General features: G+C 35.6%; 2 protein-coding genes across 9 annotated transcripts in view; both read left to right on the top strand.

Moving 5' to 3' along the window:
* The window catches only part of SIKE1 (suppressor of IKBKE 1), an 8,565-nt gene extending 3,407 nt beyond the window's left edge, over window positions 1-5,158 (top strand). For both annotated transcript variants that reach the window (XM_039356922.1, XM_039356921.1), the window contains exons 5-7: window positions 1,440-1,553; window positions 3,440-3,587; window positions 4,308-5,158. In XM_039356922.1, coding sequence (XP_039212856.1) covers window positions 1,440-1,553; window positions 3,440-3,556 — 231 coding nt within the window. In that variant the 3' untranslated portion in view covers window positions 3,557-3,587; window positions 4,308-5,158. The remainder of the gene's footprint in view (window positions 1-1,439; window positions 1,554-3,439; window positions 3,588-4,307) is intronic.
* A 12,841-nt stretch (window positions 5,159-17,999) lies between these two features.
* On the top strand, window positions 18,000-55,948 carry CSDE1 (cold shock domain containing E1). 7 transcript variants are annotated; one of them, XM_039356946.1, is made up of 22 exons: window positions 18,000-18,138; window positions 22,970-23,364; window positions 23,997-24,156; window positions 26,123-26,272; window positions 28,057-28,255; window positions 29,242-29,351; window positions 29,715-29,807; window positions 30,192-30,289; window positions 34,532-34,613; window positions 35,618-35,746; window positions 36,197-36,322; window positions 36,489-36,701; window positions 38,236-38,376; window positions 38,461-38,619; window positions 39,495-39,602; window positions 40,124-40,299; window positions 42,961-43,073; window positions 44,385-44,504; window positions 45,289-45,467; window positions 49,823-49,986; window positions 52,733-52,865; window positions 54,649-55,948. In XM_039356946.1, exons 3-22 carry the CDS (start codon window positions 24,031-24,033, stop codon window positions 54,694-54,696), a joined length of 2,667 nt encoding a protein of 888 aa, XP_039212880.1. In that variant the 5' UTR covers window positions 18,000-18,138; window positions 22,970-23,364; window positions 23,997-24,030; the 3' UTR covers window positions 54,697-55,948. The 7 variants fall into 7 exon arrangements, with proteins under 7 accessions (XP_039212880.1, XP_039212883.1, XP_039212881.1 ...); XM_039356948.1 differs by having other exon boundaries at window positions 18,001-18,138; window positions 26,249-26,272; XM_039356949.1 differs by lacking the exon at window positions 23,997-24,156.
* The last annotated feature ends 2,701 nt before the right edge of the window (window positions 55,949-58,649 follow it).

The raw sequence follows: 58,649 nt of genomic DNA, 5'->3' as shown, positions 1-58,649 counted from the left end.
TCATCTCTCTTAGAATGACATATGTATTCAGAATCTTTTCTGTTTCTTTAACCATATTCAAACAAATGTTTCTTTTTAAAATATTCTCTCTGGTAGATCCCATCATCTATTTTCTTAATTTTCACTTTGATCTTTTTCCTTTGACCAGTATCTTTCTTAATCAATGTGATTTGCTGAATCAAAAAGTTTTTCCATATAATCATGACTGCTGCTATAGGTATAAGAAGTAAATCGAATGTTTCTTTTTTTTGTAGATGTAATGTCCTTAATTTATATAGCTTACTGTTTTCTACTATTTAATTGCTTTTCCTGAAAAAGAATAAAGTGATGGGCGATGTAGAAAAATGGAATTTTTGTATGCTTTGTCCTGTTAGTGCTTATTTCTGTAAAAAAAAAAAAAATAGGGCTGGCCACTAGGGGGCAGATTGGCTTTAAATTCAGAGAACAGCTACCCATATATTCTGGCATATAAGACGACTGGGCGTATAAGACGACCCCCAACTTTTGAGAAGATTTTCAGGGTTTAGAAAGTCGTCTTATACGCCGGAAAATACGGTACTTTTTTCCAACCTTATATCGGACTGATTATTGTTTAGAGTATACTGCTTGTCTGCGGCATTCATTTTACTTTCTGTAATAAATTTAAGGGTATTTTTATAAACTGAAAGATTTCAACAACTCAGTCTAGTGCAGTGGTTCTCAACCTTTTTAATGCCGTGACCACCAACTGGTCATAAGTCGAGGACTACCCAACCGGTCATAAGTCGAGGACTACCCAACCGGTCGTAAGTCAAGGACTTTCCTTGCCCGGGAGCACTGCGCATGCGTGGTGCCGCCCCCTGCACCGGCCTAGGCGTAGCTGGCAAGGGCAGCGACGGCGCAGGGCGACCACTGGCTGGGCCACCAGCTGGCCCAGCCCAAGGGAGGTAAGGCACCTGCCGGGCCCCACGTGCACCAGCAACCCTCCCTGCCCCCGCTAGCCTCCCACCTCCCACCCCTGGCCCTCTTTTACTTACATTTTTAGTAGTTGCTCAGCAGGGAGGGGTGGAAACTTCCAGACAGCTCGCCTTCGCTGCAGACAACTTGCAGCACCGTTTCAAAAGCCAATAGAATAAAAGGGAGTAGCATAGCTAAGGAAAAGGGGGAAAAAATGGCGGGCTGCGTTTTTTGGCAACCCCCGTGAAATGGTCGTTCGACCCCAAATGGGGTCGCGACCGACAGTTTGAGAACTGCTGGTCTAGTGTAAAAGATTTATTGAAGCCTAGTTACAATATCATCTATTTCCCCTTATTGACAAATATGAATTTAATTAAGACGATTCCTAAAACCTAGCATTTTTCTCTTTCTTCACAATATTATTTTTAATTTGTGTTCATGACAAACATTTGTTTTATGTGTGTTTTAATTGAAAATAATTTTGTTTTAAAATCTATCTGCAGGAGATTGAGAGTCAGATTGACATGATCTGTGAAATGGGAAAGGTTATGAGAAAAGCAGTTAATGTTGACAGTGACCAGTATTATAAAATACAAGAAAAGCTAGCACAGTTAGAGGTAAGTGCTGAATTACTGTGAAGTGTGGGATTGTTGAAAAGGAATATATTTGTGATTTTTCAACATCCAAAGGAGCACTGATTGTTCTCTATTAAGGGTTATTACGTGCACCAGACTGAAGTAGCTTCATAGTTTAGAGAATGAATAACAGAGTTGGAAGGGACCTTGGAGATCTTCTAGTCCAACCCCCTGCTTAAGAAGGAAACTATAACATTTCAGACAAAAGATTGTCCATTCTCTTCTTAAAGAGTGTTGGAGCTTTCACAACTTCTGGAGGCAAGTCATTCCACTGATTAATTGTTCTAAATGTCAGGAAATTTCTCCTGAGTTCTAGATTGATTCTCTCCTGGATTAGATTCCATCCATTACTTCTCGTCCTACTTTCAAGTGCTTTGGATAGCTTTGAAAGCAAAGTAATAATTCACAAAGCTGGAATCATGCAACATTTTAAATAATGATTTTTAAGTTGTATTAAATAATTAAATAATCCAGAAAGAAAAAAAATCCCAGTAGGTTAAAAACAATGTTAATAGCTTATCACTGTCTTTAAATAAAACAATCTCTCATATCCTCATAGTTCATCTCCTATATAAGAACAAATTGTAAATACTCTGTCAATCTTTGTCAACAAAAATCCAGTAAGGGAAATCCAGTATTTTCTTCTTTTAACCCTGAACAAAGAAGACAAACTTATAAAGCTTCCCTGTTTTTTTAAAAAAATATTATTTGACCCTTCCAAAAAGAATTCCAGAGAGAATTTGCTATTCATCTGTGTTTCAAAGCAAAATTTCTTTAGAATTTTAATAGGTTCTTACATCCATAAATAAAATGTATTCTTTAATTTGTCATTTCTTAAAAGCGCTTTCAAATCTTAGCAGAGCTCTTTTGTATATACAGAAGAAAAAAATATCCAAATCAGTTTCCTAATGTTTGTTCATCTCTAAGTCTCCATCAGATTCATTTGTATTACATTCAAATCCCCCTCCAAATTAATTTCATAAACATCCACTGCAGCTTGTTCTTGTTTTACAACTTCATTAGGACATGCTCTGTCAATCTTATCAAGCATCTGATCCATTCTGTCCAAAAGTTTAACTGAAAGTTATTCAAAATTTTGCAATAAGGATTTCTGCTCCACTTTCTTTCTCCTCTGGCTCTGGGATCTAGCTTTCAAGATTTCCTTGTCATAAAAATATGAAAGCAATCTTCATTTTCCTATGAGAATGTATCTTCTAAATAATTCAAAGCTATTGTTCCAAATTCCTTTGGCCCCTTAATCCATTATTAATTTTTCAAAATCCATGTACCAAGCACGTATATAAAACTTTTAAAATTAAACTTACAGTTATCACCTAATGAAAAACTTTGCCAGTCTGAAGAATCTTAATCTCTACAATATGCAATAAATTTTTTAAAACCCAAAAAAGTGATTAAGATATAAGGCTCTTTCCAGCTTAATGTCCATAAAGATTGCTTTGCGAGTTTGAGTTTGATGTAAATCCTGACTCTCAGCTACTTCACTCAGAAGCCAATCATAAAAAAATGAGTTTCAGGGCTTTACTCATGAAGAGCAGCTATGGAATCACAAGGATGAGCTCAACAATCCTTTGTTCCAGAAAGATTACATTGACTTGGATCCAGCATCCAATAGTAAAATTCCTCTCACAAAGTTGTCTTGCTAGCTAACAAAAGCCAGCTTGCCACAGTGCTTATAGGTGTTGGACATTTATCTGATTGATGATAAATCTTTTAAAAAGCAGCATGGAAAGATCATAGGAGTGATATATGGGAAGTAATCATGGATGTCCCCAAAATTACATTTTTATGGCACTGAATGAATATATTATTTCTTGTCACTAACATCACACATTATTTTTAATTTTCAGCTTGAAAATAAAGAATTGCGAAAATTATTATCAATCAGTATAGAGCCTGTTGAAGTGAGGCAAGAATTACCTGATGTTGCATCTCAAGTTATAAAACCTCAGTCCTGGAACAGTTGATCCTGGAAATCGGAAACTACTGCAGGAATAAGTATGCTTCCTTTCTGAGCTTTCCTTTAATTCCCTTTAGTCTTCTCTTGGAAACCATTCCAAGCCTGTTACTATATTGTACGTTCTGTGCTTGGGTTAGGGATGTTGTAATGGCCCCTTCTTTGATTAAGATTTGTTTTACTTAATCAGGCAGAAGAGTGAAATAAATGTTTTCTTTAGGTTACCCATGATTTTAGAAAACTCAGTTGGACAGAGCAAGGATCATCTTAACTTTTCTAGTGTGAGCAAATAAGATAGTTTTAGTATGACTTAAATTGCATTGGAATTCAGTTCTTAATTATGTTTAGGATACACTGTTGTACAAAGCTTAGGCACTCCTACTCTAAATGCTAGAATTTCTGCTTCTAGCATTGTTTTTGGTACTGCATTTATTGTATCATTTAAAAATATACTGTCATATTACCTACTTTTTAATATCAACCAAGCCATCCGAATCACCTTGCAGGGGAGATGGGCAGCATAGAAATTTAATAAATAAAATAAATAAACAAATACAGAAAGTAACACACAATGCTAAAGTGTTGAGTCCTCATACCTATGACTATTTCACACAGGAGCTGTCTCTGTGGTTATAACAAAGTCTGCCTACCTAGAATGTTCAATGGATATGATAATCCATTAAGGGCATAACCATATTAGTTATTTTTCTGTCTTTGTCAATATCTACTTGTTCAAGGAATCTGTTTCTAATTTCTTATAGCCACATTAAGCCCCTGTGCATGGATGTCAAGAGGGAGAGATGCGTGGAAACAAGTCTGTTATATCCTATAAAGATTACTCTGTGTGTAGGCATTTGCACAAATGTCATACATATTAATCCTGTAAAAGATGAATTTACTTTTTTGCAAGCACCTGCCAATATTTTAAAAATTATTTTTCTTGAAAGATTGATAATTGAAGATAAATATACCTAATATTTGTTTATATTGTTCTAAAGTGTACAAATTAGAAATGTCTCTTAAAATTTCTTGGGCATCTGTTCTCTGATGGTAAAACAGAATCTATGGAATTTATACGTATTGTGCATATTTATTCTTGCTGTCCTTTAAGGTTTAACTAAGTTTTAGGAACATAACTAAATAGTCAATTTATGTCATTTTGCCTGTTTCCTTATTGCCCCATACGTTTTGAGGAAAGGAGTAATAGGCTAATTGATCAAATTCATTTGGGGTATTTTCAGGTTCTCACATTGAAAATTTTACTTTTAAAGACTGAGCAGATAAAAAAAATCTGAAAATGTGGGCCCTATTTGCATAATGCAATCAGCTGAACAAACTTAGCATCTTTGCAGCGTTATGCCTTAAATATACGCCTTCAGTGCCGTCTTCAGGATCAATAAGCTCTTGTAATGAACTGCAATTTGCCCAGTCTTTTTGTATGTTTTGGATTATTTTGTAAATATCATGTAGGATGTAAATGTAATTACCTACAGAGGTGCTGCATTATCAGACTATTCTATTCAGTAAATTAAAAATAATCTCTTTACCTCTCATCTTATTAAATATGTATATTGGCTCATTATTTTCTTGAAATAAATGTCCTGAAGCAGTATTGTTGCGCTAAGACACTTTTGTATAGAGAATTATTTATGGCACAGGACTGGGAACTATTGGCCATTTAGATGTTGTTGTACAGCCCAGCCATCATGGTTGATAATTTGGGATATTGAAACTGTAGTTTTTCAATGAAAAGGGCCATAGATTCTCTCTTCTTTGATGTTTTTGGACATATTTTAAATTTGACTGATATCAATGTTTTTTTTTTTTTTATTAAAAGTTTTATAAATTTTACAAAAAAGAAAAAAGAATACAAAACAAGAGACAACATATACAAAAAAATAAAACTAAACAATACATATAGAAAAAAAACAAAACCCACCCCTCCCAAACCCCCCCCTTCCCCCCCCCCCTGAGCTTCCCAGAGCAGAATATAGGCTTAAAAAGTAAAAATAAAAATTAAATTAAGAACTTTATATTTATATATATAAAAAGATTATCTATAATATATATAAAAATAAAACTTATGAAAAAACTATATAATATTTTTGTATACCCAATCTAAATTGTATAAATTTTATCCATTTATCCCAAACAGCAAAAAACTTCTCTTGCGTTTGTTGCTTTAAGAAAGCCGAGATCTTTGCCATTTCCGCCAGATAAGCTACTTTAAGAAACCATTCCTGCAATGTAGGCAAGGATTCCTTCTTCCAATATTGTCCTACTAACAGCCTAGCGGCTGTAATCAAATTTAACATCAATACAACCTCCTTTGTATCACAATCTGTAACAATACCTAACAAAAATAATTGCGGAGTAAATTTTACCCTCCTTCTAAAAATTCTCTGGATATTCCACCATACTTTGATCCAAAATGCTTTTATCTCTCTGCATGACCACCAAATATGATAATAGGAAGCCTCCTTATAACCACATCTCCAACATTTGGGTTGCACGTCAGGGTACATATAAGACATTTTTTGTGGATCAAGGTGCCATCTATAAAACATTTTATAAAAATTCTCCCTTAAGTTCTGTGCTTGTGTAAATTTGACATTTCTCACCCAAATTTTTTCCCAGGTGTCCAATGAGACTGGCTCACCAAAATTCTGCGCCCATCTTATCATACAATCTTTAATTAGTTCCGTTTCTGAATCCAATTCAACTAAAACCGCATAAATTCTCTTAATGTGGGTTTGTCTTGAATCCTTCACTTGCTTAATAAGATTTTCATCTTCTCTAAGAAAACCCACCTTACAATCCATCTTCCATCTGTCTAGTAATTGCCTATATTGGAACCAAGAATAAATAAAGTTTTCTTGTGCTAACTCTTCCCGTGATTTTAATTGCCAGTTTTGTCCATCCCATTTAAGTAACTGTCTGTAAGACACCATATCCATTTTAACCCCTCTTTTTATTGCTTCTATCGCATGCCAAGGTATAGCCCATAATGGTACTTTGAAATCACTTTTATAATATTTTCTCCAAATCCTAAGTAAAGAGATTCTTAAGATATGAGATTTAAAAGCCCAATCCATTTTTTTATTGAATATTAAATAGGCATGCCACCCATAAAGTAAGTCCCATCCCTCTAGATAAAGTATCTCAGAGTTTGTCAAATTTACCCAATCACTGATTAGTGTTAAAACCACCGCATCATAATATAATTTCAAATTTGGTACCTTAAGTCCACCCCTCTCACGGAAGTCTTGCATAATTTTAAACTTAACCCTTGGCTTTTTCCCTGCCCAGATAAATTTATTAAGACCCTTCTGCCACTCATTTAAATTAATCTCATTTTTCAAAATTGGTAACATTTGAAACAGAAAAAGAAACTTGGGTAAAATATTCATTTTTATCACTGCAATTCTTCCCATGAGGGATAATTGCAACTTTTCCCAGTTCTTCAAGTCCTTCTGTACCCTGACCCACAACCTTTCATAATTATTTTTAAATAATTTTACATTAGAAACAGACAACATCACCCCCAAATATTTTACCTTATTAACAATCTCAAAACCCGTCAGGTTAGTCAAAATCTGCTTCTCCTGACTAGACATATTTTTAGGTAAAATTTTGGTCTTATTTACATTAATCTTGAAACCCGAGACCAAGCCATAATGATGAATCAACTGTAATAAGTTTACTACAGAATAATCAGGTTGCGACAAAGTAACAACCAAGTCGTCCGCAAAAGCTCTTAACTTATATTCTTTTTTATTAACATATATTCCTTTAATTTCCTGAGACTCTCGAATTTTGATCAATAATATTTCCAATGTTAAAACAAACAACAATGGCGATAAAGGACACCCCTGTCTAGTACCTTTCTCTATTGTGAAAACCTCCGAAAGACCTCCATTAACAATAAGTTGTGCTGTTTGTTTTTGATATATTACCTTAAGGGCTTGTAATATGTTTTCACCAAAATTCATTTCTTCCATTACTCTTAGCATAAAATGCCAATTCAATTGGTCAAATGCTTTTTCAGCATCTAAAAATATGAGCCCTGCAGGAACTTGGTTGTTCTTATCTAAGTATTCTAATAAATTAATAATTTGTCTAACATTGTTTTTCATATACCTTCCTGTTATAAACCCTGATTGATCTTTATGCACAAGATGATGCACCACCCTCATAAGCCTATTTACCAAAATTTTTACAAATATCTTATAATCCACGTTTAAAAGAGATATAGGCCTATAATTTTTTGGTAAAGTAAGATCTTGATCCTCCTTTGGAATCAATGATATAAAGGCACTACGCCATGAAGGAGGAATCTCTAAACCCTGTAAGATACCATTAAAAAGATCATTTAATGGTTGGATCATCTCCTCCATTAAAGCTTTATAATAAACAGCTGTTAACCCATCCGTACCCGGTGCTTTCCCTAATTTCAATTGTTGAATTGCTGAGGCAATTTCCTCCTTAGTAATTAAGCCATTAATTTCATATTTCTGATCCTCAGTCAATTTAGGAAAACTTGCCTCAGCTAAATATTTATTTATATCTAACAATTGTACATTAGTAGATTTATATAAGTTTTGATAATAATCCAAAAAAGATTTTTTAATTAATTCCTTCTGAGAAACTAGTTTACCCTTGTAATTTATTTTCTCTATTATTCTCTGTCTCTGTTTCTTTCTTAATTGATAAGCCAACCATCTCCCCGGCTTATTAGCATTACAAAATGTATTTTGTTTCATAAATAATAAGTTGGTTGCAGCTTGATCTGCTATCAACATATTAAATTGTGACCTTAATAACTTTACAGATTCTTTAGTACTTTCATCAGAAGGATTTAGAATCAAAGCCCTTTCTTTTAATTTAATTTCATCCTCAAGTTCTCTACGTTTCTGAATCTGATTTCGCTTATAAAAATTATTCATTTTTATCAAAACACCGCGCATAAATGCTTTACCTGCATCCCATACCATTGACATTGAAGTCCCCTTGTACATATTCAAAGCAAAATAGTCCTTTAAACACTCCTTTAATTTTTGAACATTCTTCTCTTGTCTAAACAAATTTTCATTAACTCTCCAGGATCTTCTTTCCTCTTTCTCTTGAATCAGCTCCATCCAAACTGGACTATGATCCGTCAGTGATCTAGGAAAAATCTTTACATTCTTTACTTTATTATACAAGTCCGTGGTAATCAAGAAAAAGTCAATTCTTGAAAAAGATTGGTGTCTATCAGAAAAAAAAGTAAAGTCTCTCTCCTCTTGGTTACGTTCCCGCCAATAATCCCTTAATTCCCAGTCTTCTTTCATATCAAAAAAGGCTTTAGGTAGCCTTGCTTGTTTGAGAAAAGGAGAGGAACCTTTCTTGTCCCTTTGTGTATCTAAGACACCATTCCAATCACCCATTAATACCACTGATCTATAATCAAACAATGTTATTTTTTGATGTAACTGCTTATAAAATTGTTCCTGTTGTTGATTTGGAGCGTAAAGTCCAACTATAAGTATTTTCTTACCATAAATACCAAGTTCAATCATCACATATCTCCCCTGGGGATCTGATTCTACCAGACAGGCTGGTAGGTTTTGTTTAACATATATAACAACTCCCCCTTTCTTCCCAGGAGCAGAAGATATAAAATGAGATCCCAAACGAGCATTAACTAAATATTTCTGATCTTTAAGTAAAATATGAGTTTCCTGTAAGCAAATAACATCATTAGTATGTTGCTTCAAATAATAAAAGATTTTTTTGCGTTTCTGAGGAGAATTCAATCCATTAACATTCCAGGTCAAAAACTTTGCCATCTCCCTTGGCACGCAGCCTGGAGAAGACACCATCAAACTCTGAAAGAGCTGCGTGTGTTGCATAACTCTTGGGTCTTGCTCCTCCCACCGGCGGTGATGCACTTCCAGGAGAACTCTCTTTAGGCTCTTTTTTACGTTGCTCCTTCTCTTTACGCTTATAGGCTGCACGGGTCATCCTCTGCTCTTTAACCTCCGTCTGGCGTTGCTTTACAGCTTCTATCATCCCAGCGGAAACCAAATCTAATGCCTCAGATTGCTGCTCAACTTCCTTGCCACTCAGAGATTTCCGACCAGATGAGGTTGAGCCTGCACCCAGGACCGAAGTATAAAAGTCTCTAGCTTTGTCAACTGTGTTCAATCTGTAGCGTGTCCCAGCATGGCTCAAAACAATACCCATCGGAATTTCCCATCTAAATGGCATCGATCTAGCTTTAAGCTCATTGGTTAAAAAAGCAAAGTCTTTCCTGCTTCTTAAAATTTTGGATGGGATTTCCTTTAAAATGATGACATCTTGGGCAGCAATCTGAAATCTTTTATTGTAAAAAGCTTGTATAATCTCATTCCGCAGGGACTTCTTTGTAAAATAAATCACCACATCTCTAGGCAAGTTCTTCTGCTTAGCAATCCAAGAGTTGAGCCTATAAATTTTTTCCACTTCTCTCTGTAATTCTCCTTTATCCATATCCAAGGCCAGCGCCAGATCAGTAAGGACCACCTCCACCAGATCTTGATTCACATCTTCCTTGAGGCCTCTGATCCTCAGGGCATACTCCATTTGTCTGTACTGAAACATCAAAATATCTTCTTGTGAGGAGTCCACCTTCCTTTCCACATCTTGAATTTTGTCATCCAAAGAGTCAACTTTGTCTTCCACTTCCTCAAGCCTTGCATCGAGCTTAACCACCACAGTAGCCAAACCTGAAACAGCTGCCAGTATATCTTGTCGTAATTCATTATTGTTTTCTTGCAATTTAGTCTTTATCCCCGTTATCTCTTCTTTGAGATCAGATTTAATTTCTGATTTAATCTGTGAGACAAATTGATTCATTTCCTCTCTCATTTGAACTACAATCTCTCCCATTATGCCTCTAACCTCTTGTGCTGAAAGTCCAGATAGAGGAGGGGAGGGTGGTGGCTGAGCCGGTGGTACATGTTTAGATTGTTGTTGTAGCTGTGCAGTGGAAGTTATAGGAGAAGAAATAACCTTAGATATTGAGGAAGGCTGCTGCCTCTTTGAAGCCATTTTAAAAAGCACAATTGTCACTTCCCTTTCCCCTCCAGCCAGGAAGGGAGGAGGGAAAAAAAAAAGAAAATTTTTTTTAAAAAGAGACAAACTATAGTCCTTGAAAGTCCAGAGTAAATCCAAAAAATAAAAAATAAAAGAGCAAACAATTCAAAAGAAAAAATTCTAAGCCAAAAGCAAAAGTAAAGGCAAAAACCAATCCTTAAAAAGGGAAAGTAAAACAAAAGAGAAAGGAAAAAAAAACTCCGACACTTTCAAAGCGCCATCTTAAATCCTTTCACTAATATAACAAAAAAAAAAGGAGGAATAATAGTAGAAATCAAAAAATAAAAAAAATTAAACACCTAAATTATAACAAAAAATCCTTTAAACTGCTCCGTCCGTTTAAAAATTACTCACCAGAATGCTATAAACACGGAGATAGAAGCGGCGGTTTCTTTTGCTTCCTAGGAAGCAAAAACAGCTGGGAGGCGGAGATCAGCAGGAGCTCCGAGGGAACACTCCTTTCACCCCCTCTAGAAACAAATCCAGAGGGGGTTCAGGGGTTCTACCTCTATCCCTGCACTCTCTGTCCCTTCCCTTTGCCCGGGAAGGGATTTCCGAGCCGCGGGCCAGCTGATGCACGCTGCGCTCCGCGGCTCTAACACTTCCCCAGCTGGACGGCTAAAAGCTAGCCGCCATTGCCGTCGCCTCGTACCGGAAGCTCGATATCAATGTTTTTTTGTCAAATCCTTGGACATTAAGAGTTATATTCAATTTATAAATTAAATTTATTAAAGAAATGCTGTAGCTTCACATTTCTGAAAATGATATGTTGACTGTGAATCGAGGACCAATAGAACACTCCTCAAACAATGTGATCAGCTTGTAAATTCTAGTTTGCAAGTATAAAAGTCTGCTAGATTCATGTAGTGTTTTAACCCTGTTTTATTTACCAAGCCAAAAACAAACAAGCCGTATTAGAGCAGAAAGATTATTCTTTCATATGGCCACTAATAAATTTATTGTTGCTTTATATTATGTATCAAATTATTTTCTTCACCTCCTGTAAGCAACCAGCTACATCCTTCCTGCCACCCAAGAAGCAGGTTTGCCTACATTTTAATAAGCATGCACCTAAGCATTACTTTGCAGTAACTAGGCTACTCCTAGAATAAAGCTGTATCTCAGAAAGTAGAAAATTCAGTTCATGGCTCACATTGCAATTGCCTATTTTATAATTGTCATAATGGCTCAGACCTAACATATAGCATGTTTAGTTATGCACTCATGTTTATTTTCTGCTTTTCCTACAATAACAGACCATATTATAGAAAGTCGATGCTAAAGATTAAGCAGAAGCAGTGACTTCTGAATTTGGGGAGATAATCTTATTAAGCTTGTAGAAAGGGTGGCTACTCATTGCATGTTAAGTTTCTCGACAGAGTTACAAGATTGATTTTTAGGACTGATCTAAAGAAATAAAATTATAATGAATCTAGATAAGATGGAGGCAATAGGGATATAGAACCTGATGATAAAGAAGAGGACAACCACTTCTGAATGGATTTTGAAAACAAATGGTTCTAATGGGTGATTGCCTACATATAAAATAGTTACCATGGAGAGATGGCCAATCAAAAAAATCATGGATGTTAGGTAGCTCCCCACTATATTATCTGCCATCCCAGTTTTCCACTGTCATTTCTATAAATAAATATAGTACTAGAATTATGTTGGCTCATATGCCAGATTTTTTTCAAAAAGAAATGGAACAGAGAGCCACTGGGTATTAATGGAAGTATCTTGGGTCAAAATGGTGCCCAAGAGCATTACTACTCTACGCTATATCAGTAGCAGTCATTATTGGATATAGTATTCGGTAAAACTGTCATGATGCTTTCTTCAATCAAGTTTAAGTTTGCCATATACATGCTTGGTTGCTCTTTGTTAATTATTAGAGTTGTAAGTAAAATATGATGCAATATTCTGATTTGATTAATTTTATTTATCTCCCACATGCTATTGACTATAGCTCACGGTGTACATAATGGTGGTAACTGCATCACAGTTTACTTGATTAGCCAAATTTTCTCTCATTTTTATGATGCGCTGAACAACAAATTAACCACTGGAGCTGGATTTACATAGCACACTAAGATAAAGTGTTTCTTAAAATATGATCAGTGTTTCTTAAAATATGATCCATAGAATATCAGGGCTCCATGAACTGAGTTATCCCATCAAATGCCTTGTAATGCCACTACTTTAAAGTGGACAGGAGCTCAAAAATAGCACTTTATAAAAGTAGCCTGTACATTTTAACAGCTCAGGAAGAACTTTATCAGATACAAGGTAGGAATGAAAAATTATACCTGCACTGTAACTATAGTTTAAATATTTTAAAAAGAAAACAGAAAAATAAGAAAGTCCAGTTGTCTTGTGAAAAAGCATTTTTGGGATAACTATGAACTATGAATTAAAAATGCAATAGTAGAGGTAACAAATTTAAAACAGAACGAGAGGGGTACCACAAGAAACAACAGTGGATGACGGAGGAAATTCTTCATCTCATGGATGAAAGTAGATTTTATAAAAATAAAACAAAGAAAAATACAATGAATTGCAGAAAACAGAAGAAAAATTTGACTGGCAAAAGAAAAGTGGTTTGCAAAGAGATGCAAGGAAACAGAAGAGACAACGTATACATAATTTCAATTTAAACAAAAAAGTGAAAGAAGTAGCAGGCCTCTACAAAAAGAAAACCAACAACTTAGTTGACAAAGAGGGGGAAATTATCTTAGATGAGGATGAAAAACTAAAAAGATGGAAGGAATATATTGAAGAACTTTTTGAGGACACTAGGGATGATATAGATATGGGAAGTATAATAACTGGACTAAATATCACTATGGAAGAGGTTGAATATACAATAAAAATAGCAAAAACAAGAAAAGCCACAGGACCTGATGATATCCCAGTAGAAATTTTAAAATTGCTGGAAGACAATGGGAAATTTTTTTTACTGCAGCTCTTCAATCAGATATATGAACCAGGAAAGATACCAAATGATTGGCTAAAATCAACCTTTGTAACAATCCCCCAAAAAATAAATGCAAAGAAGTGTACCAAATACAGAACAATAAGCTTAATGAGTCATGCCCTGAAAATATTCCTGAGAATAATTCACACAAGAATATACAACAAAATTGAAGAATGTCTAAGTAACAGACAATTTGGTTTCAGAAACAATCTTGGTACACGAGATGCGCTGTTCAGCATTCAGGTTCTTGTACAGCATTGTAGTGATGTCAATCACAGTGTTTTCATGTGCTTCATTGATTTCAAAAAAGCTTTTGATAAAATAAGACACAGCAAACTATTAGAAATCCTGAAACAAGGGTGACTAGATGACAAAGACATCCAAATAATAAAGAATCTATATTGGCATCAGGTAGCAAATGTGAGACTAGGCCAAAAATACTCAGCTGATGCAGAAGTAAGAAGAGGGGTCAGACAGGGATGTATTCTGTTTCCACTGTTGTTCAATATCTACTCTGAGTTGATCTTCAACGAGGCACTGGAGAACATTGATGCTGGCATCAAAGTAAACGGTGTTTGGATCAACAATGTAAGATATGCTGACGATACAGTTCTGCTTGTCCGTAAGCATGAAGACCTTCAGCTTCTCATCAACAGAGTCACAGAAATATCTGAAAAATACGGCTTGAAGCTTAACATCTCAAAAACCAAGATCATGGTCGTCAGCAAACAACCCATTAATTTACCACCAATAAATTCAGAAGGAATACCACTAGAAAAAGTTGAAAGGATCACACACCTCGTTCCAATTTACATGAAAGCTGGGACATGACCGTTGAAGTAAAGAAAGGATAGAAAAACCTCGAACAGCATTCTTCAAAATGAAAAAGGTCTTCTGCAGTCACAACATAAGCCTAAGACTGAAAATCAGGCTTGTCAGATGCTATATTTTTTCTATCCTGCTCTATGGAGTAGAGAGTTGGTCTCTGACAGAACGCCACCTGAAGAGAATTTGAAATGTGGATTTACAGGCGGCTGTTACGTATAAGCTGGGTTGACAAGATCAGAAATGAGGAGGTGATAAGCCGCCTGGGAAAGCCAAGGAAAATCATCAAAACAATTAAAAAACGAAAATTAGAATATTTCGGACATGTGATGCGACACCCAGAAAAATACGGCATATTCCATTTAATCCTCCAGGGAAAGATTGAAGGCAAACGAGGTCCAGGCAGAAGAAGAACATCATGGCTTCAAAATCTAAGGGACTGGTTTGGACAAAACTCAGCAGCACTTTTTCGTGTGGCTGCTGATAAAAACAGGATCGCCAACATGATCGCCAACGTCCGATAATAGATATGGCACAGGAAGAAGATGAACTGGATGACTGAGAATCTTCATAGACAGAAAAACAATCCTTTGTATTAACTATTTTGTTATCTGTATTTATTTCTCCACATAATCACACTTCTGCCAACACAGAACAATATTTTTAAAGCCATCACAAATTAACTCTACTTTTTTTCTTTAATCAAATCTTAACAGTCCTTTCCACTTCTTCATCTGGGTCAAATATATGCCTGTGAGGGTATTGCTTCATTTTGGGAAAAGGTGGAACATATATGGGGATAAATGGTAGATAAGACACCAAAATCAAATTTCACAGCTGCCTCTTGGGTTGCTTGTGAGGTGTGAGCCCTAAAGTTTTCATAGTGCAGCAAAATTTCCTTCTATGCTTCCAAGCTCTGCTTAATCCTTGTTTCAAAATTTTGAATATTGTAGTGAACCTAGTGCATACCAGATTCAAGGAAATCCAGAGAATCCACCTGCATCCCAAAAGCTGTAACCACTAGTTTTCCTGCTGGAGCCTGGGTTTTTTTCCCCCACAGGTGAAGCTTTTTGCTAACATTTAATATATTAGCACTTCATTTCTGGATCATTTTTTTTTTTTTTTTTTTTTTGCTATCACAGTGCTGCGAAGAAACTCCTCACTTTCTTAGCTTAAATAAGAATTGCTGACAAATTTTAATTCTTGAAGCTTTTAATTCTGCTGTTATCAGAAGACGCCTGATAGCAATTTCCCTTTCTCAGTTCATAAATCTTTCTCATGTGAAACTTACCAGTTGCTATCACATATTACTTTGTTCTTGATCACACAAATCAGCTCTTTGTGCTTGACTGTTTTTCATTTTTATTTTATTTTATTTTGCTCTTTTGGCTCATAGTGTTCACATCAACATAGTTATGCTTTGCTGTGCTTCTACATTTCTTTTTCTTCTGGACCATCCACTCCCTTTGAAGGAAAAAGAAAATCCCTTCTTTTATTTGGCTATTTTTTCTGTCTGCCGATGGCTGAGGAGCTTCCAAAACAGACATCTACTCCATTCTCACATACCCCTCTCCAGGTTTTATGTTTATTGACAACTCTGCTCTTCTAAGCTGGGGAGAAAGCTCAAATAGTAGGGGAAGGTAACACAGGGGCTTGCATTTTTTTTTCTAAGCAGACTGTTTTTCCATACTTAACCAAATAACTGTACATAAATTTTAAGAACTGAAATAGTTTAGCTATATTTTAAGAACTGTTTACAGATATTTTAACAGAAACTCTTTTCAAGTGATAACATCTGTATGAACAATTGAATGCAAATATAAAACAATTGTTTGCAACACAAAATCTTTGTATGGACATAAAGGCTTTCTTTTGAGCTGGAATTCCTGCTGCGACAATTGTGTTACACTCAACGATAGTTGCAGACACTGTCAGAGAAACTGAGGAAAGGACTCCTTGCTCTTATATTTGCATGCAGAATTGAAATCATGAATATCATCTGAATAGAGTTTAAGCAATTACCACTATGGGATATCTAACACCAGATCAAAACTTTCATCTAGATTACAAAATTCATTTGGGGATGGTGGGATTCTTAGGATGCTAAATACTTGCATTATGCCTCCTAGATCAGTGGTGGCAAACCTATGGCACGCGTGCCAGAGGCGGCACTTGGAGCCCTCTCTGTGGGCACATGCACCATCGCCACAGCCCCGCCTCTTCCCACAGCCCCCTCTTCACCAGCAGCCCCCCAGAGGAGAATTGCCCCCTGGCATGGCCCACATGAAGCAGCGTAGCCAAGGGCATGGTAGTTGGGCAGCAGGAACAAGACTCTGCCCTTGAGCCCCATCGCGCGCAGATGATGCTGCGGGGCACAGGTGGACAGCGTGACCGCCATGGCGCTGCTGGGCTACCTGGGTGATTTGTGGTGGGCCGTGGAGATGGTGGGTGGCCCAATGGGCATGGCGGAGCGGGGACGGGTGGGGGGGCGGTTTATGGGCACTCGGTCTCTAAAAGGTTCGCCATCACTGTCCTAGATGCTTAGTTCATAAAAAAAAACTTGAGAAGGGAAAAAAGGGCTATAGTACCACCAAAAATCCATGCTTCCAAAGTAGCTTCACTGCCAAACTTGCTTTTGTGATGAAGCCATTGGCACCGACTTTCCTTTGTCACAATTTATAGCTGACACTTCACAACAACTTTTTTCATTGACTAGTTGCTTTTCCTCTTCAGTCTCAGCATATGGGGCTGTCTCTAATTTTATCCCTAAAATAACAGTGTTACTGGGTTAATCAAGTCTCCGCAGCACAAGTCCAATGTCTTAACCACTATATAGGTTCACTATAAGTACACTAAGCCAAAAACAAACCACATTTTGCCTTAGCATATTGTGTGAATTTAGCCAACATGTTCTAAAGCTGTTGCCTTTATATCCAGAGATTTCCAAAGAATGAAGTAACTACCAACTGATCCTAGGATAATCTGCCTAACATAATTATTAATTACAGCTGTGTTGCAAGGTCAATCTAATACATTTTGCCAACTAAGGCAAGGTAGAAAAGCAAAGGGCATTTCTCATATGTAAGCACAGGCATTTTCAAAACCTATAGATCCTAAATTGGGCATATGGAAGCTCAACATTTCTTCAGCCTTTTCAAACCCCCACAAAAAAAATAGCAATTTCCTAACAATTTACAGCTTCCCCAAAGACCGAGAAATTGGTCTTTGAGGTGATGCTTCTTTTAATGACCTGTCAACGTTTTCAAGCTGTTCACTGGTCATCCCCAAATGATTTAGTGAAACCATGCTTACAAACGATAGTGTAACACACTAGTTCAAAATATAGTCTTGCTTTGTGGTTCAGTAAATTGTGACTTGCCATTTTCGGCTTAGCAATCAATAGATCCTCAGTGAACCACCGGACGTTAAAACTTCCCCGAGAACAGCGCTACTTCTGCAAACGGCACTGTACGCATGCGCCCTATGTTCCTACTTACTCGAACCCTCTGCGCTTCGCTCCCCCTCCCTACCTCTTTTCCTGGCCTAGATTCCTGCGCATGCGTGAATCGACCCTACTTTCCCCCTGCGAGTCTCGCGAGAAGCCGGGATTTATTCCTACGTGCTGTGCCGTGCTGCTCATGGCGGCGCTGGAGCGGGGGCGCTGAGCTGTTGGGGTAAGTGAGGTTCTTTGAGAGGAAGACTAATGGCCTTTCTTGTCCTGCATCGTGGCTTCGTGGAGGACAGACGGGGATCTTGGAGTGACTTGGAACGTCTCCTGTCACAGTCCCTGGGACCAACGGTCTAGTGCGGGTGGGACCCCTCCCCCACCCACGGAGTGCCTGATGATTTGACAGCAAAAGGGAGGGAGAGGAAAAAAAAAAAGGAACGTTGCCGAGACAAGCTCACTCCCTTCACCAATCCCTCGGTTTGCCCTTAGACAGGGCCGAGAAAGAGAGAGAGAGAGACGGAAAACTAGTGGGCCCAAGCCTCGACATTACTACGCTTCCCAGTGTGCGCGACGCGTTTTGCCTTTTTTTCTCCCCCGCAGGGGCCGATGGGGGATTGAGTTTAAGGGTGCGGTGTTGGCGGCGGCGGCGGCGATGAAAAACACTCCAGTTCCCATCGTGATGCCTCTGAAAGATTACGCTACTAGGCTTGCTGGGGGATGGAGTTCTTGGTATTTTACAGTCTACGGAACGAAGTTAGCCGTGCAGACTACCTCTCCCAGCATGCAGCGTGCGGACGTGGGGAGGGGAAGGGGCGGTCAATCTTCCTTTGTGTGAGGGGGAGCGGCCGCCATTTTCCTTCTCTCCCCGTCTCTCCCCCCCCCATATCTTGTTCGGGGAGGGGAGCAAATAGTGAACACACCTCAGATACTTGGGGAAATTATCTCCGGTTGGGATAGTAGCTACTATGTAGCCAGCAACGGAATGTTCATTTCTAGATTCCACGCTATGTTTCTCAGCAGTAGCATAATTGCTGGGAGCAAGGCTTTTGCACTATAGGGATATAATCTTATCGCCCCTTAATAGCAAGAGCCACCATCTTGCTGCCTAAGGACTACATTCTGTGGCTGCACGTCTTTGTAAATCTACAGGGAGAAATGGAGTGGTAACTCACGTTTCCCTTATTTTCTTTAATGGGAATGCTGAAATAATATTTTTTTCAAAATCTTAGATTCCCACCTGAATGCTCCTAATACAATTGGACACCGTTCACTTACTGAAATTTGTAATCATTTGGTTTATTCAATTTGTGTCTGAGTGCTCACAATATAACAAGCAAGATAAAAGCAATATAATAAGAAACATAACAAAAACCAAACTATAAAAAGGAAAAAAATAACAAAATGACAAACGCAGCAGACGCCCAAACTTACCATTTAACATCCAGCATTTTAACATTCAGAGGCTTCAACCCTTTTAGCCAAGGCCTGTGAGAACAACCAAGGCTTTACGGCCTTCCAGAACAGCAGCTGGGTGGAAGCCACTAGATTTGGGGAGCTGGGAATCTAATTCCAAGAAGATTTTAATGTTACAGTAAATTATTGAGACTTTATTGCAATATACTTTTTTTAAAATGCCAAATATATTGGTAAGGACATTTTTTGTAGACAGAAAATGATAAGTACAAGTTGAAATTTGCTGCCATTTTAAAGAATAGATTTTTCTCCATTCTTGTTAATGAGTTAGTTTGTTTAACTTTGTTTCCAAGCCAGAGGTTCTAATTCTGCTGGTTTTTCCAGTGGGAAAAGTCTAATGCCCTGTTTTCAAAGTCATGTAATCTAATTACAGCTGATTCCTATGCAGCTATATTTAAAAGCGAATCCCACTGAATTCAGTGGGCCATGGTTACACCCTTATTGCACAATGCCATGGGTGATTATTCCAATGTAAACCTTACTGAATTCTATGGTAGTTAGCTCCCAAATAAGTATAGGATAATAGTTAAAGCCATTTGCTTTTGCTATCTTGCTTTATTAAAAATATATTTAATTATTCCTAATTATTCTAGGTGAAACAGACTCTTTATATTTATTCATTTATATAAAGGAATATCAAATAGCATATTTTGACTACAAATGAAAGGATATTTTGAAAAATATTTTTAAAGTAATTTAAGCTAAATATATTTGTCTTTAAAAATACTATGCCCAGAAAAACTTTTTCATATCGGCAATACTATTATTTAATTTACCTATGCAGATAGGTATAAAAACAATATACATGTGTCAGAATCAAATAATATTCTGAAGGGGAAAAGTCTGAACTTGCTCTTTTCTCTGACTGACTTGGGCTAATCCTTCAAGATCACGTGTTGTATTAGAGACTACTGAATTGAATGAAAGCTTGGCAACTGCACTGGGTGTTTACCATCAGGAGGAATATTTATAGCTGCTGAGTTGAAAAGTAAAGAATTTAAAATAGAGGCACAAGCTAGTAAGTTCAGAAAGCTCTTCTAAGGTTTTGCAGCTTTGAGAAAACTTTGGATTTGTTCATCGCATGTAGGAAGTATTTGGAAATAAATTTATATTCTGATTCTAAGACTACTTCTATGAAGTAAGAACCACTTACTTTAATTTTTCCCCAAATAAGCTTTTTTTTTCCTGAAAAAAGCACCTTTGAGATTTTGCCTTCTTCTAGAAGTTTCATTAAAAAGATCTGTCTAGCCTATGTTCCTATTCCTATACAATGTTTAAGCAATCTTGATATAGTTGTTAAGGTACTGGCTTAGAAACCAGGAAACTGAGTTCTAGTCCCATTTTAGGCATGAAAGCCTGCTCTGTGTCTTTGGGCCAATCACTTTCAGCCCAACCCACCTGACAAGATTGTTGCTATGGGGAAAATAAGAGTTAGAAATATGTTTTCCCCTTGAGTTACTTAAAAAGTAATAAAGATGGGATAAATAAAATATGAAGATGGGTACTTTTCAGTTTTAATTATTGGGATTGTTTTTAAAGGATGCTGTTCTGGCATTTCTTCAGTAACATATGAAAGCAGTTCCAGTTGGAAATGTTATCTTTCTCCCAAAATAAAGTGGACTAAGCAGAGCTGATAGAAAAAGATATAAGGCTGTTTTAAAACTGGAGGAGTCATTCCTCTTTCTTCTTTCCTGTTCCCTAGCATTTGTTTCTGATTACTTCTGTCTCCAAATTATAACCTTAAATATTTTACCTTTTCCTTTGGCTAAATGACTCAGTTGTTTCTTAACAGCATTCTGTATTACTTGCCCAGTTGATTGTTGGGTGCTCGGAAAACTCCTTTGATATTAAACATAATTTATCCTCTCCTGCATCCTGTTCTTTACATAGAGTATAAGAAAAACATACTTGCATGGAAGAGAAAATTTGTAAACAGTTTCTGAAGGGCTGCCTCTTTTAAAATATTCTTTTTCTGGGACATAGATTTTGAGAATAAAATTATCTGTAATACCATTGCCCCCTGTTTGAATATAGAATCACAGCATAAAAACTATTTTTAGGAAAACATTTTACTAGTTAAATGTATTGATAAACTTTATTTACCTATATTAAGTACAGGGATTAGGTTAAAATATATTTATATTCAGATTGCTACTTAGTTATGCTTTTTTGTAATATTTATTAGTATACATAATAGCCAATAATAGTACATTGCAGACTGAACATCAGCATTTTCAGATCAACTATTTTCTCAGAAGAAAATAGATTTACTTTTTAAAGCACTAGATGTCCCCATACTTTCTGTGCATTTGGAATTTAGAATATGAGAAGGATGCCACCATAAAGGTCTTTATTTTTCACAAAACTGCTATCACTGTAAACGTTCGAACAGAAGATACCCATTTCATAGAAAAATTACAATAGCTGGAAGATCAATAACTTGTCCAGCAACCTAAACGTGTTTATGAGTACAGAAAATGTATGCCACCACAGAAATTAATTTTGTTCATTAACTGACTGTTTTTTCTCTTCTCTTACTCTTACAACCAAGTACCTCAGTGAGAAGCCAGCCTAATACTGCCTTCTTTCTCAGAGCTCAAGGAATACTTCTGCCCCTGCTCCCTTTTTTTGTAAACAGCTTCTGAATTTTCTCTGACTATATCAGTAGCTGTCTGCAGTATTAAAATGTATGTCTTGAACTATATGTATTTATATAGAGAACCTGAGGTTTCTTCATTAGTGCTATTACCATTAATTCTGTCTTCTATTTATATTGTTACCAGTATTCTAATCTTATTATCTAGGGGAGACCTTCCCTAAAATATCCCAAGCCATTCCATGTTGCAAAACGGGGGTTCAATTTCAATCTTTTCGAAAATTTCATTTTATACTGATATTTCTAAGGCCTTCATGAACCAAACACAAGGCCCCAAACAAGACATTTTTAAAAAATAAAGTCAATCATGGTCAAGTTGTAGATGATTGTAATTAGTTGAGTGCTTTATAAAAACAGGATTGGGTATCTGCACTTACCTTGATTATTATAGATACTACATTTCTTGACTCTAGAAAATGTTTCAAATTTATAATTACTGTTTTTACCTGTTATGTTGAAAAAGTGGACATTTAAATTTCAAATAAGAAAATTGTGAACCATAATCATACTTAGTAAATAGCGAAATTCATCTAAAAATCCTGATAGTGTGATAGATGGGAATTGGCAAGACGTAAGTTAAATTCCAATTCAGTCATGAAACGTAGCATGTGACTTTGGATTAGTCATTATACATTTGCCTAATCTGCTGACATGAGTTTAAAATGAGACTTGAGAGCAATATGCCTTCAGTTTCTTGGGGTAAATGTTCTATATGAATCAGTAAAATATTTTTTTTTAATTGATTTGTATTCAGTGCATTGGCAACACTTGCTTTTAATTGAATTCCATGAAATTTGGTTAAAACACTAGTAATGTCTGAAATTCTTGTGAGGAACGTTTCTTCTCGGAGGTGGAATCATATTCATGAGGTACAGAAACATCTAAAATGTATATCATAATAAACCTGTTTATCCTTTTTCTCCTCCAGTATGAAGTGTAACAGAATAGAATTTACCACCTGAAACTGCTGCTTCAAGTTCAGATCAGGAAAGGAACACATTACATCGTAACAACAAAACAAGACCAAAGAAGAGTAAACTTTACACTGAAGACACAACACTTGATCTGAAACAAGAAGTTTGTGCCTACTCAACAGCTTCAAAAGAGCACGTCCCAACGCTGCTAGTAGTCTTTGTTTTCTTCAGTACTGTGCTGAAATTGCCCAGTGCAGCACCAGTTATTCTTTATTAGTTTGATAGATCACTTGTCTCTTGCTATTTCTTTTTTTTTTTTAACAATAGCAATCTTCAAACTTTGAAACGTGTGCTGAAACGAAGATCGGCAAATACTACTGAAAGTGCAATATTAGAATATCACTGCGAGGTTGGTCCATGTACTGTGTTCAACAGCAGTATATTTATTTCGAATTAAAAGTGCCATATAAAATGAGTTAAATAATCATTTTGTTTAAATCTTGTCTTCATTGGTCAAAATATCAAAGCATATCTAACATTTGGCTATGACGCTTGTCTTTTTAAATTATTGAAATTCCTTAGAAGTGCCATTTTGTTGTATTTGTTGAGCTAACCGTGGAATGCAGTCTTATTACTGTAACTTTCATTAAGCTTTCTGCTACTATTTTCCAGTTTCTTGCTTTTGAAATCAGTTTACTCTAATGCTATAAATCTGGATCTCAAACTTTCTTCATATCCTTCTCCCAGTTACTGGTATCGGTCAGTGAGTCTCCATTTCATAAGCTGGTAGGCTAAATGTGAATTTTCTGCTGTAAAGATATCTCATTAATAATAATCATGAGTTCAGTTACCAACCAGCTTGTGTTGTTCATTTCAGAATCCCTCTAAAAAACAAAAACCTAATGCTTTCTTAACTAGCACATCAGTCCCTTCCTGTCTAATATTCTAGGAAGCTGCCACAATGGCAGCTTTTTTTATGACACTGGATAAGTGGCAGATATACATTGACAAGGTTGTCTTGTTTGATTTTGTTATATGCAGCATTATAAAATTAAGTTGAAACAGGCGTAAAAATATGGCAAGCACCTGGAAAGAATTTGTTGAATTTTCCATGCCGTCTTCTCCCCCTACTGCATACGTTAGTGCCAACCTGGGCAATGCATCTCCAGTCGGACTGAATTTATCACCTTATGGCCAATCAGTAAGTTCTTTTGCCATATTAGCAATATTCTTAAGGGTAAAGCCAAATTAGCTCAGATGGTGTGATATAACAACCTTTGAGCAAAAGAAAAAGTGTGGCCAATTTGCAGATAGCAGAAAATACTGCTCATTTTGCAACCTGTGAGCCTTCTTTTAATCATGCCAGAGTTATGAGTAGACTAAAATATCCTTAGCTTCAGTTTTGAATCATTTCACACTCACTCCTCTTTCCCAATCATTCTTTTCATTGGTCATTGTGCCAGGCCTAGTTCCTGTTCGAGGGCAGTTGGTTACCTCTCCAGCTGTTTAAAGGCAAAGCTACCCTGGAACATAGATGTCACATCCTATGCAGATTCAAAATTTAACAGTATCCAGTTGAAAATAGGCAGTGCCCACACCTGTCAAATTTGCTTATATAAGAATTTCACCTCTTAACAAATATATTTGTTATTATTTAATCTTTTTGTATCATGGTCCTTTACAAGTACAGAAATTATGCTGGTTTTCCAGCAAGGTTTTTAAAATTGGCCAGTAATCACTAAAATGTAGTGGGGTGGTGTTTAAGTTGATAGCCTTCATTTAAGAGGTGCATTTTGGTTCTTATGTTTGGCGTATGAAAACATCGTAGAAGGGAGCAGTCTTAACATTTCTGAAGACTTGCTTTTTATTAAAAAAAAGTATAAGATAGTCATGACCCTGAAGTGTATGAGTCACCTTTCTTAGTACTTTATTTACTAATAGTTGAGAACTATTGAAACTGAACTTCCAGAAATTGTGTGTGGGGGGGGAATCTTAGCTTAGAGATAGAGCACATGAAAATGACTTTGTTTAGTCTTTGATATCTCCTGGTTAAAAACATATCTGGCAGAGGACTTGGAAAGACCTTTGCTCAGGACCATGGATGCTGCTACCAGTCAAAATACATAGCATTGGGCTAGCTTGGGCAAGGGTCTGACTTGCAGCTTCATAGTTTTAATACAAGGATCATTCTAGGATATAGGCCTTTGCCTCATTTACTGACCTAAACTTTTTAAAATGTATATTGTATATGTATGTAGAAATGTCTTATATTATGGATTTTGGCATACAAACATGATCAACAAATTTGTATGATTTAATATTGCTACTATGATACATTCACTAGTATGTAGGCCATAAATAAGTGATACAGCATTGTCCCTTGAATTCATCTATGTACAATACAATTGATATTTGCTTAATACTGTGTATAATTTGCTTAATACAGCAGTTCTACTGCTGAAGAACTGAGATTTGCTGTTAACTTGCCATTCTTCCTAAGACTAAATTCAATTAACCAAATTTAAAGTGCTTGTACCTGATATTCAGTTTCTTCTATGATTTGTCCCCTAAATTAAGGATTGAGGAAATAGGAATGGTAGTCATAGTGATGTGAAAATAGACTAGTATCTTAATTATAAATAATAAATAACTCTTCAATTACACTGTTTATCACTTACTGAAGTCTTTGAGACTTTTATTCAGATGAAAATTTTCAGTCACAACTTTCATAATAAGTATGTATTTGTTTTTGTTTGAGTTTTTTTTTTGTAGCCCAGTAAAATTAATAATGGTTCTCAAATTCATAGTTATGCTATCCCTTTAAAATGGAAAAGAAAAATAATAGATAACGAGTATATTATTTGCCATAGTGCAAGGATATTTGAAGTAGTACAGCTTTTAGTTCAATCCACTACTTGCATATATTTCTTCCCAGTGACATATGTTGGGTTTTTGAAAATATAAATAAACTAGAATATTGTTGGAAAGAAATTACTGACCTAGAAATAGAGCTTGCTCATACATTTACACTAATTCCAGAACAATATCTAAATTGACTGCTTTTGATTTCCAGCTAAGTCTCTTGAAACATGGATTTAATAGTTATTGGATATTGCTAAAGATGCGCTAATTATTGACTAGTTATACTGTGTACTATGTTATCACAGCTGTATGAGATGGAGAACCATTATACTGTGTCATCAGATCCTCTCCCCCCTCCTGCAGCTCCCCCTCCGTCTCATCCTTTACCTTTTTCTTCATCTTCTACTTCATCCGGGTCTAAAAAACCGAAGAGGACCCCTCTTTATCAGAGATCTGTAAGTCAGGGCACCTATTGACAGACATGCCATCTTAGCATGGGAATCCTTAGCATTTAACTCTTCTCTGCATACGTTCTCACTTCTAACCTCACTGGTATTAAATCTCAACAGGTTAAGGAGTATAATTCATCTATACCAATGGGCAAACTTGCTGAGTTCTCAAATGTTGCTTTCCTGTATCTGTTTTAGAAACTATGAAAGCCTGGTATTCTTATACATACGTTGATTGTATTTTCATTTTATGCATTCAAAGATGTTAAAAATTATTTTTTAACAGATGTGAACAAAATGAAAAGACTTCTGTCCTAAGCATATGCAAAAATTATTATTGTTTTTCTCCTCTAGATGATGTCAGTCATGTCATTCTGGAGGTGGTATGAACAGCTCATGCTGTTCTGGATTAAATGGGACCATTTGTCAAATATCAGGTTTTTTTTTTTCAATTCAGCAGATTAACTTCTACAAAAATCACACCATCTCTAAAATTGCCAAATGGCTTAAAGTCTGTTTGACATTTATAATAGGAAACAATAAGATGGTGCAAAAATTGTAAACAATGATTTCCATAAGAAAAAGTTGCATCTTATGATGCTATTCCTGAATTGTAAGTTATACATTTGTGGTTTTTAGTTGGATTAGTAATTTTATGTATGTATGGGAGCTTTCTGTTCTTACTTTTTGACAATAGCATTTCACATTATCACCAGTTCCTATGCTATTCGACTAAAAAAAAAATCTAAGATTTGTTTCAACTCTCCAAGGTACAGTTAATCAGAAAGTTCTATGCTTTTGAAGAGATTTACTCTTAAATATTTCTGTGTTATGGGATCTTTGCATCTGCAGCAGTTACATGCCAAATTAATCCATAGCATTGTCTGTAAAGACAACCTTCTCCTTTAAAATGAAATATTTCTAAAAAAAAACCTAAAACAATTTGATCAGTCTCAGTTGAATGAGTAATTGACTATTCATCAAATGTAGATTTCAAAGCTGCTTACATTTACAATTCTGAATACTTAATAGCTCTTTATGGTTATAGGAATGTTAGTTTGTTTTCTTAAACAGATACACAGGAAACTGCGTAAAATACAGAGGAACAGTATGCATGATTTTGGCACTGCTTTGCCTTGAACTCTTTGATTTGCATGAGATGGTTACTGTAAATATTTACAGGGAACTTCTGATACTAACCTCTTTTTGAACTTAATTTAACTTGATAGCCAAACAGATTGAAGTTTTTTTTGAAAGTGTGATTTAAAAAAAATACTATAACATGTTGATGAGAACTTAAAATTTCAAACTTTCGTTATATTCTGTGGGTTTAATAAATCTCCATGGATAGAAAAGTATTTAAATTCAGTGAACATAACAATTGGCTTTGAAATTTAATGAATATTAAGCTGCTAGCTATGTTCAGAGAGTAAATTATGGAAATTGCCTTGATATTAATTTGATTTGGAAAATGTCTTAATTGCATTTGTTAGTAACCATTGTGGCTTTGCTTTGGCAAAGTCAAATGATGTTAATGGGTAACTTGAAATTTATTTTAATATGTGTAAATGTGAAATATAAAAGCAAATAACTTTCAATGCAAAGTTATTATTTCGATGTGTTGAAAAGTATCACACAAAATCTGTTCAAATTGCTAGAAGCCTACATACTTATTTGATAATGTTTAAGCATCGGCTTTTACATTATATTTTTCCAGAATTAACAAGTAACAGTATGAAAGGAAAAGAGAATATTCTTAGAGGAACTTACACATTTCTTTTTAATTCCAGATGAGCTTTGATCCAAACCTTCTCCATAACAATGGACACAACGGGTACCCCAATGGTACTTCTGCAGGATTGCGCGAAACTGGGGTTATTGAAAAACTGCTGGCCTCCTATGGATTCATTCAGTGTTCAGAACGGCAAGCTAGACTGTTCTTCCACAGTTCACAGTATAATGGCAATCTACAGGAGCTTAAAGTAGGAGGTAATTAATTAATTAGTAGAGGGTTGTCCTTGTATGTGAGAAGGCTAATTTCTTCTAGAGACATATCTGCTACTGTAAACAATAGTGGCTGAACCATTAGCCAGATAATGGAAGTGAAATCAAATTTCAGTTCAAATGTTAATAATGAGATCAGATTAATCATATGACAGAACATCTTCTAAAAGTTATTCTTCATACTTCATGTTGGAGAGAGCATTCTAGAAAGTTTAGTTAGGGTTTCTAAGTGAGAAGATGAGAAATTGCATATTACTATCTTTCACTGTGTAGCTTCAAGAAAGTTACATATTAGGACTGCAAAGATTCAAAAGATTCAGAGGACAAAGTACGATTTAGAGCAACTTGAAAGCACAGGTTACATTTCTTGGGAACACCTTAAATGTGTCTTGAACTTGCATCTTAAATGTGTCTTGAACTTGCATCTTAAATGTGTCTTGAACTTGCATTCAGCTGTGGAGGATAGGGCATGTCATCTAGGTAGCTAGGAAGAAACACAACTGCTTGAAGTTCTGGACATATACATGTGCATTGCAACATAGGTTTTAGCCTTTGAGTCTGAATTTTGCATTATATTAGAATCATATTATGGGACATGTTGACAATAGTGAAATTTGAGATATGGTATCTCTGCTGTTTTTTGTTTTATTTTTATTTTTTTTACACTATGTAACATTTTTTTGTACACAACTTAATGTGAAACAAATTCCCTGGAATCAGAAAGTTAAAACAAATAGAGTATAGATGTTATTTTAAAAATCAAATTTGTTTTTCATATTAATTAAGTGTAAATGAACCTATGAAGCCTTATTATATTATGTGATTTTAGTTGCTATTAAATATTCAAATTAGAGTAATTTTTAATGGTTACTGCTTTTTGAAATTGTGTGTTTTATTGACTTAGAAGTTATCTTGACATGGTTTTACCACTAAACTGAAGTCTATACATTATAAATATAATTTGTTTGCAGATGACGTTGAATTTGAAGTATCTTCTGACCGGCGAACTGGAAAACCGATTGCAATTAAACTGGTGAAAATAAAAACAGAGACTTTACCTGAAGAACGAATAAATGGACAAGTTAGTGCCTATTCTTAGGGGTTTTTTTAGTTTTCTTTTCAATATGCATGCCATTTTCAGCTGCTGTGGTCAAACAGAAAAGGATAGAATTAAATGTAGCATGCCTCTCCTTAGTTGCATTAAAATATTTTTTTCAAATAAGCTTTTTTTTTCTCCTTTTGGTAAGCACATAAAAATTAAGAAATTTACCTAACCAGGAACAATTCTTACAGTTGATAAAAGTACTGTAAGATAAAAGCTTTGCAGCATGGCATACTGTTATGGGTTACCTGTTAAATGCATCCCTGAGTGTGTTATAGAAGTCTGATGCATAATGGTGCCTCTAGAAATAATTAGCAATGGATTTTTTTTTTTGACTGGTAGGTTGTGTGTGCTGTTCCTCACAACTTAGAGAGTAAATCTCCAGCTGCCCCGGGTCAGAGTCCAACAGGGAGTGTATGCTACGAACGTAATGGGGTAAAAATTATGTATTTACTAAAAAATGTTTCACTGATCCTCCAGTGTAGTTTAAACTAAAATACTTACCAAAATAGACAGTTAAAGATGTATTTGCTTCAAAGGTTTAAATTGCTTATTAATCTATTGATATGTAAATGCATAAAGTTTAGCATACTGATTATAATTATGAAATATTTTCAAAATACAGATTAGAATATAAGGTCAGTTAAAACATTAGCAAACAACTCCATTGTTGGAATTTATTATACAATTCTATAATATTGTAAATTTCTGACCACTTTCTAAATTCCAAAATTCATGTTTAAACTAACCTGGAGATTATAATTTCTGTCACTTTAAATATGTAGTGAAATATTCATGCAACCAAATTATAATTTACAGGAAGTCTTCTACTTAACCTACACCCCAGAAGATGTTGAAGGAAATGTTCAGTTGGAAACTGGAGACAAAATAAACTTTATTATTGATACAAATAAACAGTAAGTAGATATCTTGTATTGTACTAAATCATTTTAGATGGAATGCTAAGCTTTCTTTTTTAAAATGTATTTTACTTGAAACATGATTAACAAACTTTTGGATATAGTACTGTATATTTTGGAACAGTAATTGATAAAGCACATTTATTGTCTGTTTTGTTAGATGCAAACTTAGAATATAATTTTCAAACAAAGATGTAGCAATTTGACATCTTCTAGTTTGTTCTAAGCTTTCAAACCATAGGAAATGACTGGTTTGTTCCAAGGCTCAGTTGTGAGAGACAGTTTGTGAATCTTTTAGAACTATCTATAATCTTGCAGGATTTTATTTTAAAATGTGACTAGAACTTGATGTACACCTTATTTATGAATAAAGGGAAGCTGAGTAAAGAAATAGTATCCCAAACTGTGTACTATGTCATATTTGTATTGAAAACACTGAACCAACAGAAAAGATGTGTGAAACCAAATAGGAGTCGGCAACTTAGCCTGAAGGCCAGATGTAACCTGCTATCCAAAATCATGCAACCCATAGTCCCAAAAGCAAATATATCCACCCAGCCTGTGAGAGAAAGGGAAAGAAAAATTGACCATTTGGCTGCTATTCTAAGCACTCATAATCTCTTCAGCCAGGCATTTGATAATGGTTTTACTAGTTGCCTAAGTATGGATGGGATAAGTCCCCTGCCTGTGCTGGCTAGAGCAAGCCATGAGGAAGAGATCACAATGACATGGCTTTGATCTTCTATGCAGAAGATGATTACTGATTCCTGCCCTAGGATAACTGTCTTAATGGAGTAGGTTAAGTTAGAAATTCTAACCAATGCAATGATGTTTATGTAGCAGTTTGAGTGGTCCTCTCCAATCATTAACATACATGCTCTTTGCCATCATTGAAGTCTGCTGTTCCTGACACAGGTTGCCATCATCAGAGACCACTCTCTAGGTATATAGCCAGTCAGAAGAGACCTCTCAAAAAAAGGGGGAGGGGAATCAGTACTCTATGAATCTGGAATGGATTACAGAATTATTATCAAAGACTTTGCCTTCTATCAGATATTATACAAATGGAAAAAGTACAATATTATTACTCTTACAGGAGTGACTATCCAAGTCATTATAAGACCAGGGCATACAGTCCTTTATAAAAGCACAGAGAACCTCAAGGTGACAGCAAAGGAGTTGCAGGCGATTCAGATATCAGTGTTTATGAATCTTGTATAAAGAAAATATTGAACAAGAGTGATGAGCATAAGAGGAAACCAAGAAGGAAGCAATTTATCTTTAGTAGACACATTGCTGTTAATCTCATATTTGCCAGTAATGATCCTGCAGGCTATTTAAACACTGGAACTTTTAACCATTAATGACATACGTTTGGGGTAAAAATGAAATACAGGTATTGCTTGCTTAACAATTGCCTTCAATTGTTGAAAGTTACAAGAACGGTAACTTTACATCAGGCCCTTGCACTTAAAACTTTGCAGCATTCCCATGGTTATGTGATCAACATTCAGACCCTTTGCAGTTGACAGGCATTTCCTGTGTTTGCATGATCATCTTGTGTGTGCTTCACAGCTGCCTTCCAACAAGAAGAGTCAAAGGAGGAGCTGGTGGTAAAATCACAAGTTGCCGTCATGTGATATCTCAATGATAGAATTGCTAATCTGAATTGTGCTTGTTAAGTGAGGTCTACCTGTAGTGCATTGTAACAAAAAAAAATTATCCTGATGGGTAAATTATTTGCATATCATTTCTCTGTCCTTGAAGAAACAATAGGTTCTGGGTGGTACCAGCAAATTCTACAGGAGAATGTCTGAAGTATCCATCTGTAAAGTACTTGCCTGAGCTATAGCTTAAACAGATGTGAGTCATAGTAGCATAACAACAATTATAGACACAAAAGCAAATACACGACAAAATGGCTAAAGCAGAAGCAATTTCATATTTTTAGAACAGTTAAGTCAGAGTCCTGACATTAACCTAGTTGAAGTATTGTAGCATGCCCTATAGGAAGCAGTTCATAGAAGACAACCCCCAAATATCAATCAGTTGAAGTGATATGGGTCAAAATGTCTTCAAGCCAAGTGTGGAATTGATTTAACAGATACAGCAATAATTTGGTTGAAAACCTCATTAGTACTGTAAAGTACATTGTATTGTATGTTGCTTATTTAATCAGGATCTATTAGTGGGATATAGATGAAGCTCAGATCACTGTAGACAACACTATTGCAGAATTTATATTTATTTTAGTTATTTGCCGCCCATCTCATTTCAAAGTGACTCTGAGTGGCTTATAGCATTAAAAGCATTATTGCATTCTTTGACCAAATGACAAAATTAGTGGTTCAGAGGAATGCTGTAGATATAATTTACTTGGACTTCAGTAAGGCATTTGATAAAGTAGATCACAACCTACTACTTGATAAGATAGAAAAATTGGGTTAGACAGCATCACCACCAGATGGATCCGTAGTTGGCTGACCGGCCATACTCAGCGTGTGGTCCTCAATGGAACTGCATCTACATGGAGGGAAGTGTGTAGTGGGGTGCCCCACTGTTCTGGGCCCAGTGCTCTTCAACATCTTCAACGATTTGGACGAGGGGATAGATGGGGAAGTCATCAAATTTGCAGACGACACCAAGCTGGCAGGAATAGCCAACACTCCAGAAGACAGGCTTAGGATACAGGAGGATCTGGACAGACTTGAACACCCGGTGCTATCTAACAAAATGAAATTCAATGGTGAAAAAAGTAAGGTTCTACATTTAGGCAAGAAAAACCAAATGTACAGGTATGGTATAGGGCAGTGGTTCTCAACCTGTGGGTCGGGACCCCATTTGGGGTCGAACGACCATTTCACGAGGGTCGCCAAACAACGCAGTCTGCCATTTTTTTCCCTCCTTAGCTGTGCTACTCCCTTTTATTCTATTGGTTTTTGAAAGCCAATAGAATAGACTCTCTTGAATAGAGTCTAATTCTATTGGCTTTCAAAAGCCAATAGGAATTGTCCAGGCTGTCTCTGCCCTGCTGAGCCCGCCAAAAGTCCCATTCTGCAAACAGTGCTGCACCAGTTGAGTAGTCCTCGACTTACGACCAGTTGAATAGTCCTTGACTTACCACCGGTTGGGGGTCGCGGCATTAAAAAGGTTGAGAACCACTGGTATAGGGGGTACCTTGCTCAATAGTAATAACTGTGAGAGGGACCTCAGAGTCCTAGTGGACAAGCACCTAAATATGAGCCAGCAGTGTGCTGCAGCTGCCAAAAAAGGCCAATACAGTGCTGGGCTGCATTAACAGAGGGATAGAATCAAGATCACGTGAAGTATTAATACCACTTTACAATGCCTTGGTAAGGCCACACTTGGAATACTGCGTCCAGTTTTGGTCACCATGATGTAAAAAAGATGTTGTGACCCTAGAAAGAGTACAGAGAAGAGCAACAAAGATGATTAGGGGACTGGAGGCTAAAACATAAGAAACGGTTGCTGGAATTGGGTATGTCTAATTTAATGAAGAGAAGGACGAGGGGGGACATGATAGCAGTGTTCCAATATCTCAGGGGCTGCCACACAGAAGAGGGAGTCAAGCTATTTTCCAAGGCGCCTGAGGGCAGGACAAGAAACAACGGATGGAAACTAATCAAGGAGGGAAGCAACCTAGAACTAAGGAGAAACTTCCTGACAGTTAGAACAATTAACCAATGGAACAACCTGCCTCCAGAAGCGGTGAATGCTCCAACACTGGAAGTTTTTAAGAAGAGACTGGACAGCCATTTGTCCGAAATGGTATAGGGTTTCCTGCCTGAGCAGGGGGTTGGACTAGATGACCTCCAAGGTCCCTTCCAACTTTATTATTATTATTACATTAAAATCAAAAGATAAATATTTCTAAACAAAAATGGATTATGGTTAGTTCCAACGGATTCACAAACTGAAAATAAAACAACCTTTTGTGCTATTCCCCCCAAACCTCCCAAAACACAAAGCATTTTATTTTAAATTTAGAATGCTTTTCTCTTAACCATACTATATTCCATAAGAGGTTATTTCATAATACATTTGTTGATCTTTAAAATAAAGATTTTGATTAATAGCAGGATTTCCTTTTGAAGATTGTTTTATAACGAGGTTGTTTCTAAATCTGGATTTTGCATACAAAATTAAAGAGGGATTCTCTGTAGTTGGTAAGATAAGTGAGTTGCATTCATCTTTATATAAATCTTACTTTCTTCCTAGTACTGGTGCTGTAAGTGCTCGGAATATTATGCTTTTGAAAAAGAAACAAGCTCGATGTCAAGGAGTAGTTTGTGCCATGAAGGTAAGGAATGTTTTACTAAGTTTAGTTACATGTAATAGAATTAAATAATTCTGATATGTTTGTACTTTCAGTATAAAGCTATAGAAATTTGAAGGAAATTTATTTCTTATTTTATCTCTTCTAAAGCTGTAAATCCTATATATTTTTGCTTGGGAATAAGCTGTATTGTATCCAAGAAAGCTTCCTTTATGCCTTTTACCATGCATGGGTTTCATGCATGTAGCCCACTGGGTTGTTTTGTGCAGCCCATGATGACTCAAAGGTTTATGCCATTGCCAGATCTCAAATCCCACTAGAGTGACTCCAGTGAATGAAAGCCCCCAATCTCCCCTGCCACTATTCTACCTTGTTACAGATACTGTGCCAGCATGTGATTGCTGCAGAAGTAATGTTGCCACTAACTTGCCATTTGTCCTTGCTAATGCATACGGAACACAGTAAGATGAGGGACTTTAGACAGTTCAGAGATTACATCCATGGTTATACAGTATTTTACTTTTTTCATTGTATACAACATTTTAAATTAATAGTTAATGTTAATATTATAGTTGTCACTTTTGTGCATGTGTATGAATGTCGCCCACTGATTATTGCATTTTACGTAATGTAACTCCAATGTTCATTGAAGTTTGAGATCTATATACATGTTCTCTAACTGTGGATCTTTTTAAAACTCATTTTCTCTTTGATTACTAAATAACTAATGACCACAATTGGGACCAGAATTGTCGCTAAGTGATGTGACCGTTAAGTGAATTGTGCCTAATTTTACAATCTTTTTTGCCACAACCATTAAGCAAAATTTGATCACATGACCGCAGGGACATTGACACTCATACGTGCAAGGACCAATCATTAGTCACTTTTTTCATCGCTGTCATAACTTTGAATGATTATTAAATGAATGGTCATAAGTTGAGGACTACCTGTAGTGACTAGATCTATCAGGTAACTTAACAAATGTTTGAAGGCATTTTGGCTAAATAATTGTGATCTTCCTTTAGGAAGCCTTTGGATTCATTGAGAGAGGTGATGTTGTAAAGGAGATATTCTTTCACTATAGTGAATTTAAAGGTGACCTAGAAGCCTTACAGCCTGGTGATGATGTGGAGTTCACAATCAAAGACAGAAATGTAAGAGTAAACTTCATACACTTAAATTATATTAAACTTAATACAATTAAAAATTAAACTTAATACAATTTACTGGTTTATATGTCTGCTTGTATGTACGTGCACACATATACACACGTGTGTGTAACTTATTGCTAGACTTTGTATGCTTTGCATGCGTTTGATCATTTTTTCTTAATGATCTCAGTGAGAGCCAGTTAAGTCTAATGGTTAAGGCACAAGGCTAGAAACCAGGAGGCAGAGGCTCCAGTTTTTATCCTAGCTGTTTAATACTGCCTTAGGCATGAAAGCTGACTGTGACTTTGAGCCAATCACTCTCAGCCCAACCCACTTCACAGGGTCGTTGTAGGGAAAATAGAAGGAAAGAATATTACGTATATTCACCACTTATAAAAACAATAAAGACAGAAAAATAACTAAATAAATAACTAAATAATGTTCTTTTAATAGGGTAAAGAAGTTGCAACTGATGTAAGGCTTTTGCCTCAAGGAACTGTTATTTTTGAAGATATTAGCATTGAACACTTTGAGGGAACGGTAACAAAAGTAATTCCAAAAGTACCCAACAAAAATCAGGTAACAAACACTTTTTAAATGTGTGTTATAAGGGACTGATAAATGTGGTAATAATGACTAGTGAATTATGCTTGCTATTTGGGAAAATATTTTTTAAAAGGGAATAATTGAAAAAGAAGATTGAATACAATCAGCATTATCTCAATTTCTTCTTTGTTATAATTAGAATGACCCATTACCAGGACGCATAAAAGTTGATTTTGTGATTCCTAAAGAACTTCCATTTGGGGACAAAGATACAAAATCAAAGGTGACACTTTTGGAAGGTGACCACGTTAGATTCAACATTTCAACAGATCGGCGTGACAAATTGGAACGAGCCACTAATATTGAAGTTCTTCCCAATACTTTTCAAGTCACTAATGAGGCTAGAGAAATGGTAAGCACTTAATAAGAAATGTGGCAGAATATGTGGAAATGTAATGCATAATACCTTTTAGCTATATGGGTGTATTACTAGGATTGTATCATGGTGCCAAATTTCTTATAGTGATGAATGTAGTGATAAGATCAGAAAAACACCTTATAAATTCAGGGTGCTTTTATTCTTAAGGAAATATCTTCTAGGATGCATTGCTGTGCACTTGAGCAGAAGTTACAAAAAATTGAAGCATGGAGTTTATAAGTACCAATAAAAGAGAATAGCTCAGGGTTGAAATGAGGGGTCCATGCTGCTCTCTGAGCTTGCTTGTTTTCTTGCAGACATTTCATTATCCAAGCTATGTAACATCATCAATAGCTGATCAGTAGCACTGATGATGTTACCTAATTTGGGTAAGGAAACATCTGCAAGACAACAGCCAAGCTCAGAGAGCACCAAGGAGTTTATCAGTGTCTAAACTGAAAATTAAAGTTTTGCTATAAAATGTGCTAATAAGCATTCCATTACATGTCTTTATCTTTTTAATGGTTTTTACTCACTCCACTATGGTATATTTGTGAGATGGATGTGTATTTTTTCTTTCTTATTTGCATGGATGTATTCCCACCTATTTAACTCACTAATCTTAACTGGGTTCTAAAGAAGCAATGTAATTTGAAATAAATGGCCCCTTATAATTAGGATTGAATTGAACATAGTAAAAATATGTGGCTATTGGAGAGTTGGTATACTGCACAGGTTAGGAGATTAGATTCAAATTGGGAAGTTTCCTTTGACACTTTTCTCTACCACATTCTGATTAAGTGTCATTAAGCAACATCCTTCTAGCTTCAGCTTAGGTATATTGTTAGGTATAAAACTGGCTTTCTTTGCAGGGTTTTTGAAATGATATATACAAACAGCCTTAGTAAAAACCTAGTTACCCTAGGACAGACCTGAGCATTTTATGGGCCGCAAGCCATATCTGGCCCTTTTTGGTTGTCATTGTCTGGCCTGTGGCAGTGATGGTCAGGGATGGGAGGGCGCTGGCAGCCCTCCCCAGCTGTCCTAGGTTCTCAAGTCATCCCTTGGGAAAATTAATTGTCCACCCCTGCCCTAGGTCATGATCATCTTTATTTGTTCATTTTCCTTCTTTCTAGTCAGCTGTATATGCTTCCTAACAAAGAGCTGGGATACAGTCACCATCATTTTTATTTCTAAGAATGCCTCTAGGCCCCAGACATATTCTTAGAAATAAATACAGTGTTAAGACTGTTGGTCTATTAACATCAATAATATTTTTTAAAAATGCTTAAATTAGGAGCTTAGTAAGGACACAAAGGACACTTTACTTAGCGTCATAACAGTGTTCGTAGCCTTAAGCCTAAGCCTGCACAACTAAAGGTACGGGCTTTTTTTATGTCCCAGTTTTTATCCTAGCTATTTAACTAAATTGTCTTACTTTTTGCTTAATTTTCAGTATGAATTGATATTTGGCCAAACACCTTTATTACCCCTGTCATAGTGATAAACAATATCTGTTGTTTTATAGGGTGTGATTGCTGCAATGAGGGATGGCTTTGGTTTCATTAAATGTGTTGATAGAGATGCCCGCATGTTCTTTCACTTCAGTGAAATTTTAGATGGTAACCAGCTCCACATTTCAGATGAAGTGGAATTTACTGTTGTTCCTGTAAGTAAAATCATAATTATGTAGAATTTAGGAAGCTTTGGGAAGCTTTGCTTCTTTGAGTAATAACTTGCTTCTTCCACTCAGGATATGCTGTCTGCTCAAAGAAATCATGCTATAAGGATTAAAAAACTACCAAAGGGCACAGTTTCATTCCACACCCAATCAGATCATCGTTTTATTGGCACTATAGAAAAAGAAGCCACTTCTGTCAAATCCACTAGTCCCAATAAAGGCAAAGAAAAGGTACCTCTGTTTTATTCCTACCCTTTTTAAACTCTGTATAATTGCCTTTCCGAAAAGATTTAATTGAGTTTTACTCTATATGCAAAAATGATGAAAACTTGATATTGCCCCCACTATTACCACAAATCTAGGTAGTCTAATGCCTCTTGTTCATTGCAGCTTTCTGGTATATAGACACAGAAACTATGCTTGTCATAAATGTATATTACATCTAATGGAATGGACTTGATTGACGCTTCAGATCAGATTAGGATTCTTCCATCCTCCCAAATTAATAAACCAAATAATATAAGTTTAAGTGCATAGCTTATGTTGTACTATAAATACATTACACTGCAGTACCATATTTAATTTGTCAGAAATACTTGTTTAAACATTATATTGCCTCAGAGAATTGAGACAGAGCAAAGTGGAACAATATTCTTAATTTCAACTTTAGAATTTCAGGATAGTTTACCTTAGCCATAATGATATTTTTAATTTAAATAAATAAACCCATTTCTCATTTGATAATTGTCCTTTTCTAAGTTGATGTTGGTGAATAAGATTTTATTTTCTTTGCAATTGTTTATGTAATGCTTTTGTTTTAATTTAATAAAGGTTCCATTTATCAAAGAAAACTAGTAATCTATTTTTCAGAAGCAGATTTTTTGAATTACCTGGATGATCAGGCTAAATATACAAAACATTTTCAATGTTAGTGTATTCTTGTTAACAGTAAAGATACTTGTTATAGAATAAAGGTCATATAAAAATCAATAAATATCCTGAATTGCATTTTTTGTCTTGGTACCAAATAATTTTGCTACTAAACCATGTTTTTAATTATTAGACTTTGGCCCAGTGGATGACATTCTTGCTTCTCCCCCTTTTAGGAAGCTGAAGAGGGAATAATTGCTTATGATGATTGTGGAGAAAAATTGACTATTCCCTATCAGGCTAAAGATGTGGAAGGATCTACTTCTCCTCAGATAGGAGATAAGGTAATATATTCATAAGTAATTATTGGAATATTTTCTTGTAATTTGTTCTGTACAAGTATTGCTAATAACTAATGATGGCTATTTTAGTTGTATATCTTTAAAATATTGTTAATCCTATGTTTCTTATGATTATTGCACATAAAAGTTAAAATTATAAGACATTGGCTCATATATAAATGTGTACATTGTAGATAAAAATAGATTTTGCTACTATCTTCAAATTATATGAGTTTCTTTAATTAAAAATTAAATTATAAAAGTTGGTCTGTATAAAAATACCTCTCTTATTTTGATAAAGTTAAATGGTGAGACAAGCAGCCTCCTTTAACTTTTCCTTGTTGATATTTTAATGATAAAATAAAAGTGTAGGAATAGTCAGGAAAGATCTAATAGGACTGTATGCCATTTTATTTTAGAAGGCAGGAAAACATATAGGAGATAAACTACTCCTAAAGTACATGTAACCTGTCTAACCCTCCCAGAAAGCATTATCATTGTTAATAGGTACATTTTTTATACAGGTTGAATTTACAGTCTGTGAAGTAAAAAGAACTGGGTTGCAAACAGCTACTTCTGTTCGACTGCTTGGTAGAAACTATAGTTCAAAAAGACTTTTGGGATATGTTGCAACTCTCAAGGATAACTTTGGGTTTATTGAAACAGCCAATCACGATAAGGAGATCTTCTTCCATTACAGGCAAGTGATACTAGTAAAGACTGACTATATTACGTGAAAATGTAGTCTTTGTGGCATCTCTTACATACCACAAAGAATCTTTACAAGATGTTTTTTTTAAAGCTACAATATTTCTTTTGAAAAGTATATAACATTTGCACTTTTACCAGTTATATAAAGAGTGAATATTCACTAACATAATATAATGCCTGTTGATTTATATTCATTGGATTATCCACAAATTTAGCAACAGATGATATATATAGAATTGATGCTGTTTTGTTTTTTCTAATGCTAATATTGGACTGGAATATTGACTCAAAATAACTGCATATGTGCATTCTGCTGTGAAACAAGCTTAAAATCAGGAGGTAACGTGTCTGATTTCATCCCATATTAGGATTTGTCAAGTGTGCATAACAGTTGAACATAGATGCGACTGAACCCTAATATAGATAAAAATCTAGATACTCTTTTCTGGTAGTCTGTATAAATAAAAAAAATCACACAGAATATATACCATGTAATATAAAGAAATCTGATAGATGTCATGTAAAGCCTCATACATGATATTATTTATTTATAATTTATATATCCACCAATCTCACCAAAGGCGACTCTGGGTGGCAAACAACAACCGGATGAAACCATGTATAAAAACAACAATATAAAACATATAAAAAACACTTGAAAAAAATTGTAAAAAATTGTAAAAATATACAAATCCTAGGTGAGGAGATCCTCAAAAAACATACAGCTTTATGGAATTGCTGATAATTGCTGTATGAGCCTTCTTTGTATACTTTTAAGAATTGTTTCTCCTTTAAATCTGAAGCTTTGTAATGGTCTAGTATTCGGTGTATTGGCTTAGTTCTGTAAAACACTAGATTGTTTAATGAAAACATCTATTGTAGCAAGAGAAAATAATACAAAATGGCTTTCATGTTGAATTTGCATGTGACTTGTATAATCATGTGAAAAAGCAGACCCCATTGACATTTGTGACTTTTTCAACATATTTCAACATAAAAATACTTGATCTTTATTTCAATAATGTTAACAAAGAGGATATAATATAACTAATTTCATGTACTCAGAGTTACCCTGAGTGGCCAATAAATAAACAAACAAATGCACTATTTACGTTTTATGGTCTGTTGTGTAATATAAACAAAAATGCAAATTTTGCATGCGGGAAAAGTAAGTACACCCTAAATTTATCATTTTCTCAAATACTTAAAATAATCAGGTGCACCAGATTCTATGATTAGACCAAGTTCAGTGTTAGGGGATCTGGGAGGGACAATGTACTTTAAAACCTCAGATATTCAGTTGATTTATTTTTGTTGAAATGTGTGATATAATCATGCCTACATTGAAACTTTATTTCTGAAGGCCTCTGAACACCAATCATTCCTTTGTCTGGAAGATCATCTATAAGTGAAAAAGATTTCAAACAATTGCCAACTTGGCCAGGCCAGGACATCCCAGAAAGTTCAACCCAAGAGCAGAATGCAAAATTCTAAAGAGAGGCCCTTTTATCACATGGCCAATAGCCATTATTGCTATCAAAGTGCATGAGTCTACCATTAGAAAGAAGCTACACAAATCAGATCTAAATGGTTGGTGTGTCAGGAGGAAACAGTTGCTGCCCAGAAAGAACATCAGGGAAAGACTAAAGATTGCTATGAAAAGTTAGACAAGAGTTATTTGGCCACTTTCGTTAAAGACAGCACTTCATCAGAAGAACTCGATACAAAATGTAAAGCATGGGGTTGGAAATGTTATGTTTTATAGCTATTTAGCTGCATTAGAACCCAAGCAGCTCACCATTGCAGAATCTACTATAAATTCTTCATTGTACCAGAGGATACTTGAGGATAATGTGAGACCATTTGTTAGAAGATTGAAACTCAACAAAAAATGGATCGTGTAATATGATAGTGACCCTGAACATTTCAGTAAATCCACCAAGGAATGGCTGGGGGGGGGGGAGAGGATCTAAATTCCACCAAGATGCTTGGGGGTGACTTGAAATGGGCCTTGCATGCACCAACCCTTATACATCCCACAACTGAAAAATTCTGCTTGAATTCTCCCTCGATGTGAGCAACTGACAGACATAAGATAAACCTGAGGGCACAAATATTACAGTCAAGGGTGTGCTTAACTTTTTTTTTTTCATAAAAAGAAACAGCATTTCTGTTAAATTGAGTTTGCCATTATTCAACATGTTTTCATGTTTTTGTCAGATTATGTCATTTTTATTTTGATATACTGTTTTCAATGAAGATTAAAAAAAGAAAAATATATGGGGTATGATTACTTTTTTGCATGATTGTACAGGGTATATGTTAATATTTCTGAATAAGATCAAGATACTGGAAATAATTCTTCGAAAAATATATTCTTTGAGGTACTTGTCTATAAATCCTATTTCTCTAAAATGAGTCTTCAAACTTGGCCCTTTTATGACTTGTCCACAAGTCATAAAAGGGCCAAGTTTGAAGACCCCTGGTCTAAAACATAAATTTATGTAGCATTTGAATACTGATGCTTCCTGAGGGAACACTACACTATAAGCACAACTTAGTGGCTGATTTCCACATTATACTTTAAATGTTCAGCTATTTTGCTGGAGGTATTTATGCATATTCAAGATTTTTGTGTGATTGTTTTCAGTGAATTCTGTGGTGATATCGATAGCTTGGAACTTGGAGACATGGTTGAATACAGCTTATCAAAAGGCAAAGGAAACAAAGTCAGTGCAGAGAAAGTGAACAAGACACATGCAGGTAAAGTTCCCTCTTTTTTTGCTTTTTGTTTTAAACAAACATTAGTCTGGAGGGATAAGGTATCTTTCTACTCAGGAGGAAATATTTGTCTTTTGCTGCTATTTTTTTTAAACTGACATTTAAAAAAAGAAATTTGCAAATTTATGATTATGAGGAGGATAAAGGATGAAATGGTAAACTATTCTTTCCCCAGCCATTCTAGCTGCAAACTTCTGATTTTCCATTGCAGTAAACTAGAGACCAACTCATTTGGAGATTGAGAGTAACCTCTTTGCTTAGGATATATTCATATATAGGGTTTTGTTTTTTGTGTGTGTATGTGTGTGTGTGTACACTTCAAATCCAAACATTAAAACTTGCTTTGAAATGGGCATCAGTATGTATGTCATACCTGTTCAAGTTCTCTGCAGTAACTATATCTACGCAATTTAGCAGTGTGTTGTATTTTTAAAAGTTAGTATGTTTTACTATAGTATGTTCTCAATCCTCCCTAAATTATTCGACTTTTTAGTATGATCCCAGGCTCTGGTATTGTGAGAAAATTGGACATTTTTACCCCCGAATTAAAAAGTAGTTTCTTTGTAGTGGATTTTCTCTAGCCTGATATGTTTGGTTACCTTGTTCTATAAACCACAACTCATTTTAGTGATTATATACATACATAGTTATTTAAAGTTACTTTTTGGAGGTTGCCAACAGAATTTTCCTAGTTTTGGCCAGTGAGTTGTTAAAACTGGAAGAAAATTAATTTCCTTCAGGAAATATTTGTTGGACGGCTTATTGTTAATTAACAAAATATTGTTAATCAGAGATCTTGGAAATTTGAATTATCATTGTAATTTAAATATTTCTAGTATTAGTAAATATCTATTATATTTACTATATTTATCTATTACATAAATAGAATAATTAACCTACCCGGTGGTTTTTATTGAATAGGAAATAGAGCCGTTTTGATCTAGTTTGGTCTAGTTAAACCCTCAGGCTAGAAATCAGAAGACTGAGTTTATTCCCACTTTAAGCATGAAAGCCCGCTGGTTGACTATGGGCCAGTCATTCTCTCTTAGCCCATGATATCAGGCTCAGGCAACAAGCCGGTCAGTCAGTCAATTTCTGTTGCAACAGGAAAAAAAAAGCAGACCTTACACTTGATGGAAAGTACTAATAAGCCCATTCAACATAGATTTCAATGTTTTTTTGAGTTGTTTCATTATGTCAGTAAGTTAAAACAATGCAATCAAATTATACACATTTTTTGCCAAACATGGTAATTTTATTGCAGAAAATGGTGTCATTGATCTTTTATTGCAGTAAATGGCATCACAGATGAAGCTGACCCAACTTGTTACACGGGTAAAGTAATTCGCCCTCTCAGGAGTGTAGATCCTAACCAAACGGAATATCAAGGAATGGTTGAAGTCATGGAGGATGGTATGTAATATGTATTCTCACTGTAGCTTTAATATGTTCTTCTGGGTATGTGTTAGGTAACACTTCAGTCTAGAAATGCATTAGTTGTAATAGGATTTGCATGCTATTCTCTAACTATAAATTCACAGAACTTAGTATTTATTTAGAACATACAGTATATGCCGGCGTACAAGGCGACCCGGCGTATAAGACGACCCCCGCCTTTATCGCCGAGCCGCATTCCTGGAACATCATCTTATATGCTGGAAACTACCAGTATTTCCGGCGTATAAGACGACTCAGCGTATAAGATGACCCCTGTCTTTGGCGCCGATTTCAGCGCTCATAGAAGTTGCCTTATACGCCGGCATTTAGGGTAGGTAGTTCTCAACTTATAACATATTTAGTGACCACTTGGAATTACAGCAGCACTGAAAAAGTGTCTTATTCTTCACACTTACAACCATTGCAGCATCCTCATGATCACATGATCAAAATTCAGGGGCTTGGCAATTGACTCTTATTAAAGAAGGTTCATTGTCCCGAGGTCATGTGATCATGTTTGCAACTTTCTGACCAGCAAAGTCAGCGGGGAACTCAGATTCACTTAACAATCATGTTACTAACTTAACTGCAGTGAATCACTTAACTGTGGCAAGAAAGGTTGTAAAATGGAACAAAATTCACTTAACAACTGTCTCACTTAGCAAGAGAAATTTTGGGCTCAATTGTCATAAATTGAGGACTATCTATATTAGCTACTTTTTTTAATGAAAGCACATCTTTGGTTTTGTGTTTTTTCTAGGAGAAATGAAAGGTGAGGTCTATCCTTTTGGAATTGTTGGCGTGGCAAATAAAGGGGAATGTCTGCAGAAAGGAGAGACCGTGAAATTCCAGCTTTGTATCTTTGGTCAGAATGGGCAAACAATGGCTTGCAACATAACATCTTTCCGTAGAGCTACTGTAGATTGTGTGAAAGATCAGGTAAGAAGATAATACTTTATACATAGCTTGTGTTGCTTGTATATAAAACAAGCAAGTTCCAATTTGATACATATATTCCAAAGAGAATATATTTAGCTCAGCATTGAACTATGGAGACCTTGGTATTCTTTGAGCTTGATTGTTTGCTTGCAGACATTTCATTACCTGACTAGGTAACATCAGTGCTAGTTGGTGTGGGGTTTTCTTCCTATAATCAAATTAAAGCCAAACTGCTATTCAAATGTTACTTGTTTAGATGAATTATTTTTTTCAGGTATAGCTCTTGCTGCGGCCATTGTTGCCTAGCATATTTAAGTGCTTTCTACTAGTTGTTATTTTATTTTTTTAAAATACTTATAGCTTACTTTGGCATCTTATTGCCATAATTAGATGACATAATCAAGTATAGTTTCTCCTTTTATGAGGATACTACTTGCCAAATTTTAGACAGATACTTTTATGTGAAAGTGGAATGAGCCTTTTTATCTTATCATTAGTCTGAAAAAGGTGTATTTTTTTTGTACAAGATCATGAAGAAAGCAAGCACTGTAGAGCCACCCCTTCGCACAAAGCCTGCCAAATTAAGAGCACAGTAATTGGAAGGACTTTTTTGCTATATAACATCAATTTTGATTTCATACAAGGAAAGAAATAATAAAATACAATTCCTTATCCTGCAGTTATGTGGGAGAGAAAATGCATGATAGCATGTAATGTGGGATTATAAGCTTCTGCGGGGACACTAAACTTGATGAATAGCTGATAACATTTTACTGATGTGGTTGGTTATGTTCTCTGCCCAATTTAGCCTAACCGAAATACGAAAGTTAATGCTGCTACTTCTGGTATAAGAACAAATGTATGGTAATATTATATTTTGGTTATTTTCCTCTCTTAGACATAATCCACAGTACAAGATATAATCTATAATAGATCAGCTACCACAGAGCAAACCCCTGTGCTAATTTCAGTAATTCCCAGTTAATTCAGTCTTTGACATACTAGTTGAAAATTAATAAATTTAATTCCAACACATCTAGAGAGCTGAAAAAAAGATTAATTTATACAGCACTCCCAAACCTCTACTTGGACCTGCAGGCATTTATGCCTCTGCATTTTTGTCCCAGGATTGATTATTAGGATTGTGAAAAAAGTTTGATTGCATAGTAAACAAAGCTACATGGAAAAAATAGAAAACATATATGATAATGTTGTTAATTTCTTGATCAAAGCACCATATATTTATTAGTAAATATTCTATTCAAGTTTTTTCATTAAAAATAACCTCCAAAATAAATCAATGCAACCTGATTAAAGCTAACACAAATAGTGGTTAAATACTGCCTGTACAGGTAGTCCTTGACTTAAAGCCATTTGTTTAGTGACCGTTCAAAGTTGCGGCAGCACTGAAAAAAGTGACTTATGACTGTTTTTCATACTTACAACTATTGCAGCACCCCTATGGTCACATGATCCAAATTTGGGCACTCAGCAACTAGCAGATATTTATGACAGTTGCACTGTCCCAGGGTCATGTGATCCCTATTTGTAACCTGACAAGCAAAGTCAATGGGGAAGCTGGATTCATTTATTAACAGTGTAATTTACTTAATTGCACTGCAAATCTTCAGTGATTCATTTAACAACTGTGGCAAAAAAAAGATGTAAAATGGGGCAAAACTCACTTAACAACTGCCTTATATTAAGAGCACTACCTTTAATAAGAACTCTGGGTTAATTTGTTCTATGATCCATTTTTTTTTTTTTTTGTTCTGCTTTTTTGGCTGTTGATGGTATTTTTAAGACATTTCTTGGCCCCAAAGTTCAAACTAGAAAGCCATTTTACTTTTATTCCCAAACAGTATCTGAAGGAAAACCATTACTTGCATGATTCTGAACTTCTCAATGCATATTTAAGGCATATTCTGGTATCTGAATATCTTTTCCAAATCTTCATTGCTTCTCTACCAAATACTGTGGAGTATTTCAGGACTGCTGATTCTTTTACTGTTGATAGTTGATTCTAAAAAGCAGATGGTATCCAACTCTTCAGTATCTTTGCTGTCAATGCACTCATTTGCATTTTCAGCTATCAGAATAGCGTAGTCAGCATAGTGCAGATTGTTGATGTTTCTCTCTCTAGTTTTAAAGTCATACCTCTCTTCCTCCAATCCAGCTTCCCTCAGTATTTTCAGGAAATAGGTTGAATAAATATAGAGAAAGTATACAACCTAGCCTAACTCTTTTGCTGATCTATGCGTAATGTCGCGTTCAGATTGTTGCTTTCTGACCTGTATATAGATTTTGCATAAAGACAATGAATTATTCTGGGATTCCATTTTTTCTTTTTTTTCCCCAAATAGTAATTTTATTAAAGATTACGATTACAGCAATAAAAAATAATGCAAACTAAGAAAAGAAAAAGGTATAGAAAAGAAAAAAGAGCATATAGTAAAGAAAAAGAAATTTAACATATGAAGAAGTAACTTTCCCCTTCATCAGAAGTATAAACACTTTTAGTAATTAACTCCTGTAGTTTACTCCCAAGGAGCAGTTGACTGGAGCACTTGTGGGCAGTAATTCAAGTAAGAATTATTGGAGAGCTGGTCTGCTTGCTGCTCCTTCATTCTGCTATGGTAATCGGCTCTCATTTTTCACATAGCTATCTACAATATGCCATTTTTTCCCTAGAGTCCTAAAGATATTCTGTAACAAGTCATGGTCAATATGAACAAATACCTTTTTTATCAATAAAACACATATTTATTTTGGGGGGATGTTCTTGGGGTATCTACTGTGCATTAGCAATTAATGTCTCCCATTGCTTTTTCTAAAACCAGCTTGACCATCTAGCACAGACATGTCAAACCTGCGACGTCAGGTGACGTCACACAATGTATCGGGACAGTTTTGCCATTGCCTGCAATGGGGTGGTGTGGCTTCCGGATGATGTATCCGGCCCGCGAGCCGGCAGTTTGCCACCCCTGATCTAGCATCTCCCTCTAGCACAGTGGTTCTCAACCTTTCTAATGCCGCGACCCCATAATACAATTCCCCATGTTGTGGTGACCCTCAACCATTTATACATCACCGGGTGCCAGGGGCATGGCCAAAGAAAAGGGGGAAAAAATGACGGACAGCCTTGTTTGGCGACCCCCGTGAAATGGTCGTTCGACCCCAAATGGGGTCCCGACCCACAGGTTGAGAACCACTGCTCTAGCATGTAGGATTCTAAATCTGTATTGGTTAATTCTAGGTATTATTTTGCTAGCATGTTACATTAAGAATGTTGTACAACAGTTTGTACGCTTTTGTTTAAGTCTCCTTTTTTTGGTTTGGTATGTAGACTAACTTTTTCCAATGTGTTAGCCACTATATTCTCCATATTTGTTGGCATAATTTGATTAGAAACTTTACGGATTGTTCTTTTGTTGCTTACCACATTTCTACACATAATACTTTAATAACAGTAGCAATAAAGCATCTCTTCATCAACCTAAACAATACTGTTGAATTTAAGAAACCCATAACTAGGAAAATATGGTTTTATGTGGATGCAGAATGAAACTGCTCTTTTTTGATAGCCTGTGTCAGAACTGAACCACGTATTTATTAATGAAATAAGATTGTTACATTGTGAGCTCAGATCAAAGTATGGGTATTATGGCAAAACTGGCTTAAAGATGTGAGAGAAAAACAAAGGGCATCAAATGATGAGAGGGAGAAAATGGAAGATGCTGGTGGGTATTTCAGATTGATGTCACCGTGGTGGATACTTCATGCTGGGGAGATTGTTGTGGTAGCTGAGGAGAAGCACAAAAGGAGAGAAGAAAAACCACTGGGAAAATTGAGAATTAGGCTGGCCAGTCAGATTTGTTGTACTAGAAGCTAGAGAAGGAATTGGGGTAGCATACACCAGCTGTGTCCAACTATAAAAACCATCTGGGATCCTTCCAGTTTAGAACCTATAGGATAAGATAGTTTGTTCTAAATCTGGTAAATAATACCAGATTTCACTTGAATGGTCTCCAGTTTCTGGAGCTTATCACCTAGAAACCTAAAAATCACTCCTATAATGTTCAAATTAACGTTATTCTGTGTATATGGAAGCGTGGCCAAGTTTTAGAGATCTTGTGTTTGGCTTTGAAGTAAAAAAAGTGGCTAGATTTAACATTTTTAATTTGGATGGAAGTATGAAATTATTATGATATGAAGCCCTTTACTAAATGTCTTAAAATGTATCATGTCAGGAAAACAAAATTGGCATTCTGAAGGGTATGGGAAACATTTGTAGAAAACATTGCTTACATAGTACAATTAATAAGATAATTTCTGTTCCTCCTTTCCTCTTCCAGTTTGGTTTCATAAACTATGAAGTGGGTGACAACAAAAAACTCTTTTTTCATGTGAAAGAAGTTCAGGATGGAGTGGAATTGCAGGCTGGTGATGAAGTAGAGTTTTCAGTCATTTTCAATCAACGCACAGGGAAATGCAGTGCCTGTAATGTGTGGCGTGTTAGGTAAGAAACTGCTAATCATTAGCAGTATTGTTCACAGAAATAAATTAAGCAATCCTGATCTCGGAAATATTACAAAAATATTTCATTAGTTGTTCGTTTCTTGCAGCATTATATCAGTTTGGGTGGATTAATCGATACCAGCATTAATGCATGTTTTTTGCTTACAAAAAGAATATTCTGTTTAATTCACTTATTCGCTGATAAATATAACTTCATTGATTGCTGTAATGTTTCAAGAAAGCATCACATCTTTTGAAAACAAATATATAGGAAAGCATCCTGCCTTCTACTAGATTATAATTTTTTCTTTTGAGAAGCCTGCTAATACAACATTCTTTTAAAATTCCTAATGCACCCATTGACAAAATTCTTATCCTGCAAAATACTGTCATAATCGACCATGCTATCATATTTTTCTCCCCGGTATCAGAGTAGAAAGATATACAGCAATATTCACTTCTCATTACTTCAAATGACCAAATTAGATTACACAATGTAACAATTTCTTTTCAGTCATTGCTTTGATTATCTATATCAGATAGGCAATTTGTCTCCAAATCAAATTGAATTGATCTTTATTTGTGTGTGATTAGAAACACAAGGAATTTGTCTCTGGTACAGAAGCACTCAGTATACAGCCATACTACATGGGTAAATATAAATAGACATTAGACAGCACTGTAAGAATTAGGTGTTCAGCATGAGAGAAAAAAACTCCTTTTGTCTAGTTGCTTTGGCATGCAATGCCCTATAGCAGTGGTGGAGAACCTATGGCACGGGTGCCAGAGGTGGCACTCAGAGCCCTCTCTGTGGGTACACGCGCCATCGCCCCAGTCCTAGGCCTTCAGCTGGGTTTTATAAAACCTTTTCGCTTTAGGCCTCCGCCGCCGTGTACAAAAAAAAAGGTTCAATCAGTCAATTTCAACTTCTCGTGGGAAAAAAAAGATCTTGCAAAGTTGGAATTGATTGATTGAACTTTTTAGTCCCACCCAGTCTGCTGTTACCACCACAGCCACGCCCACCCAATGGGCCACACCCACCCGGTGATGCATAAGTGGGTTTTGGGTTGCAGTTTGGGCACTCGGACTCTAAAAGGTTCGCCATCACTACCCTATAGCGTTATCTTGAGGGAAGGAGTTGAAACAGTTTACGTCCAGGATATGAGAGGTTTGCAGATACCTTCTCAGCCCTCTTTCTGCCCTTCACAATATACAAGTCTTCTATGGAAGTCAGGCTGGTTGCAATTATTCTTTCTGCAGTCTTCTATTGGTTGGAGTTTGATTGCTATACCAAACCAGTTATAGAAATACACATGACAGACTCAATAATTCCTCTGTAAAACTGTATCGACAACTCCTGGGACAGTCTGAACTTCCTGAGTTGACGCAGGAAGAACATTCTTTGTTGTGCCTTTTTAATGATTGAAGTAGAACTCCCTTTTCCTATAAGAATATTGTTGAAAAACAAAATATCTCCCTTTTTCCTATAAGAATGTTGTTGAACACCAAAATATCTAAAAATGCTAAGTTGCCAAGCCCTGATTTATAATTCTTCTCATGCTGCTTACTTGCTTCCTTTCTTGAAATCCATCTGTGGCAGATGTTTGTTCCTTCCAACATTTTTAATAAAAAATATTTCAAGATTATTTCTGTATCTCTTTTGAGTACAACAATCCTAGGTTTCCCCATTTTTACCTTGTAAATGTCATTATAAATCATATTTCTGAATTTGAATTCAATTTAGTTTTTATTCAGTGGTCCAAACATTTTGAGACCAGGAACCAGTTTTGTGGAAGATGATTTTTCCACAGATCCGGAGGGGGATGGTTTTAGTTTAGCTTGCTCACCCGACTCTCATCTCCAGCTGTGTGGCTAGTTCCTCACAGACCATGGATGGATACCAATCCATGGCCTGGGGGTTGGGGATCTGTTTTATTTACATTATCAGTATTTTATTCACATTCTCAGAAATTAATAGAAAATCCATTGTTTGGAAAATATTTGGTGGGCCTCTCCTATTTCAATTTGTGCAGAGGCACTTATTTTGTTTTGTAAATGTTTTCTAAATACGTGAATTATTGTTATAGATGCTGTATATACTTTCTATGAATTCCCTGTTTTTCCATGTTCATTGTTGATGCTTCATAGTCACTTTCAAAATATGTTATTTTACATTCATATATCTGAGTAGGTTACTTTTTGTGTAAGCATAACTTTCCTATCTTTAGTTTTGCCTGCACTTCTCCATACATTTTGCCTGAAATATAACTTTGGTGGCTGAAGTGTGAGAGGAATTCCAGAAATCAGGAATTAGCAGATCTGATGGTTGGATTTATACTAAGAATGGAAGGGAAAGCTATGTAGTACAGCTAGCCTCATTATTATATAGCATTTGGACACAGCACATTTTTTAATTAGTCTTTTTTAAAATTAATCTGTTTTTAACTTATTTGTTGTGCTTTCATTGAAGTTTTAAACATGAAGGTGGCAGTTCAATTATGCTTATTGCAGAGGTGGTTCTATTAGAATCACAGAATAATTTGACATTTCTTTGATTTGCTCTGTACTAGAGCTTACATTTGGAAATTTATTGTAGACATCAAATATTCTGATTTTCATCTTACTATTCCACTTAGTAACCATTTAAGATTTTATAGAAGGAGAAACCAAAAGCCATAGTATTTTTATGTGTTAATTCTGTCCCCCCCCCCCATTCTCCCATTGATTTGGTTGATTTCTATTAACAGTGAAGGTGCTAAGGTTGTAGCTGCTCCACGCCCTGACAGACTTGTTAATCGTCTAAAGAGCATTAATTTGGATGATGCCAGTGCTCCTCGTCTAACTGTGCTTCGTCAGCCAAGGGGACCGGATAATACAAAGGTATGTTACAGGAAATTTGCACATATTTCATAATATTGGAATTTCAGTTTCTATGACAGAATGACATTATTTCTACTGGCCACATCATTGGAATGATATAATAAATGTATGAATTTCTTTAATTTCCTATTTGAAATGGACCAGTGTATACATAGGATGGAAATAGACAATTTAGTGTTGAAACATTTTAAACTATAATTCTTATAATCCCTTCATGAAGAATCAGATGGGACTGAAAAATGAAGTTAGCATAAAGCAGTAAATAAATAAACAACATTTTGTGATGGTTGATTAATAAATATTGATATAGCACTTTATTAGACTTTGGTATCAGAGAGATTAAATCCAGAATATACAGAGATTAAGCCCATAATAATATGATGATTGCTGTTTGGAAGGGTAGGAGTAAAAAGACAAAGAAGTATGATCATGAATAGACAGGAGTTATTTAACATAATTGAATAAGAGTTTTCAGACAAAGGAAGAAATGGTTTTGAGAAGGAATTTGAAGAAAAAGAAGTTGCACCATTTGTTGAGGGATATGTTTTCAGCAAGGGTTAGGGTTTAAAATCTTTGACTTATTTTAAAAATAAACATCATAGAAGATGATAGTTAACATAGTTTAAAGTATCTTGTTCTTCTAAATAACAAAAGATAGATATAATAGCTAATTATAAGGATATAATGAGGATGTGCGTCTTATTTCTGAGGTTTTCTGGTTCCACAATAGGGGACCTTTGAGACAGGACGTGCTTCTCTTTGTGTCCTTTTTCTACATCTGACAGGGAATAGAAACTGTTAAATAGGACTCTTATCAAAACTCACCTCAGGTGGATAGATTCTTTATATTCACTGAAAACATTCCATTCCAATATACTATTTTGTTTTTCTCTTTCTTGATATTTTTCACATTTCTGGAGATACTGTTTTTGTTAATAATCTGCAGTTGCTTATTGTAGTCCCTTTGAGTCACAGGTAAGAGTTATGCAACTGTGTAGAGAGTGTTCAGAATCTTCTAGAACTTATAGAATTATTTGCAGAGCACTGTCTTCTACATCTACCATGTGACTAATCTGGCTCCCGCCAAACTCATTTTGTTTCTGTTTCTATCAAACAGCATATTTGTCCTTGAACTCTGATATTTCTTAAATACTGTTTTATTTAATTTTTTATTTGCATTTTTACATATACACTGGCATGGTATATTGGAAAAGGCTTGTCCTAGCAAAAAGTTCTATAAGCTCTAGGTTTCCAATAAAGCTCAGTACAATCTTTCTGCGTATATTCACAAATGACAATTCAAACATTTTCAATTAGAAATAAGTTAGTAGTTCTTGACCAGAATTTATTTGCCCAGTATAGACAAATCAGGTTTTAGTCCGGACTTTGGTGTGCAATGCTTTATTTTTTTGATTTAGCTTTGTTTTTAGGAAAGAACTATAATTATTTTTTCCCTGGAAGCAGAAATGTATATTTGGGCACTTCAGAGGCTATTAAAAAGACAAATACTCATGACTAATTTTTAACAATTAAAAATAATACTCTAAGTAGGACCTGCAAACAGGAATGTATGGAACATTCTATATTCATTTTTGGTTAATTGTAGGAAATATCAGGTCCACAAATTGTGTTAAGGCATTTTAGAAGATAGCATAAACACAAATGAGAGCAAAATGGGGAAAAATGTGACCTCAGTAGCAAAATGTATGTGATGCCTATAACTGTCTACTTTCATTGATATTTCAACATCCAATTTAAACATGATATATTTTGCAATTTACAGGGATTTGGTACAGAGAGAAAGATTCGTCAAGCTGGTGTTATCGATTAACTGGTCTCAAAGCAACTAATATTGGAATATGGGTGGGGTCTGGTGAAGGGTATTGAATAGCCTTGTATTCATCCCTTCCAAAATCTAAGGAGCTATTACACCAGTTTTAACACCTTCCTCATGTTATGTTTAAAAATAAATTTATGAAACAGTTTTAAAATATGCACAGTTGCATCCTGGAGAACCTAAGATGGCGCCTTATATTAACACATTTTAGAAGCTTTTTGAATGGTGCATTTAAAGCAACTGGTAACTGCAAATCTACTTTGCCTCTTTAAGTAAATATTATAGACAGTTCTATTCTGGAAGACCTTATGAAATTCTGCACTGAAAAGAAATATATATATATATATATATATAGACACAACATGCATATATTTTCCTTGATTCAATTTTGCCAAGGTATTACTATGCCTTAGGTCTCAATTATTTTGTCCTCTCCAAGGCAGGAAAGCCTGATTTTCTGTTCATTTTCATGCAGTTTTGAGGCTCGTGAGGATAGATATACTAACCGTATTATATAGAATCCTGTATGAGTTCTCAAACATTTATTTGACGGCCAAATGTTAATGTTTTTTTATGTCTCATTTAAATTCAGATCCATTTAGCAAGCAAAATTATCTCCTAGATCTCATTGAACGTATTTTCCAAAGTAGACTACTAGTTTTTTTTTTTAAATTGCAATTAGCATGCATAGTGCAGAATTTCATAAGGATAAAGTGTGCCATCAGTATGGTAACTTAAAGATATTTAAAACAATGCACAATTTGCTGCTTACAACACTGCAGCTTCTAAACCTGGTTTATTTTACTGATTAAAAAAAAAATAAAAAGTTGTGCCTGAAGTGAATACATTTTTTTTGCAGCCAACACCCAGTATACTGTAAAAGAATACTTAGGCTTTCCATAGCTGTATTGAGACTTTCATCAAGGTGAAATAGTTGATGTCTGTGTGCTTTTTTTTTTCTCCCCCCCTTCCAGGCCCGTCCCCATACCTTCCTTCCCTCAGCCACACTTTATCAAGCAAGCAAACTGAATGATTGGTCTAAGTATTACTTTAACCAAAAAGATCAGGAGTTATTTACTTTGAATAGAGGGCAGTACTGTGTTTTTTCCATGTTACCTCTATTCTCAATTTAGGGTTTTTCTTCTCTGGGAGATGCATTATCTTTGTAAAACAAACATTGCTTTCTCCAATTTTTCTGTTAATGGCAAAGAATGGAAATAGAATAAAGTTTTACTGATTTTGAAAATTTGCCTCTGTCTTGTAACTTTTTCATAAATATCTCCCACCTACTTTCCTCCTTGGCCAATTTGTATGTTTTCAGAAGACGTTCCAGATCCTAGATAAAAAACGAGACTTTCCCCCATTTTTATGACCAGGCAATGTAACTCTAACGAACCTCTTTTTAAAACTTGTAACATTTTCTTAGTCTTTTTTCCATTTTGTACACATGAAGATCAACATCTAAAATCCCAACCACATTTGCACATGCACTAGCATCCGATTAACTGACTTGGTATTAAACGTGACTTGGTATCAATTTACAATTCACACTAAACCAAATATGCATTATTTGAACTTGCACTAATTGTGACCTATCTATAATCCAAATTTCTGGCTTAGTATTGTTAGTATTAAATATTGAATACTGAATTTTGCTACAATAATTGAGTTTGTAGATGTTGATCCTGAATCAAAATAATTCTGGATCAGGCCTGAAGCTAATTTAATAGGATTATGCTTTGGATTCAGTACCAGAAAGATACTTTCAAAGTGTGCAGGAACATTTTATACATCAAATTTAGAAACTGCTCATCTTGCAGTGTGATCCTGGGTAGCGTACAATCAAAAAATGTAAATATATCCCATATATTTACACATGCGTTTCTCTGAGAAACCCAGGTGAGTTGGCAGAGTCTTCAGATACTTCCAAAAGGCCAGGAGAGTAGAGGCCCACCTCACATCTTAGAGAAAATTCTAAAGGGCGGGGGCAGAAGCAGAGTAGGGTCTCTTCCTGGACCCTACCAGTTGAAATTCTTTGAACTGAAAGGGTCTGCCTAACCAGGTGAGGCGACCCAATGTAATAGGGAGAAGATGGTTCTGCCGATAACCCATAAATATATATACAGAAGAAAGTACACCTTTGAGTTCTATGGTTTTATGTATCAAGACATAGTGCTTTGCAGTTCTTAAAAGTACGTAAATGTAACTTCAGATGAACAACACGACATATTACACCATGTCATTTATTTTACATCATAAAATCCATCAAGCATTTGGTGAAAATCATGCAGATTTTCAGTCAACAATACAGTTAGTGCTGGATTTACAATCACAATTGAGCCCAAAATTTCTGTTGCTAAACAAGACATTTGTTAAATGAATTTTGTCACATTTTACGATCTTGCCACAGTTGCTAAGTGAATCACTGCAGTTGTTAGTAACATAGATACTAAGTGAGCCTGGCTTTCCCATTGACTTTGTCAGAAGGTTGCAAAAGGTCACATGACCCCAGGATATTGTAATCATTATAAATACATGCCAGTTGCTAAACGTCTGAATTTTGATCATGTGATCATGGAGATGCTGCAACAGTTTAAGTGTGAAAACCAGTCATAACTCACATTTTGAAGTGCTGTTGAAACTTCGAATGGTAACTAAACAAATTGTTGTAAGTCAAGGACTATCTGTCCAGCACCATCTACATGTGAAAGTACATGCACTTTTACATTCCCAGTCAACATATCTCTAATCTCAGTACAAGCATTTGTTACCTATTTACTGTTACATGTATCACAGGTAGTCCTTAATTAACAGTAATTGGAACCCGATAGTCTGCTTTAAGTAATGCAGTCATAAAACATGTCATGCAACCACACTGATTCCAGCCATTTTGATAGTTCCAGTTGTTGACATTGAGGGAATCCCACATGGTTGTTTGTTGCAATATCACACAATCACCATTTGCGACCTCTTGCCAGCTTCCCTGTTGATCTTGCTTGTTGGAAATGGGCAGTGAATGTTGCAAATAGTTATCACATACCTGGAGTGCTACAATGTAATTACAAACAGGTTGCCAAGCACCTGAATCATGATCATGCAACTGCAAGGATCCTGCCATGGTGGCAAGCATGAGGACCAATGATAAGTCTCATTCAGCACTGCTGTAACTGATCGCTAAACAAGTGGTCATTGAATAAAGACTACCTGTACACAACCAAAGAACAACATACATCTTTCTCTTCCTCTGTATTCACTGTTGAATTGCACAAAATGTTCTAAAATTCAAGCCTAGTTAGCGTTATACACTTTCTCAGTGTACATACATTTCTCCATGACCTAAAGGGGAAAAAAGCCCCTAAACTGCCTACTATTTGAAATAAAGCAACATTTTGTCTTCCCAAATATTGATCACTGTCCTCTTGTTCCCTTTCAGTGTAACATATATAACAAACAAATCCAGCTATAATTTTTCTATATACCCTTGCTAATTGTGATGGAATGTAGTACCGTATATGCCGGCGTATAAGACGACTTCCGGAAGCGCTAAACTTGGCGCCAAAGATGGGGGTCGTCTTATACGCCGGGTCGCCTAATATGCCGGCATACACGGTAGTCTGAATACTACAAGATTACAAGAGAGAGAGGGTCCAGGAATAAGGTAGTGAATACTACAAGATTACAAGAGAGGGGCATCCAGAGCAGTCCAGGAATAAGAGACAGCTCAGTCCAGATACTTGGTAAGAGGATGAAGACAACCCCCTCCCTAATAGTTCTCAGATAATGCCTGATGTAAATAATGGAGTGCTTCAGTTTGGCAAGATTCTGTCTATAGGTGTGGAACAATAAAGAATTCTGCTTGGAACAACTGCATGTCTTTCTTGGTTTTGGGGCCTGATATAATTTTTCTTTTAGTAAAAAGAAACACTTTTCAAATCACTGGGCTTAGG

The sequence above is a fragment of the Crotalus tigris genome, unplaced genomic scaffold, assembly GCF_016545835.1.
Source record: "Crotalus tigris isolate CLP2741 ecotype Arizona unplaced genomic scaffold, ASM1654583v1 scf7180000018838.1047803, whole genome shotgun sequence".
NCBI lineage: Eukaryota > Metazoa > Chordata > Lepidosauria > Squamata > Viperidae > Crotalus > Crotalus tigris.
The sequence above is the reverse complement of the archived record's forward strand: the minus strand, read 5'-3'. Positions and strand labels throughout refer to the sequence as shown.

Bases quoted from the DNA above. Each gene is read 5' to 3' on its own strand.
- CSDE1 (XM_039356946.1), top strand. From the start codon at position 24,031: ATGGCAAGCACCTGGAAAGAATTTGTTGAATTTTCCATGCCGTCTTCT. The intron at 28,256-29,241 runs GTAATTAATTAA...ATTTGTTTGCAG, and splicing joins ACAGGAGCTTAAAGTAGGAG to ATGACGTTGAATTTGAAGTA. The intron at 38,377-38,460 runs GTAAGTAAAATC...TCTTCCACTCAG, and splicing joins TGGAATTTACTGTTGTTCCT to GATATGCTGTCTGCTCAAAG.